The 59101-nt window shown below is 44.2% G+C and overlaps 1 protein-coding gene across 1 annotated transcript; it reads left to right on the top strand.

The window, feature by feature from the left end:
• The first annotated feature begins 20838 nt into the window (after positions 1-20838).
• Positions 20839-21766, top strand: LOC109747198 (lachrymatory-factor synthase). The gene has a single exon (XM_020306292.4). It carries the CDS (start codon positions 21051-21053, stop codon positions 21576-21578), a length of 528 nt encoding a protein of 175 aa, XP_020161881.1. The 5' UTR covers positions 20839-21050; the 3' UTR covers positions 21579-21766.
• Positions 21767-59101: the final 37335 nt, after the last annotated feature.

Genomic DNA, 59101 nt, shown 5'->3' with positions numbered 1-59101 from the left:
GCCCTAGAGGCAATAATAAATTGGTTATTATTATATTTCCTTGTTCATGATAATCGTTTATTATCCATGCTAAAATTGTATTGATAGGAAACTCAGATACATGTGTGGATACATAGACAACACCATGTCCCTAGTAAGCCTCTAGTTGACTAGCTCATTGATCAATAGATGGTTACGGTTTCCTGACCATGGACATTGGATGTCGTTGATAACGGGATCACATCATTAGGAGAATGATGTGATGGACAAGACCCAATCCTAAGCCTAGCACAAGATCGTGTAGTTCGTTTGCTAAGAGCTTTTCTAATGTCAAGTATCATTTCCTTAGACCATGAGATTGTGCAACTCCCGGATACAGTAGGAATGCTTTGGGTGTACCAAACGTCACAACGTAACTGGGTGGCTATAAAGGTGCACTACAGGTATCTCCAAAAGTGTCAATTGGGTTGGCACGAATCGAGACTGGGATTTGTCACTCCGTGTAAACGAAGAGGTATCTCTGGGCCCACTCGGTAGGACATCATCATTATGTGCACAATGTGACCAAGGAGTTGATCACGGGATGATGTGTTACGGAACGAGTAAAGAGACTTGCCGGTAACGAGATTGAACAAGGTATCGGGATACCGACGATCGAATCTCGGGCAAGTAACATACCGATAGACAAAGGGATTTGTATACGGGATTGATTGAATCCCCGACATCGTGGTTCATCCGATGAGATCATCATGGAACATGTGGGAGCCAACATGGGTATCCAGATCCCGCTGTTGGTTATTGGCCGGAGAACGTCTCGGTCATGTCTGCATGGTTCCCGAACCCGTAGGGTCTACACACTTAAGGTTCGATGACGCTAGGGTTATAGGGAATAGATATACGTGGTTACCGAATGTTGTTCGGAGTCCCGGATGAGATCCCGGACATCACGAGGAGTTCCAGAATGGTCCGGAGGTAAAGATTTATATATGGAAAGTCCTGTTTTGGTCACCGGAAAAGTTTCGGGTGCTATCGGTAACGTACCGGGACCACCGGGAGGGTCTCGGGGGTCCACCAGGTGGGGCCACTGGCCCCAGAGGGCTGCGTGGGCCAAGTGTGGGAAGGGACCAGCCCCTAGGTGGGCTGGTGCGCCTCCCACAAGGGGCCCAAGGCGCAGGGAAGGGGGGAAGGGGGAAACCCTAGGCTCAGATGGGCCTAAGGCCCACCTAGTGGTGCGCCCCCCTCTCTCCCCCCTTGGCCGCCCCTCCAAGTCCCATCTAGGGCTGGCTGCACCCCTTTGGGGGGAACCCTAGATGGGGGCGCCGCCCCTCCCCCTCCCCTATATATAGTGGGGGTTTTGGGGCTGCCATACACATGAGAACATCTCTCTTTGGCGCAGCCCTATCCCTCTCCCTCCTCGTCTCTCGCAGTGCTTGGCGAAGCCCTGCTGGAGTACCGCGCTCCTCCACCACCACCACGGCGTCGTGCTGCTGCTGGACGGAGTCTTCCCCAACCTATCCCTCTCTCCTTGCTGGATCAAGGCGTGGGAGACGTCACCGGGCTGCACGTGTGTTGAACGCGGAGGCGCCGTGGTTCGGTGCTTAGATCGGAATCAACCGCGATCTGAATCGCTACGAGTACGACTCCTTCATCCGCGTTCTTGCAACGCTTCCGCATCGTGATCTACAATGGTATGTAGATGCACTCCCCTTCCCCTCGTTGCTAGATTACTCCATAGATTGATCTTGGTGATGCGTAGAAAATTTTGAATTTCCGCTACGTTCCCCAACAGTGGCATCATGAGCTAGGTCTATGCGTAGTTTCTATGCACGAGTAGAACACAAAGTAGTTGTGGGCGTTGATTTTGTCAATTTATTTGCCGTTACTAGTCTTATCTTGATTCGGCGGCATCGTGGGATGAAGCGGCCCCGACCGACCTTACACGTACTCTTACGTGAGACAGGTTCCACCGACTGACATGCACTAGTTGCATAAGGTGGCTAGCGGGTGTCTGTCTCTCCCACTTTAGTCGGATCGGATTCGATGAAAAGGGTCCTTGAAGGAAATATGCCCTAGAGGCAATAATAAAGTATTATTTATTTCCTTATGTCATGATAAATGTTTATTATTCATGCTAGAATTGTATTAACCGGAAACATAATACATGTGTGAATACATAGACAAACAGTGTGTCACTAGTATGCCTCTACTTGACTAGCTTGTTAATCAAAGATGGTTATGTTTCCTAGCCATAGACATGAGTTGTCATTTGATTAACGAGATCACCTCATTAGGAGAATGACGTGATTGACATGACCCATTCCGTTAGCTTAGCACCCGATCGTTTAGTATGTTGCTATTGCTTTCTTCATGACTTATACATGTTCCTATGACTATGAGATTATGCAACTCCCGTTTACCGGAGGAACACTTTGTGTGCTACCAAACGTCACAACGTAAATGGGTGATTATAAAGGTGCTCTACAGGTGTCTCCAAAGGTACTTGTTGGGTTGGCGTATTTCGAGATTAGGATTTGTCACTCCGATTGTCGGAGAGGTATCTCTGGGCCCACTCGGTAATGCACATCACTATAAGTCTTGCAAGCATTGTGACTAATGAGTTAGTTGCGGGATGATGTATTACGGAACGAGTAAAGAGACTTGCCAGTAACGAGATTGAACTAGGTATCGAGATACCGACGATCGAATCTCGGGCAAGTAACATACCGATGACAAAGGGAACAACGTATGTTGTTATGCGGTCTGACCGATAAAGATCTTCGTAGAATATGTGGGAGCCAATATGGGCATCCAGGTCCCGCTATTGGTTATTGACCGGAGAGGTGTCTCGGTCATGTCTACATAGTTCTCGAACCCGAAGGGTCCGCACGCTTAACGTTACGATGACAGTTTTATTGAGTTTTGATGTACCGAAGGAGTTCGGAGTCCCGGATGAGATCGGGGACATGACGAGGAGTCTCGAAATGGCCGAGACGTAAAGATCGATATATTGGACGACTATATTCGGACTTCGGAAAGGTTCCGAGTGATTCGGATATTTTTCGGAGTACCGGAGAGTTACGGGAATTCGTATTGGGCCTTAATGGGCCATACGGGAAAGGAGAGAAAGGCCTCAAAAGGTGGCCGCGCCCCTCCCCATGATCTGGTCCGAATTGGACTAGGGAAGGGGGGCGCCCCCTTCCTTCTTTCTCCTTCTCCCTTCCCTTCTCCTATTCCAACAAGGAAAGGAGGAGTCCTACTCCCGGTGGGAGTAGGACTCCCCCTTCTGGCGCGCCTCTCCTCCCTAGGCCGGCGGCCTCCCCCTTGCTCCTTTATATACGGGGGCAGGGGGGCACCCCATGGACACATAATTGATATACGATATTTTAGCCATGTGCGGTGCCCCCCTCCACCATATTACACCTCGATAATACCGTTGCGGAGCTTAGGCGAAGCCCTGCGTCGGTGGAACATCATCATCGTCACCACGCCGTCGTGCTGACGAAACTCTCCCTCAACACTCGGCTGGATCGGAGTTCGAGGGACGTCATCGAGCTGAACGTGTGTAGAACTCGGAGGTGCCGTGCGTTCGGTACTTGATCGGTCGGATCGTGAAGACGTACGACTACATCAACCGCGTTGTGATAACGCTTCCGCTGTCGGTCTACGAGGGTACGTGGACAACACTCTCCCCTCTCGTTGCTATGCATCACCATGATCTTGCGTGTGCGTAGGAATTTTTTTGAAATTACTACGTTCCCCAACAGTGGCATCCGAGCCTGGTTTTATGCGTTGATGCTATGCACGAGTAGAACACAAGTGAGTTGTGGGCGATATAAGTCATACTGCTTACCAGCATGTCATACTTTGGTTCAGCGGTATTGTGAGATGAAGCGGCCCGGACCGACATTACGCGTACGCTTACGCGAGACTGGTTTCACCGTTGCGAGCACTCGTTGCTTAAAGGTGACCGGCGAGTGTCTGTCTCTCTCACTTTAGTTGAACCGAGTGTGGCTACGCCCGGTCCTTGCGAAGGTTAAAACATCACCAACTTGACAAACTATCGTTGTGGTTTTGATGCGTAGGTAAGAACGGTTCTTGCTAAGCCCGTAGCAGCCACGTAAAACTTGCAACAACAAAGTAGAGGACGTCTAACTTGCTTTTGCAGGGCATGTTGTGATGTGATATGGTCAAGACATGATGTGATATAATTTGTTGTATGAGATGATCATGTTTTGTAACCGAGTTATCGGCAACTGGCAGGAGCCATATGGTTGTCGCTTTATTGTATGAGATGCAATCACCATGTAATAGTTTTACTTTATCACTAAGCGGTAGCGATAGTCGTAAAAGCAATTATTTGGCGAGACGACAACGATACTACGATGGAGATCAAGGTGTCGCGCCGGTGACGATGGTGATCATGACAGTGCTTCGGAGATGGAGATCACAAGCACGGTGTTTCGGAGATGGAGATCACAAGCACAAGATGATGATGGCCATATCATATCACTTATATTGATTGCATGTGATGTTAATCCTTTATGCATCTTATCTTGCTTTGATTGACGGTAGCATTATAAGATGATCTCTCACTAAAATTTCAAGATAAAAGTGTTCTCCCTGAGTATGCACCGTTGCGAAAGTTCTTCGTGCTGAGACACCACGTGTTAATCGGGTATGATATGCTCTACGTTCAAATACAACGGGTGCAAAACAGTTGCACACGCAGAATACTCAGGTTAAACTTGACGAGCCTAGCATATACAGATATGGCCTCGGAACACAGAGACCGAAAGGTCGAGCATGAATCATATAGTAGATATGATCAACATAGTGATGTTCACCATTGAAACTACTCCATCTCACGTGTTAATCGGACATGGTTTAGTTGCTTTGGATCACGTAATCACTTAGATGATTAGAGGGATGTCTACCTAAGTGGGAGTTCTTAAGTAATATGATTAATTGAACTTAAATTTATCATGAACTTAGTCTTGACAGTATTTTGCAAGTTATGTTGTAGATCAATAGCTCGCGTTGTTGCTTCCCTGTGTTTATTTTTGATATGATTCCTAGAGAAAATTATGTTGAAAGATGTTAGTAGCAAAGATGCGGATTGGATCCATGATCTGAGGATTATCCTCATTGCTGCACAGAAGAATTATGTCCTTGATGCACCGCTAGGTGACAGACCTATTGCAGGAGCAGATGCAGACGTTATGAACGTTTGGCTAGCTCAATATGATGGCTACTTGATAGTTTAGTGCACCATGCTTAACGGCTTAGAATCGGGACTTCAAAGACGTTTTGAACGTCATGGACCATATAAGATGTTCCAGGAGTTGAAGTTAATATTTCAAGCAAATACCCGAGTTGAGAGATATGAAGTCTCCAACAAGTTCTATAGCTAAAAGATGGAGGAGAATCGCTCAACTAGTGAGCATGTGCTCAGATTGTCTGGGTACTACAATCGCTTGAATCAAGTGGGAGTTAATCTTCCAGATAAAATAGTGATTGACAGAATTCTCTAGTCACCATCACCAAGTTAGTAGAACTTCGTGATGAACTATAGTATGCAAGGGATGACGAAAGTAATTCCCGAGCTCTTCGTGATGCTGAAATCGACGAAGGTAGAAATCAAGAAAAACATCAAGTGTTGATGGTTGACGAGACCACTAGTTTCAAGAAAAGGGCAAAGGGAAGAAGGGGAACTTCAAGAAGAACGGCAAGCAAGTTGCTGCTCAAGTGAAGAAGCCTGAGTCTGGTCTTAAGCCTGAGACTAAGTGCTTCTACTGCAAAGGGACTGGTCACTGGAAGCGGAACTACCCCAACTATTTGGTGGATAAGAAGGATGGCAAAGTGAACAAAGGTATATTGGATATACATGTTATTGATGTGTACTTTACTAGTGTTTATAGCAACCCCTCGGTATTTGATACTGGTTCAGTTGCTAAGAGTAGTAACTCGAAACGGGAGTTGCAGAATAAACAGAGACTAGTAAAAGGCGAGGTGACGGTATGTGTTGGAAGTAGTTCCAAGTTTGGTATGATCATCATCGCACACTCCCTGTACTTTCGGGATTAGTGTTAAACTAAATAAGTGTTATTTGGTGTTTGCGTTGAGCATTAATATGATTTGATCATGTTTATTGCAATACGGTTATTCATTTAAGTTAGAGAACAATTGTTGTTCTGTTTACATGAATAAAAACCTTTTATGGTCATACACACCAACAAAAATGGTTTGTTGGATCTCGATCGTAGTGATACACATATTCATAATATTGAAGCCAAAAGATGCAAAGTTAATAATGATAGTGCAACTTATTTGTGGCACTGCTGTTTAGGTCATATTGGTGTAAAGCGCATGAAGAAACTCCATACTGATGGATTTTGGAATCACTTGATTATGAATCACTTGATGCTTGCGAATCGTGCCTCATGGGTAAGATGACTAAAACGCCGTTCTCCGGAACTATGGAGAGAGCAACAGATTTGTTGGAAATCATACATACAGATGTATGTGGTCCGATGAATATTGAGGCTCGTAGCAGGTATCATTATTTTCTGATCTTCACAGATGATTTGAGCAGATATGGGTATATCTACTTAATGAAACAGAAGTCTGAAACATTTGAAAAGTTCATATAATTTCAGAGTGAAGCGAAAAATCATCGTAATAAGAAAATAAAGTTTCTACGATTTGATCGTGGAGAAGAGTATTTTAGTTATGAGTTTGGCCTTCAGTTAAAACAATGTGAAATAGTTTCACTACTCACGCCACCTGGAACACCACAACATAATGGTGTGTCCGAATGTCATAACCGTACTTTATTGGATATAGTGCAATCTATGATGTCTCTTACCAATTTACCACTATCATTTTGGGGTTATGCATTAGAGACAGCTACATTCACGTTAAATAGGGCACCATCAAAATCCGTTGAGATGACGCCTTATGAACTGTGGTTTGGCAAGAAACCAAAGTTGTCGTTTCTTAAAGTTTGGGGTTGCGATGCTTATGTGAAAAAGTTTCATCCTGATAAGCTCAAACCCAAATCGGAGAAATGTGTCTTCATAGGATACCCAAAGGAAACAGTTGGGTATACCTTCTATCACAGATCCGAAGGCAAGACATTCGTTGCTTAGTATGGATCCTTTCTGGAGAAGGAGTTTCTCTCGAAAGAAGTGAGTGGGAGGAAAGTAGAACTTGATGAGGTAACTGTACCTGCTCCCTTATTGGAAAGTAGTTTATCACAGAAATCTGTTCCTGTGACTCCTACACCAATTAGTGAGGAAGTTAATGATGATGATCATGGAACTTCAGATCAAGTTATTACTGAACCTCGTAGGTCAACCAGAGTAAGATCCGCACCAGAGTGGTACGGTAATCCTGTTCTGGAGGTTATGTTAGTAGACCATGACGAACCTACGAACTATGAAGAAGCGATGGTGAGCCCAGATTCCGCAAAATGGCTTGAGGCCATGAAATCTGAGATGAGATCCATGTATGAGAACAAAGTGTGGACTTTGGTTGACTTGCCCGATGATCGGCAAGCAATTGAGAATAAATGGATCGTCAAGAGGAAGACGAACGCTGATAGTAGTGTTACTATCTACAAAGCTAGAATTGTCGCAAAAAGGTTTTTCGACAAGTTCAAGGTGTTGACTACGATGAGAGTTTCTCACTCGTATCTATGCTTAAGTCTGTCTGAATCATGTTAGCAATTGCCGCATTTTATGAAATATGGCAAATGGATAAACAAAACTGCATTCCTTAATGGATTTATTAAAGAAGAGTTGTATATGATGCAACCAGAAGGTTTTGTCAATCCTAAAGGTGCTAACAAAATATGCAAGCTCCAGCGATCCATCTATGGACTGGTGCAAGTATCTCGGAGTTGGAATATACGCTTTGATAAGTTGATCAAAGGATATAGTTTTATACAGACTTGCGGTGAAGCCTGTATTTACAAGAAAGTGAGTGGGAGCACTACAGCATTTCTGATAAGTATATGTGAATGACATATTATTGATCAGAAATAATGTAGAATTATTCTGCAAAGCATAAAGGAGTGTTTGAAAGGAGTTTTTCAAAGAAAGACCTCGGTGAAGCTGCTTACATATTGAGCATCAAGATCTATAGAGATAGATGAAGACGCTTGATAAGTTTTTCAATGAGTACATACCTTAACAAGATTTTGAAGTAGTTCAAAGTAGAACAGTCAAAGAAAGAGTTCTTGCCTGTGTAACAAGGTGTGAAATTGAGTAAAGACTCAAAGCCAGACCACGGCAAAAGATAGAAAGAGAATGAAAGTCATTCCCTATGCCTTGGCCATAGGTTCTATAAAGTATGCCATACTGTATACAAGATCTATTGTATACCCTACACTGATTTTGGCAAGGGAGTATAATAGTGATCTAGGAGTAGATCACTGGACAGCGGTCAAAAATTATCCTTAGTGGAATAAGGATATGTTTCTCGATTATGGAAGTGAAAAAAGGTTCATCGTAAAGGGTTACGTCGATGCAAGTTTTGACACTAAATCTAGATGACTCTAAGTCTCGGTCTAGATACATATTGAAAGTGGGAGCAATTAGCTAGAGTAGCTCCGTGCAGAGCATTGTAGACATAGAAATTTGCAAAATACTTACGGATCTGAATGTGACAAACCCATTGACTAAAATTGTCTCACAAAACATGATCACACCTTAGTACTCTTTGGGTGTTAATCACATAGCGATGTGAACTAGATTATTGACTCTAGTAAACCCTTTGGGTGTTGGTCACATGACAAATGTGAACTATGGGTGTTAATCACATGGTGATGTGAAATCACATGGTGATGTGAATTATAGATGTTAAATCACATGGTGATGTGAATTATTGATGTTAAATCACATGGAGATGTGAACTAGATTATTGACTCTAGTGCAAGTGGGAGACTGAAGGAAATATGCCCTAGAGGCAATAATAAAGTATTATTTATTTCCTTATATCATGATAAATGTTTATTATTCATGCTAGAATTGTATTAACCGGAAACATAATACATGTGTGAATACATAGACAAACAGTGTGTCACTAGTATGCCTCTACTTGACTAGCTTGTTAATCAAAGATGGTTATGTTTCCTAGCCATAGACATGAGTTGTCATTTGATTAACGAGATCACCTCATTAGGAGAATGACGTGATTGACATGACCCATTCCGTTAGCTTAGCACCCGATCGTTTAGTATGTTGCTATTGCTTTCTTCATGACTTATACATGTTCCTATGACTATGAGATTATGCAACTCCCGTTTACCGGAGGAACACTTTGTGTGCTACCAAACGTCACAACGTAAATGGGTGATTATAAAGGTGCTCTACAGGTGTCTCCAAAGGTACTTGTTGGGTTGGCGTATTTCGAGATTAGGATTTGTCACTCCGATTGTCGGAGAGGTATCTCTGGGCCCACTCGGTAATGCACATCACTATAAGCCTTGCAAGCATTGTGACTAATGAGTTAGTTGCGGGGTGATGTATTACGGAACGAGTAAAGAGACTTTCCAGTAACGAGATTGAACTAGGTATCGAGATACCGATGATCGAATCTCGGGCAAGTAACATACCGATGACAAAGGGAACAACGTATGTTGTTATGCGGTCGGACTGATAAAGATCTTCGTAGAATATGTGGGAGCCAATATGGGCATCCAGGTCCCGCTATTGGCTATTGACCGGAGAGGTGTCTCGGTCATGTCTACATAGTTCTCGAACCCGAAGGGTCCGCACGCTTAACGTTACGATGACAGTTTTATTGAGTTTTGATGTACCGAAGGAGTTCGGAGTCCCGGATGAGATCGGGGACATGACGAGGAGTCTCGAAATGGCCGAGACGTAAAGATCGATATATTGGACGACTATATTCGGACTTCGGAAAGGTTCCGAGTGATTCGGATATTTTTCGGAGTACCGGAGAGTTACGGGAATTCGTATTGGGCCTTAATGGGCCATACGGGAAAGGAGAGAAAGGCCTCAAAAGGTGGCCGCGCCCCTCCCCATGATCTGGTCCGAATTGGACTAGGGAAGGGGGGCGCCCCCTTCCTTCTTTCTCCTTCTCCCTTCCCTTCTCCTATTCCAACAAGGAAAGGAGGAGTCCTACTCCCGGTGGGAGTAGGACTCCCCCTTCTGGCGCGCCTCTCCTCCCTAGGCCGGCGGCCTCCCCCTTGCTCCTTTATATACGGGGGCAGGGGGGCACCCCATGGACACACAATTGATATACGATATTTTAGCCGTGTGCGGTGCCCCCCTCCACCATATTACACCTCGATAATACCGTTGCGGAGCTTAGGCGAAGCCCTGCGTCGATGGAACATCATCATCGTCACCACGCCGTCGTGCTGACGAAACTCTCCCTCAACACTCGGCTGGATCGGAGTTCGAGGGACGTCATCGAGCTGAACGTGTGTAGAACTCGGAGGTGCCGTGCGTTCGGTACTTGATCGGTCGGATCGTGAAGACGTACGACTACATCAACCGCGTTGTGATAACGCTTTCGCTGTCGGTCTACGAGGGTACGTGGACAACACTCTCCCCTCTCGTTGCTATGCATCACCATGATCTTGCGTGTGCGTAGGAAATTTTTTGAAATTACTACGTTCCTCAACAGTCCTTATGAAGGGTAAATAGAAATTGGCATATCACGTTGTGGCTTTTGCGTAGGTAAGAAACGTTCTTGCTAGAAACCCATAGCAGCCACGTAAAACATGCAACAACAATTAGAGGACGTCTAACTTGTTTTTGCAGGGTATGCTATGTGATGTGATATGGCCAAAATGATGTGATGAATGATATATGTGATGTATGAGATTGATCATGTTCTTGTAATAGGAATCACGACTTGCATGTCGATGAGTATGACAACTGGCAGGAGCCATAGGAGTTGTCTTAATTTATTGTATGACCTGCGTGTCAATGAAAACGCCATGTAATTACTTTACTTTATTGCTAACCGTTAGCCATAGTAGTAGAAGTAATAGTTGGCGAGACAACTTCATGAAGACACGATGATGGAGATCATGATGATGGAGATCATGGTGTCATGCCGGTGACGAAGGTGATCACGCCGCGCCTCAAAGATGGAGATCAAAAGGCGCAAGATGATATTGGCCATATCACGTCACTTTATGATTTGCATGTGATGTTTATCATGTTTACATCTTATTTGCTTAGAACGACGGTAGCATAAATAAGATGATCCCTCACTAAAATTTCAAGAGACGTGTTCCCCCTAACTGTGCACCGTTGCGAAGGTTCGTTGTTTCGAAGCACCACGTGATGATCGGGTGTGATAGATTCTAACGTTCGAATACAACGGGTGTTGACGAGCCTAGCATGTACAAACATGGCCTCGGAACACATGCGAAACAATTAGGTTGACTTGACGAGCCTAGCATGTACAGACATGGCCTCGGAACACAAGAGACCGAAAGGTCGAACATGAGTCATATAGTAGATACGATCAACATGGAGATGTTCACCGATAATGACTAGTCCGTCTCACGTGATGATCGGACACGGCCTAGTTTGACTCGGATCATGTATCACTTAGATGACTAGAGGGATGTCTATCTGAGTGGGAGTTCATTGAATAATCAGATGAACTTAATTATCATGAACATAGTCAAAAGGTCTTTGCAAATTATGTCATAGCTTACGCTATAGTTCTACTGTTTAAGATATGTTCCTAGAGAAAATTTAGTTGAAAGTTGATAGTAGCAATTGTGCGGATTGGGTCCGTAAACTGAGGATTGTCCTCATTGCTACACAGAAGGCTTATGTCCTTAATGCACCGCTCGGTGTGCTGAACCTCAGCGTCGTCTGTAGATGTTGCGAAACATCTGACATACACGTTTTGATGACTACGTGATAGTTCAGTGCGTAATGCTAACGGTTTAGAATTGTGGCACCAAAGACGTTTTGAAACGTCGCAAAACATGTGAGATGTTCCGAAGACTGAAATTGGGATTTCAGACTAATGCCCATGTCAAGAGGTATGAGACCTCTGACAAGTTTCTTAAGCCTGCAGACTAAGGGAGAAAAGCTCAATCGTTGAGCATGTGCTCAGATTGTCTGAGTACTACAATCGCTTGAATTGAGTGGGAGTTAATCTTCCAGATGAGATAGTGATGGTTCTCCATAGTCACTGCCACCAAGCTATTAGAGCTTCGTGATGAACTATAACATATCAGGGATAGACATGATGATCCTTGAGCAACTCGCGATGTTTGAGACCGCGAAAGTAGAAATCAAGAAGGAGCATCAATTGTTGATGGTTAGTAAAACCACTAGTTTCTAGAAGGGCAAGGGCAAGAAGGGATACTTCATGAAACGGCAAATCAGTTGCTGCTCTAGTGAAGAAACCCAAGGTTGAACCCAAACCCGAGACTAAGTGCTTCCGTAATGAGGGGAACGGTCACTGAAGCAGTACTACCCTAGATACTTGGTAGATGAGAAGGCAGGCAAGGTCGACAGAAGTATATTGGATATACATTATATGAATGTGTACTTTACTAGTACTCCTAGCAGCACCAGGGTATTAGATACCGGTTCGGTTGCTAAGTGTTAGTAACTCGAAATAAAAGCTGCGGAATAAATGGAGACTAGCTAAAGGAGAGATGACGATGTGTGTTGGAAGTGTTTCCAAGGTTGATGTGATCAAGCATCGCATGCTCCCTCTACCATCGAGATTGGTGTTTGCGTTGAGCATAAACATGATTGGATTATGTTTATCGCAATACGGTTATTCATTTAAGGAGAATAATGGTTACTCTCTTTATTTGAAGAATACCTTCAATGGTCTTGCACCTAAAATGAATCTCGATCGCAGTGATACACATGTTCGTGCCAAAAGATATAAAATAGTAATGATAGTACCACATACTTGTGGTACTGCCATTTGAGTCATATTGGTATAGAATGCATGAAGAAGCTCCATGTAGATGGATCTTTGGACTCACTCGTTTTTGAAAAGATTGAGACATGCGAACCATGTCTATTGGTATGAAGAAACTCCATGCAGATGGATCGTTTGGACTCACTTGATTTTGAATCACTTGAGACATGCAAATCATACCACATGGGCAAGATGACTGAAAGGCCTCATTTTCAGTAAGATGGAACAAGAGAGCAACTTGTTGGAAGTAATACATTTTGATGTATGCAGTCCAATGAGTGCTGAGGCATGCAGTGGATATCAATATGTTCTTACTTCACAGATGATTTGAGTAGATGCTGAGAATATTTACTTGATGAAACACAAGTCTGAATTATTGAAAGGTTCAAGTAATTTCAGAGTGAAGTTGAAGATCGTCGTGACAAGAGGATAAAATGTCTATGATATGATCATAGAGATATCTGAGTTACGTTTGGCACACAATTAAGACATTGTGGAAAGTGTTTCACAATTAATACCGCCTGAAACACCACAGTGTGATAGTGTGTCCGAACATCATAACTGCACCCTATTGGATATGGTGCATACCATGATGTCTCTTATCGAATTACCACTATCGTTTATGGGTTAGGCATTAGAGACAACCGCATTCACTTTAAATAGGGCACCATGCAATTCCGTTGAGACGACACCGTTTAGAGAAACCTAAGTTGTCGTTTCTTAAAAGTTTGGGGCTGCGATGCTTATGTGAAAAAGTTTCAGGCTGATAAGCTCGAACCCAAAGCGGATAAATGCATCTTCATAGAATACCCAAAAAAGTTGGGTATACCTCCTATTTCAGATCTGGAAGCAAAAGTAATTGCTTCTAGAAACGAGTCCTTTCTCGAGGAAAAGTTTCTCTCGAAAGAATTGAGTGGGAGGATGGTGGAGACTTGATAAGGTTATTGAACCGTCACTTTAACTAGTGTGTAGCAGGGCACATGAAGTTGTTCCTGTGGCACCTACACCAATTGAAGTGGAAGCTTATGATAGTGATCATGAAACTTCGGATCAAGTCACTACCAAACCTCGTAAGTCGACAAGGATATGTACTACTCCTAAGTGGTACGGTAATCCTGTCTTAGATATCATGTTGTTAGACAATACTGAACCTACGAGCTATGGAGAAGCGATGGTGGGCCCATATTCCGACAAATGGTTAGAAGCCATGAAATCCGAGATAGGATCCATGTATCAGAACAAAGCATGGACTTTGGTGAACTTGCCCGATGATCGGCAAGCCATTGAGATAAATGGATCTTTAAGAAGAAGACGGACATGGACGGTAATGTTACCGTCTATGAAGCTCGACTTGTGGCAAAGAGAATTTTCACAAGTTCAAGGAGTTGACTACGATGAGATTTTCTCATCCGTAGCGATGCTTAAGTCCGTCGGAATCATGTTAGCATTAGTTGCATTTATGAAATCTGGCAGATGGATGTCAAAAACAAGTTTCCTTACCAGTTTTCGTAAGGAAAGGTTGTATGTGATACAATCAGAAAGGTTTTGTCCTAAGGATGCTAAAAGGTATGCTAGCTCCAGCGATCCTTCCATGGACTAGAGCAAGCATCTCGGAGTCAGAATATACGCTTTGATGGAGTGATCAAAGTTTTTGGGTTTATACAAAGTTTGTTAGAAACTTGTATTTACAATAAAGTGAGTGGGAGCGCTACAACATTTCTGATAAGTATATGTGAATGACATATTGTTGATCCGAAATGATGTAAAATTTCTAGAAAGCATAAAGGGTTGTTTGAAAGGAGTTTTTCAAAGGAAGACCTGGATAAAGCTGCTTACATATTGGGCATCAAGATCTATAGAGATAGATCAAGACGCCCGATGATACTTTCAAAGAACGCACACCTTGACATGATTTTGAAAGAGTTCAAAATAGATCAGCAAAGAAGGAGTTCTTGGTTGTGTTGAGTATTGAGTAAGACTCAAGACCTGACCACAGCAGAAGAGAGAGAAAGGACGAAGGTCGTCCCCTATGCTTTAGACGTAGGCTCTACAGTATGCTATGCTGTGTACCGCACATGAAATGTGCCTTGCCATGAGTTGGTCAAGGGGTACAATAGTGATCCGGGAATGGATCACATGACAGCGGTCGAACTTATCCTTAGTATCTAGTGGACTAAGGAATTTTCTCGATTATGGAGGTGAAAAGGAGTTCGTCGTAAAGGGTTACGTCGATGCGAACTTTGACACTAATCTGGATGACTCTGAGTAGTAAACCGGATTCGTATAGTAGAGCAGTTATTTGAAATGGCTCCAAGTAGCGCGTGGTAGCATCCACAAGATGACATAGATATTCGTAAAGCACACACGGATCTGAAAGGTTCAGACCCGTTGACTAATAACCTCTCTCACAAGCATAACATGATCAAACCAGAACTCATTGAGTGTTAATCACATAGTGATGTGAACTAGATTGTTGACTCTAGTAAACTCTTTAGATGTTGGTCACATGGTGATGTGACCTGTGAGTGTTAATCACATGGTGATGTGAACTAGATTATTGACTCTAGTGCAAGTGGGAGACTCTTGGAAATATGCCCTAGAGGCAATAATAAACTGGTTATTATTATATTTCCTTGTTCATGATAATCGTTTATTATCCATGCTAAAATTGTATTGATAGGAAACTCAGATACATGTGTGGATACATAGACAACACCATGTCCCTAGTAAGCCTCTAGTTGACTAGCTCATTGATCAATAGATGGTTACGGTTTCCTGACCATGGACATTGGATGTCGTTGATAACGGGATCACATCATTAGGAGAATGATGTGATGGACAAGACCCAATCCTAAACCTAGCACAAGATCATGTAGTTCGTTTGCTAAGAGCTTTTCTAATGTCAAGTATCATTTCCTTAGACCATGAGATTGTGCAACTCCCGGATACCGTAGGAATGCTTTGGGTGTACCAAACGTCACAACGTAACTGGGTGGCTATAAAGGTGCACTACAGGTATCTCCGAAAGTGTCTGTTGGGTTGGCACGAATCGAGACTGGGATTTGTCACTCCGTGTAAACGAAGAGGTATCTCTGGGCCCACTCGGTAGGACATCATCATTATGTGCACAATGTGACAAAGGAGTTGATCACGGGATGATGTGTTACGGAACGAGTAAAGAGACTTGCCGGTAACGAGATTGAACAAGGTATCGGGATACCGACGATCGAATCTCGGGCAAGTAACATACCGATAGACAAAGGGATTTGTATACGGGATTGATTGAATCCCCGACATCGTGGTTCATCCGATGAGATCATCGTGGAACATGTGGGAGCCAACATGGGTATCCAGATCCCGCTGTTGCTTATTGGCAGGAGAACATCTCGGTCATGTCTGCATGGTTCCCGAACCCGTAGGGTCTACACACTTAAGGTTCGATGACGCTAGGGTTATAGGGAATAGATATACGTGGTTACCGAATGTTGTTCAGAGTCCCGGATGAGATCCCGGACGTCATGAGGAGTTCCAGAATGGTCCGGAGGTAAAGATTTATATATGGGAAGTCCTGTTTTGGTCACCGGAAAAGTTTCGGGTGCTATCGGTAACGTACTGGGACCACCGGGAGGGTCCCGGGGGTCCACCAGGTGGGGCCACTGGCCCCAGAGGGCTGCGTGGGCCAAGTGTGGGAAGGGACCAGCCCCTAGGTGGGCTGGTTCGCCTCCCACAAGGGGCCCAAAGCGCAGGGAAGGGGGGAAGGGGGAAACCCTAGGCTCAGATGGGCCTAAGGCCCACCTAGTGGTGCGCCCCCCTCTCTCCCCCCTTGGCCGCCCCTCCAAGTCCCATCTAGGGCTGGCCGCACCCCTTTGGGGGGAACCCTAGATGGGGGCGCAGCCCCTCCCCCTCCCCTATATATAGTGGGGGTTTTGGGGCTGCCATACACATGAGAACATCTCTCTTTGGCGCAGCCCTATCCCTCTCCCTCCTCGTCTCTCGCAGTGCTTGGCGAAGCACTGCTGGAGTACCGCGCTCCTCCACCACCACCACGGCGTCGTGCTTCTGCTGGACGGAGTCTTCCCCAACCTCTCCCTCTCTCCTTGCTGGATCAAGGCGTGGGAGACGTCACCGGGCTGCACGTGTGTTGAACGTGGAGGCGCCATGGTTCGGCGCTTAGATCGGAATCAACCGCGATCTGAATCGCTACGAGTACGACTCCTTCATCCGCGTTCTTGCAACGCTTCCGCATCGTGATCTACAATGGTATGTAGATGCACTCCCCTTCCCCTCGTTGCTAGATTACTCCATAGATTGATCTTGGTGATGCGTAGAAAATTTTGAATTTCCGCCACGTTCCCCAACACTTTTATCCAAATAAAACCTAGCACAATTGACCATATTGTTTTAGGAATTTTTAGAACTGAAAGGACATCTTTATCCACTGAGTGTGTCTCGGTAATAATGACGATTGATTAGGGGATAAATTGTACTCATAAGTATATGAACAAGTTATCGACCTGAAGTAAATGTGGTCGGAGGCACTCCAAGGAAAAAGGATAAAAGAAGACAATAACTTTATATTTTGTTGTTTATTTATTTGTTTTCATTTACTAGGGAAACTATACTATTAACATGAATTGCGAAGGGCGAAGAATGCTTTTTAATACCATATACAAATCCTATGCATTTCAAAAAGTCCCAAGATAAAGTCCCCAAATGCACCCCTAATAACTGAAGTAACCAGAAAAGACAACTTAGAACTCCAATCCTACTCCGAGTTTGGGTTGAATTAATCCTTGTGTTCGGTTAGAGTCTTTCCCTAATGGACCCGAATATTAGGGATGCCCAAGGGTCTTCGGGTAGGCAAGAACGACTATGTAATGGGCATATTTTCGGGCCCCATATAAGAGGCACCCCTCCTATCCTAAATGGAGTGCATACCAGACTTGAGCATTCCACCATTGTTGACCTATTTGAGCTTACATTCCTTCATCAACAACCAACAAACCTTTGATTTTAGTAAGGGAAAATAAGTAGAAACACTAGATTTGTGATTCCACGGAGCCAATCTTGAATCTACATTGAGGTTTTCACAAAAGGTTAATACTCTTGGTTCTATAGGGATTCCCGGAAGGCTAGAGGTGCTTGGAAGCTTCCAAGGTTATGGGAAAGCTTCGGGAAAGTTTATGAAGATGGTGATCACCTCGAGACCTATGCTTAGTGAAAGAGCATGGTGCCCCCATGTTTTGGGAAAGTTTATCCCGTGAGGTTTTAATACTATGCTTAGTGATTGAGCAAGATACATGGTGACCGAGGCTCAAGGAGAAGAAGCCTAGGTCAATGTGGCCATTGGATATCTTTGTTTTCCAAGCCTCTCCAATGGAGATTAGAGTCCTCCCAAGGACTTGAATTTCATGATACATCTTCTTCGTCCTTGTCCCATTGATTAATTTGTTCCCTGTTTTTTGTTACCCGCGTAGTGGTAACCTAACTTGTTTATCTAATTTGCTAGTGTTCTTTGACTTATATGATGATTCTCTTGGTTGCATTTTGGAGAACTCATAATCCCTAAATCCCTAAAATCAACTAAGAAAGTTAAAATTTGTAGTCACCTATTCACCCCCTCGCCTTTAATTGACACATTTGATCATTCAAGAAGCATACGAGAAATACCGCAAAAGGGCAACAACAATGCATTAGTTAATCTTTCATCTTGTGATGAACTATTGAGAAGAGCTTTAACCAACTCATAAGCAACGCAAAATAGTACAATAACATGCACAATTGACACAAGTGATATATGTCCGAAAAGCTACTCAAGAGGATGAGTTAAAAACCACGCGACCAGCTAATCTACTTCTTCCATTACAATCAATAATGGATACAAAGGAGTTCTTCTCCAGAACCTCTAGAGATTTACAACATCAATAACAACACTTTTAAAGTGCAAGCCTAGTATAATCAACAACAATAACCATAACAACTAGCAAGAGATAAGATAAATATTGAACCAGAGATGATGCAGTTTATGACTCATTGGGTTACTAGTTGTTATCTCACAAACAATTAGCTCCCGGGTCAGACTATTTTCTCTGGAAAAGACTACGCAACCACACATTCAAGAGATAAGATAAATCGTAGCTTGCATCGCGTCTGCGACCCATAGGTTGTTGATTGTTCAGTTGGTCGCTACCTCATCCCCCAGGATGCCGGTCGTTTGGTTTAGTCATCGGTGCTCGCATCACCCTCATGTTCTCCTCTAGTTTGTGCCGGTCCACCTGCATGCTCCCCTCCCTACGGCTTGGGTGGGGGCATGGTACGACGATGTTGGGTTGGAGGCCTCTTGCTCGATGACATCATCATTCCTATGCTCGTATAAATAGTGTTGCTTTAGACTGGAGGAGGTTTTGTCCTTGTGATGCGTGTGCTTCAGTCACAACCGACATCATTTTTGGGTCGTGTTGCGACTGGCTAATATTTAAGCCCTTGCAGTGGAGGTTTCTCAATTTTCATGTCTTGTGATGTCTTTGCTCTAGCGCAGATTGTCTTGGGTCGTCGTGTTGTTTAGGCCACACCATCTTTGGCGATGTAAGAGAGTGTTGACGGGTTGCGGCATTTTGGGTGATGTATGGGCCTTGTCATCTTGGATGTTGTACTCTCTTTCTTCTTAATGAATTACATGCAACTCTCATATATGATTGTTTTTTTATAGCCAAGCAATTCTACGGGCTCCTCACAAAATTTTGAATGTTCTACACCGTTTTACTGCCTATTCGAACTCATCTCTCCACCTTTTTTTGTCGGTTGTAGTGCTTTATGGTGTTCTCTCCTCTCAGAGTGGCATCCCCTCAACCATGATAAAGGTTGTCGGGGGTCTTCTTTTCCTATTACTCCCTCTCCTTTCCTGTTTACAGGGCCCAAATCTGAAATTTCATCATCCAAAGCAGATGATGAGTGGAGAAATGTATCTCGTACTTTACAAAACTACCCATGTTAAACTGATGCATTAATTTGGATTAATTGCAATGCATGCATGTTTGGCCGCTAGATGATAGGAACATTACATGCATTGGTGAGTTTCATTTTAATTCTTACATGCAAAGATTTAATGTGCCTCGGATTCCCAATAGAAGATGGAGATGAGCCCTTTAAATTGGAAAAGCGGAAAAATTAAGACAAGCCCTCTAAACCGAAAAGGAAAGAGTATTACTGTAATTCTCAAGGAGATATCTCATCTATTAGATGGAGCTGAGATTATTGTGCTGCCAGCTCACTCCATGTGGAGGGGTTAGCCCAACAATAGAATCATTTTCTGGAGCTGGTAGCCTGGATAAAACGTGCACTGACCAGTCACTTGCAAAATTGTACTCCCTCCGTCCGGAAATACTTGTCATCAAAATGAATAAAAGAGGATGTATCTAGATGTATTTTAGTTCTAGATACATCTCTTTTTATCCACTTTGATGACAAGTATTTTTGGGCGGAGGAAGTAATGTTTATGCATGGACATCACATCAGCACATTAGTACCCGGTGTTGAACTGGCACGATCAAAAGAGACGGAAATCAAAAGAGACGGAAAGAGCAACGCATCATCTTCTCCCGTGACAGAACATGTGAGCTAGTATGCGCCTTTGCTTTTGTGGAAGCGGGTATTCGACATGCATGAGCATATATACAAACCGTATACATCTGGTGCCACATCAAAAGCTGGACTAGCTCAGCCACGTAACCCCACTTCTAAGAGGCCCTACAACACAAAGTGACAAGCTTCTCCCGTGGACTCATGTCCATTCGCGCCAGCTAGAGAGAATATGTTGACAATACACATGCAATTTATTTTATGGTTCACAAAGCCATGCAAGGCAAGCAACGCTCGCAGGCACCCAGCAGTTTCCACCAGTCCGCCACTGGACACGCATGCGCTTGGACGTACGACCTGCCAACTAATCCTCTCGCGGGTCACGTTGTATATCTACTACACGGCTAGTGAGCTACACGCCCCCTCCTCTCCCTCATGAGTCGTGACCCTCGGTTCCTCATCATATTCACCACGATCCCGACGTTGCACTTGCACGATTCACACACCTGACGGCGACACTCGCGATCTAGCTGCGCAGGCGCCGGCGGCACATGGCGCCTCACGGGCCGGACGGTGAGACGGCGCCCGAGTGGCGCGGCACCGTGCGCGCCGCGGCGGCGGGGCCGACGCCCGACCAGGCGTGGGCCCTGCTGGGAGACTTCTGCTCCCTCGACAAGTGGGTGTCGCTGGTGCAGACGTGCCGGAGGCTGGAGGGCGACGATGGCCAGCCGGGGTGCGTCCGGTACTGCGCGGGGCCGGTGAACATGGCGGCGCCGGGGGAGGCGGTCGGCTGGTCCAAGGAGCGGCTCCTCGAGGTCGACGCCGCGGGGAGGTCCTACAGCTACGAGGTGGTGGAGACCAACAAGGGGTTCGGCCGGTACCGGGCGACCATCGGCGTGCAGCCCGACCCGGCCGGGTGCGCGGTCAGGTGGTCGTTCGAGGCCGATCCCGTGAAGGGGTGGACGCTGGAAGGCTTCGTGGGTTTCCTGGAGAAGCTCGCGCATGGCGTCGCCAAGAGGCTTGAAGAGGAGATCATGGTGAACGTCGATGGTGATCCTGCTGCTTTGCGAGTATTTTGATCATGTTTTCGGCTTTTCCTAGTTACTGGTGACAGTATGCTCGACACGAGTCCATACCCTTTTGATTCAAAGCAATTCCACGAAAATTTAGGAGAACTCTACTTGGAAAATTTTCTTCTAGAGATTCTTTGATTTGTTTGAAGTTATAACTATCGAAAAGATGTTCTAAAGAAAAACTATATATGCTACATGGCCTGTGTGGTAAGCTATCTTAAAATTCAATGGACTTTTATAACTACCAAACGTTTGAATTTTAGCAATAGGCAAGAACGACCCTTATTTTACTCGAATTATATACATGCATGCATTAGAATGATTAATTTTCTTTTCACGTGCACTCTCTCTAATTACATGCATATATGCACTAAAGGATGAAAAGCTGATGTCATCCTAGATTCTTTCTTTTTTCAATCTTTAAAATGTTTTATAGCTCAAACCGTTGCTCCGATTGAAAAACCGTCTTCACAAAAAAAATCGTCTCGACGAGATTTTCGAAACTAGATCCCATGTTGATATGTTCTGATGACTTTTTTTCGGACCAAAAGTTACCACATCTGGGCTACATAAGTTATCACGTCTGTCATACATAAGTTACCGTGTCATTTACACAAAAGTTTCCGGGGTATATTTTCAACAAACTTTTATCCCAGGGTCAAAACGTGATTATGATGTTTGCAGTGAGTTATCAACTTTGTTGTGTATGTTACCATATTGCACAAAAGTTATCGAGGTATGTTTTTCAACAATTTTCATTTCCTAACTAGGTCAACAAATTACCGCGATATTTGTATATGAGTTATCAGCTCTCATGTGCGTGTATTATCATGTTGTTTACACATGAGTTATTGGGAGGTATTTTTTAACAACATTTTTCCCTGGTCAAAAAGTTACCACATCTGAATTAACTAAGTTATCAGCTCTGTTATATGTATATTACCATGTTATTTACACACAAGTTATAAGGGTATGTTTTCAACAAACTTTTATCCTAGGGTCAAAAGTTACCGTACGGTTTGTAGTAAGTTATCAACTTTATTGTGTGTACAATACCTTGTTATTTGCACACAAAGTACCGGGAATATGTTTCTCAACAAATCCCCCCCCTCCGCGCGGTTCACCTACCATGATATTCACGGTAACGTTATCGAGGTTATATTTTTCAAAAAGAAAATATCGGGGTCCAAGTTATCATGGTGTTTGTACCTAGGTTATCATGTATATGATGCGTTATTATCATGATATTTATACAAAAGTTACCGGGGTGAATTTTTGACAACTTTTTTCCTTCAGGTCAAAGTTGTCGTGGTGTTTGTGCCTAAGTTATCAGGGTTGCCATGCAAAAACTACCGTGTTGTTTACACATAAATTACCGGGGAGATGTTTTAATCATTTTTCACCCCCGGTGGAAGTTACCATGACATTTATATGTAAGTTATCGGGTCCAGGTGCACAAATTACCATGCCATTTGCACAGAAGTTATCGGGGTATGTTTCAACCCAAAAAATCCCTCAAGTGAAGTTGCCATGATATTTACAAGGAGACTATATGGAAGATTACATGACAACTTGATAAATCTAAAAAAACACAAGAAAAAAAATGCTTTTTTGGCTCATATGAAAATGAAAAAAGGTTAATTGTCATATTTCTACTTATTGAACAACAATCAAGGCAGGGTGAGTTGGTTAGTACACTGCTACATCGTAGGGACATTGGGTTCGAGTCCCACTTCAGATGATTACTTTTTTTTTATCGACACGTGAAAAATAAATCCCGATCTGGACATGGGCATGCCGCATTGTAACGCCCACGATGCGGTTATATCTCCCACGTGTCGAGGCACGACTTAGAGGCATAACCGCATTGTAGGTATTGTCGCAAGAAGGGTCATCTTCACACAATCCCATGTAATGAACAAGAATGGGATAATGAGAGTTGGCTTACAATCGCCACTTCACACAATACATAAATTAATTCATACATCATCCAAAATCCACACATAGACCGACTACGGTCAAATCCAAATGAAAATAAGATAACCCCAAATGCTAGATCCCTGATCGTCCCAACTGGGCTCCACTACTGATCATCAGAAAAAGAAACATAGTAACGACCACGTTCCTCCTCGAACTCCCATTTGAGCTCGGTTGCGTCATCTGCACTGGCAGCGTCGGCACCTGCAACTGTTTTGGTAGAATCTGTGAGTCACGAGGACTCAGCAATCTAACACCCGCGAGATCAAGACTATTTAAACTTATAGGAAAGGATGGTGTAATGAGGTGGAGCTGCAGCAAGCACTAAGCATATATGGTGGCTAACATACGCAAATGAGAGCGAGAAGAGAAGTAACACAACGATCGCGAAGCTAGAAATGATCAAGAAGTGATCCTGAACCTACTTACGTTCATGCATAACTCAAACCGTGTTCACTTCCCGGACTCCGCCGAGAAGAGACCATCACGGCTACACACACGGTTGATGTATTTTAATTAAGTCAAGTGACAAGTTCTCTACAACCGGACATTAACAAATCCCCATCTGCCTCATAACCGCAGGCACGGCTTTCGAAAGATAATACCCTGCAAGGGTGTCCCAACTTAGCCCATTATAAGCTCTCACGGTCAACGAAGAATAAACCTTCTCCCAGGAAGACCCGATCAGTCTCGGAATCCCGGTTTACAAGACATTTCGACAAAGGTAAAACAAGACCAGCAAAGCCACCCGAATGTGCCGACAAATCCCGATAGGAGCTGCACATATCTCGTTCTCAGGGCACACCGGATGGGCAAGATGTCGGGTTGGCATAGACCCTGGTTGCCCAGGGGGCGCCGGACATCGCCCAGTTTGGGCCAGCACTCGAAGGAGCACTGGTCCGGGGGTTTAAATAAAGATGACCCTCGGGCTCGCGAAAACCCAAGGGAAAAAGGCTTAGGTGGCAAATGGTAAAACCAAGGTTGGGCCTTGCTGGAGGAGTTTTATTCAAGGCGAACTGTCAAGGGGGTCCCATAAATCACCCAACCGCGTAAGGAACGCAAACTCAAGGAACATAAAACCGGTATGACGGAAACTAGGGCGGCAAGAGTGGAACAAAACACCAGGCATAAGGCCGAGCCTTCCACCCTTTACCAAAATACATAGATGCATTAATTAAATAAGAGATATTGTGATATTCCAAAATATCCATGTTCCAACATGGAACCAACTTCAACTTCACCTGCAACTAGCAACGCTATAAGAAGGGCTGAGCAAAATCGGTAACTTAGCCAAACAACAGTTTGCTAGGAAAAGGATGGTTAGAGGCTTGACATGGCAATATGGGAGGCATGATACAGCAAGTGGTAGGTAGCGCAGCATGGCAATAGAATGAACAACTAGCAAAGCAAAGATAGAAGTGATTTCGAGGGTATGGTCATCTTGCCTGCAAGGTTCTCAGAGTTGTCGAAAGCTTGATCCTCGTAAGCGTACTCAACAGGTTCCTCGTTCACGAACTCGTCTCCCGGCTCTACCCACAGCAAGAACACAAGCAATGGAACCACAATCAATCACGGGAAATGCACAAGCAACATGATGCAAAACATGCATGATATGCGAGATATGATATGCGATGCGTATGCGTGCTCCGGAAGAAAAATGATGAACAAGGCAGTAACTTGGCAAACCAAGTATGCCACTGGAAAGATGAGATGATTTCGGTCGAAATCGATATAAAGATCACCGGAAACGGATGCACGGTTTGCAAATGGCGAGCAAAACAAGAATGACACGATTCTGCGATTAACAGCATGATAGCACTTAGAATACATCAGGTAACTATGCTACAGCACCTCAACATAGCAACAAAGCATATGGCAGCAATCTACAGGAGATTCTTGACAAAAGATGAACACTGAGCTACGGCTAGATCATAGAATAACAGGTTCAAACAAGCACGGAAAAAGTGCAAAAGATATCAGTTTCACAGACTTGGTGAAATTACTGGACATGGCTGAAACAACATCAGGTAGCAATGTTCAGAGCAAGCAATCAACACGCTACAAGAACTTAAAATAGCAAAACAAGGCATAACATGAATCTACTAAATGCATAAAACAAAAGTCCCTTAATGACCATGACCCAAAAAGGCACAGAAGATATGATGACACCCATATAAACATAGCAAGTTTCGTTAACAGGTTTCAGACTTGGCAGAAAACAGAGCATGGCATTAACAGAATTATGAAGGCATCTTTGTGAGCTCGATTTACTCATCACAAAGCAATGCATGACAAAACAAGCATACCTAAAGCAAGATGGCATATTTATGAAGCTATCTATGGTAAGATCAAGTTCATAGCATGTATGGATCAACTACAACAACCTTGGAAAAATTGAATATCATGTTAACATTCTGCCAGAAATATTTTATAGCAAAAGTAGAGCAAGATTAAGACATGCTAGAGCACTCCATAATTGCAACCAGTTCCATGGATGGATAGAGCATAACCATATGTTCAAAACATCCTTATTGAAATATCTCAAAATACGCATGGATCTCTCTGTAGACACATGGATATATGGCAACAAAATAACAGCAGTCACAGACTTGGCAAAATTCTAAGTCCCTGAAAACAGAAACATCACGAAGCCTAATTTGCATGCTTGTGCTAGTAATCATATAGATTACAAAAATACATAGCATATACCTCTGTAAATATGGCATGGCATAGATCAAAACACCTGTAGAGCTCATGCCCATAAGATGCACACATCAAATGCAACAAAAATAACAAAACTCCAAGTTCTGTTAACATACATCAGTAAACATCATATAGCACTCTTGCACCAGAGATTTGGGCATTAAGATGGACTCAAACGAGTATGGCACAATGGAACAAAATAAAGCGCATCTCGTGGTGAACATTTTGATATATTACACGCACGAAACGGTGCAGTATGCAGAGAGTTATGGCTAGATGAAGTGAGCAACATTATGCAATAATCTCGGGACTTGGCAGAAAACAGGGGAGGGGAAAGTCAACCTCGTGCACGCGAACCGAGGAACGCCGGGTTCGTCGCCGGAACTGGAGGGAGAGGGAGACGGCGGCGGCCGGAGGAGCTCGGGGGAGGCGCGGGGACGCCGGATCCGGCCGGCCCCCTCGTCGGATCTGGCGCCGGCGGGGACGACGGCGACCGGCGCGGGCGCGGGCGTTGGACGGCGAGCGGAGGACGGCGGCGCGGGCCGGAGCGGCGGGCGGCGCGCGGCGCCCGGGCGGCGGGGGAAGCCGCGGGAGGGCGCGGGCGGCGGGGCGACGTACGGGCCGCGGGGGCCGGCGATGGGCTTTGGCGGGCCGGCGGCGCGGTGGAGGCCGGGGTGCCACATGGCGGCGCGTGATTGGCCCGGGGCGGCGGCGTGATTCGTCCGGCGCGGACCAGACGTGTCCGGCGCGCGAAGGGAGCAGGGCTAGGGTTTCGGGACCCGGATTTCGGAGGGGGGAACACATATTTATAGGTAGAGGGAGCTAGGAGACTCCAAATGAAGTGCGGTTTTCGCCCACATGATCGTGATCGAACGACCGAGAGCATGGAAGTGACTTAGATGGGTTATTGGGCTGTTTGGAGGGGGGTTTTGCTGCAACACACAAAAGGACTTTGCGGTTACCCGGTTAACCGTTGGAGCGTCAAACAACCTTCAAATGGAACGAAACTTGACAGGTGGTCTACCGGTGGTGTACCAAGGCCACTTGACAAACCTCGGTCCATTTCGAGAACGTTTAACACCCGCTCACGAAAAAAACAAAAAGGGATGCGCCGGTGCACGTGGGAGTGTCGGATTGCAAAACGGACAATGGGGAAAATGCTCGGATGCATGAGACGAACACGTATGCAAATGAGATGCACATGATGACATGATATGGGATGCATGACATGAACAAAATGCAAAACGAAAAACAAAACCCGACCATGAAGGGAATATCATAACACACAGCCGAAAATGGCAAGAGTTGGAGTTACAAATATGGAAAGTTACATCCGGGGTGTTACACGCAAGCGGGTAAAAAGTTTTTAACAATTTTTTGCATCTGGGTCAAAAGTTTATGTCTTTTTTCTGTTAGAAGTAAAGAAAGTTCAAAGTGGCTTGGTTGTCGGGCCAAACATCCGATGGATTGGCCATTATCATTTTTTCCCTACTCACATTAAAAAGATAACTACTATCGATTTACTAATCACAAGATTAAGCTAGCCCAAGTGGTTGTCTCCTAGATCACTCAAGCAGCAGGTCACCTGCTCGAATCCCTCCTGCTACAACTTTTTTTCATGCCTTACAAAGAAATGGCAGCTCAGCCTCCGTATCTTTCCATCAGATCAGATCGAGCGCCTGATCAAAACGAACGACGCGGGATTCGTTCGTAATGATGCTAAAAGGGAGAAAATCGCGGGACTAATAGCCGAGGGTTTGTTTGGAGCGGAAAAAAGGCAGTTACCGATCTATTCAGCGAGGGAGAAAATCGCGGGAGTTTTCATTCGCTCATGCGTGCGGCAAAAACGTCGTTCGGATCTGTTCCCAAGATCCGAACGTTTGGAAAATACAATTGTCGAAATTCAATATATATACCAGCATAAAAGGCGGATATTCAATTTCACTATAGGGAGCACATGATCCTGCGTGCTAAAATGAATTTTTCAAATGTCAAATAAAATTGGAAAAAAATAGATGTGTTCATTGTTGCACCCAAATGATACATGCAATTTTGCAGGTGAAAAACTTAAGCATTTTGACTTGTGCAAAAAAAAGTTGAACACCCAAATGTTAGCTCCAATGTTACACTTAATTTTGTTTTTTTCACCGACAAAGCATTGCTATCCCATATGGCATGAAAAGTGTCAAGAACACTTGCCACACTAATATGAACGTCGTCTACAAAAAAATTCAGAATTCTTAAAATTTATTTACAGAGCATATGCTCCCCAGAGCCAAAAATCCGCGTCCCATAAAAGAAACTATCCAAAATATGTTCCGCAGACTACTTTGCTGACAATCTTTTGGATATAATTATGAGGAATTGGCACGATAGTATCGAGTGTTTTTTTAGGGAACGAGAGTATTGAGTGTTGCTTTTTCACAAAGATAAGAATGTCAAACAATCGCTTCATACATGTCCCCTCTCACTGATTTTTTTTCAAACCACATGATAACCCCCCTTTTGTTCAACAAACCCTCACCTCCTTGTTTTTTGAGAAAGAAATCCCTTGCAAGCAAACAATAAAATCAACTTACGGGTATTTAGCTTTTCCTATGGATTCTCCTCATAGCATATCTCAATCTCAACCAAATCAAAAAAAAAATCTGCGTTGAAATACTTAAATAAAGTTGCCCCCACTGCAACGCTCAAGTATTTAGGTAGTTGTTTCTAAATTGATGGTTTTCTCGTGTTTTATGGTATGAGCTTTAGCCGGTATCTAATGTTTATTCACAACGTAGCATTGCTCATATGCATGTGAATGTGTTGTTTGGTATTGATAAAAGGTTAGTTGTTTTTGTTGGGTTATATATATGTAGCTATGCAGGAAGGACATACTTTTAACAAAAGGTGTATTTTTTTAACACAAAACAAAAGGTGTATTTATTCACCCATGCAAATTATGTACTCATGTCACTAGCACCTAATACAAGCGGATACCTTGGGCTCATCAGGTTTCAGAACCTGGAGTAGTGCATAAGGACCTGCGGCAAGCAAGGGCCTGGACCCAATAACGAAGGGCATGTCACTAAAAGGATGAGAAAACTATGCTTTCGAGACCTTAAATTGTACTCCCGCATTTCATATTGCCTAAAATGTGATAAGATATATGCATGATATAAGCAACCATTTCCTATCATGGCAGGAAACTTGCCTGCATTAGTGGAGAGACGCACCTCTTATCACCAAGGAAAAGCCCATGGAACCCGAGATTATAAATACAATCAATGGTCCTATTTTCCACATCAACACATAAAATCAATGTTTTCGTAATGCCAGTGAACATCCATGAGCCCGCCTTGAGATACACTAAATATTGTTGCACTCACTAAGTTCAATGTAACAACCCAAGAGTAACACTGTGCTTAGAAATTGATTGTTCATCATGTTCATTTCATAAGCATCTCACGAGCATCATATTTCATTTAGCTTTAATTTTAAATGAGGATTTAATCAAGTCTCATGTTTTCCTAAAGGACTAAAACCCTAAATTTGCCAGATTTCCAAATATGCCTTCTCAAAATCCTAGACAATTTGGTCAGAGTCTCATGTTTTTTATGTTGGCCCTCCCAAAATTTTAAGGTTCAAAATGATTTAATTTGGATTTTGGATTTCACCCTAAAGCCTAACTTATTATTGCCATTTTATTTATTAGTAATTAATACATCGTTTTCCTTTTTGGCGTTTTACACCTACCTAGCCTTCACTTGAAACTTTCACATAACCTTCTCATATTATTTGAGAGCTACCCAAATTATTTCATGATTTTATTCCAAACCAATCACCTACCTATATTCCAACCCCCTTTAATAATTAAATTGGAGGTATTTTCCAAATATATAGATTTATCATTCCTACAACCTTGGATTTTTTGTGGGGCCTAGCCATGGTCTCAAGAGGCTACCTTAAAAATTCCACCTTATTTTGGTTTGAATGAACCCTCAAACATTTTGAAACACGAGCCAAAAAACCTTTAAAACTAATTAAATAAATAAAACTGTCCTCACCTAACGCCCTAGCCCACTAGGCACTCCTTATAACTACAATGTGCCCAGTGCGTAGCTTAACTACCCGACGCCCAACCACCAAAACCCTAACCCTAACCAGGTTGTAACATAGCAACCAAGCGCCTCCACGCAGGAACCCTAACCATAGGGGCAATCAGATGATCCCGATCCATGTGTAGTTGCAACCACCTTCGGATCCTCAAATATCCTCAAATTCTACTCTGGAAGTTGGATAGGATCACCCATATGCTCAAATTCAGAATCCTAAATCTATGGTGGAACGGAAATAGGTCTCAAATAGCGCATCGGGGATAAAGTTGTCGTCCAACAATATCATATGCCTTTGTGCCATATTCTGTCTCATCACTCAATGTCCCTCGATCGATCATTTGAAATTGAAAACATGCTCCTCCGCACATTTTGCATCTTCAGTAACTGCATGCATCTCACCGTTTCATCCTCATATTGATCCTCATCTGACGAGGACATGTCAATGAACTCGACGTAGAAGCACTCCTCGCCCAAATACATCGTGTGTATTTCATAGTAAACAATAACAGTTAATAAAGTTGGCTATGACATTTGGCCAAACACTTCCCGGGCGTGATGTCTGTCATGGACAACAATATGCAGGGGGAAGGGTACACTGGGCGGCTGTCGGACAAGGGGTGGAAGGGATGCGTAGGCAAATCAAGGCTGATACCCAGGTGGAGCGGCGGAGGACCGACAAGGCCTTGGCAATGGAGTGCGTGGTACAGTAGTGTTGGTCTCGGACTACGTAGATACAAAGCAGGGGGTGAGAAAATTAGGACTTCACATGGGGTTTGGATGGACTAAGATGTCGAAGGCCTACGTGACAGAGGTCCGGACACGTGTAAAACTTCCACAACTTTGCTTCCGATTTGTGGCACTTCGGAAATCCAAACCATGCCACAGACATTCGGTGCACGACATTGTATGGCCTAAGAGCATCTCTAGCAGATCCCGCAAAAAGAGCCCAAAACTGTAAAATAACTGCTTTTTACGGTTTTGGTCGACAAAACATGCACCGAATAGGTCCCGCAAAATGGACGGATCCCGCAAAATTTATCCAACTTCCCCTAAAAAAGGCCCTCATACCCTAGATACACAATTGTGGAGGCAATTTTTACAATGAACTGGAAACGAGAAACGGTTGGCGGGAGGGAACTTTCAACTCCCGAGCCTTCTGTCCTTGCCACCATCGCCACCATCCGAGGTCGATTCTGGCCATCCCACCGTCGCCGTTGCATAGAGAGCGTTCATCATCGCCGCCACTGCTTCAATTTTTGGGGAAATTTTGGCCAATTTGGAGCTTCTCAACTAGAGTACCACCGCTACCATTAGAAATTCGAGCAGAGCATGGGCCAGGGGCGCAAGCGGAGCAGGGTGCGGAGAGTTGTGAGCGCAACATGGGCGGGGCCACGACCTCGCAGTCGCGTCCCTACGTGCGAGCAGGCGAGCGGCGCAAGCAGTTTGGCACGCTGCATCAGCTTGAGATGCAGGAGGGCTGCTGCACGGGGCGCGACAGCCTACTGTGGGGCGGCAGCGACCAGGGCAAGTCCGGCGGGGGGAGGTCAAAGCAGCGGCGACCTACCATGATTTTACATGAGGAAGGCGGTAGGGAAACTGAAAAAAGAAAAGAAATGGTAAATCCTGAACGTCTGGATTTTAAGCATGACAATCCCAACATTTTTCATGGCAACTTTAGTTCATGTGAGGTTGGCAAACGGACAATTTTCTGACAAAAAACCAAACTGGGACAAAGTTGTCATGTTTTAACAACTAAAATTGCCACCTCACCTTAACTAAAGTTGCCATGAAAAATGTTCGGGATGAGATGCTTAAAATCCGAATGTTCGGGATTTATGGGGTCCAAAAAAAATCCACACTAGCAGGTGGGCTCCACATGAAAATGTCAGTTTTTGTGCGGTTTGAGCTATTTGTTCTGTTGGGGAACGCAGTATTTCAAAAAATTTAACTACGATCACGCAAGATCTATCTAGGAGATGCAAAACAACGAGCGAGGAGAGTGTGTCCTCGTACCCTCGTAGACCGAAAGCGGAAGCATCTAGTAACGCGGTTGATGTAGTCAAACGTCTTCGCGATCCAACCAATCCAAGCACCGAAGTACAGCACCTCCGCGTTCAGCACATGTTCAGCTCGATGACGTCCCTCGAGCTCTTGATCCAATTGAGGACGAGGGAGAATTCCATCAGCACGACGGCATGGCGACGGTGATGATGAAGTTACCGACACAGGGCTTCGCCTAAGCACTACGACGATATGACCGAGGTGTGTAACTGTGGAGGGGGGCACCGGGCACGGCTAAGAGAAGACTTGGTGTGTCTTTGGGGTACCCCACCATCCTCTTGAACTGCGAAATCAAAGCGATTCCTGTTGATGGAAGAAAGGCTAATTTCGTTTGATCCGATCCGCCTACCCCTCCCACGTATATAAAGGAGGGAGGGAGAGAGGCCGGCCCCCTAGGGGCGTGCCAAGAGTATGTAGTCCTACTAGGACTTCCAAGTTCTAGTAGGAATCCCTTTCCTTTTCGGAGTAGGAGAGAAGGAAAGAGGGAAAGAGAGAGGGAGTAGGAAAAGGAAAGGGGGGTGCCGCCCCTTCCCCTAGTCCAATTCGGACCCATGGGGGGCGAGCGCCACCTCCCCTTGGCCCGCCTCCTCTTTTCCCATATGGCTCAATAAGGCCCATTACTTCTCCCGGTGAATTCCCCTAACTCCCCGGTAGTCCGAAAAACACCCGAATCACTCGGAACCTTTCCGATGTCCGAATATAGCCTTCCAATATATGTATCTTTACCTCTCGACCATTTCGAGACTCCTCGTCATGTCTGTGATCTCATCTAGGACTCCAAACAAACTTCAGTCATCAAATCACATAACTCATAACACAAATCGTCATCGAACGTTAAGCGTGCGGACCCTACGGGTTTGAGAACTATGTAGACATGACTGAGACACATCTACGGTCAATAACCAATAGCGGAACCTAAATGCTCATATTGGCTCCTACATATTCTATGAAGATCTTTATCGGTCAAACCGCATAACAACATACGTCATTCCCTTTGTCATCGGTATGTTACTTGCCCGAGATTCGATCGTCAGTATCATCATACCTAGTTCAATCTCGTTACCGCAAGTCTCTTTACTCGTTCCGTAATGCATCATCCCGCAACTAACTCATTAGTCACATTGCTTGCAAGGCTTATAGTGATGTGCATTACCGAGAGGGCCTAGAGATACCTCTCCGATACTTGGAGTGACAAATCTTAATCTCGATCTATGCCAACCCAACAAACACCTTCGAAGACACCTGTAGAGCATCTTTATAATCACCAAGTTACATTGTGACGTTTGATAGGACACAAGGTGTTCCTCCGGTATTCGGGAGTTGCATAATCTCATAGTCAGATGAACATGTACAAGTCATGAAGAAAGCAATAGCAATAAAACTAAAAGATCATTAATGCTAAGCTAACTGGTGGGTCTTGTCCATCACATCATTCTCTAATGATGTGATCCCGTTCATCAAATGACAACAGATGTCTATGGTCAGGAAACTTAACCATCTTTGATTAACGAGCTAGTCTAGTAGAGGCATATTAGGGACTCTCTGTTTGTATATGTATTCACACATGTACTAAGTTTCCGGTTAATTCAATTCTAGCATGGATAATAAACATTTATCATGATATAAGAAAATATAAATAACAACTTTATTATTGCCTCTAGGGCGTATTTCCTTCAGTCTCCCACTTGCACTAGAGTCAATAATCTAGTTCACATCGTCATGTGATTTAACACCAATAGTTCACATGTTTATGTGATTAACACCCATAGTTCACACCGCCATGTGACTAACACTCAAAGGGTTTACTAGAGTTAATAATCTAGTTTCACATTCCTATGTGATTAACACCCAAGAGTAATAAGGTGTGATCATGTTTTGCTTGTGATAGAAGTTTTAGTCTACGGGTTTGCCACATTCAGATCCGTATGTATTTTGCAAATTTCTATGTCTACAATGCTCTGCACGGAGCTACTCTAGCTAATTGCTCCCACTTTCAATATGTATCTAGATCAAGACTCATAGTCATCCAGATCGGTGTCAAAGCTTGCATCGACGTAACTCTTTACGATGAGCTCTTTATCACCTCCATAATTGAGAAATATTTCCTTAGTCCTCTATGGATAATTCTGACCGCTGTCCATTGATCTATTCCTGGATCACTATTGTACTCATATGCCAAACTCATGGCAAGGTACACAATAGGTCTGGTACACAGCATAGCATACTTCATAGAACCTATGACTGCGGCATAGGGAATGACTTTCATTCACTTTCTATTTTCTTCCGTTTGATACATCTTCGTCGTATCTATAATTTTTGATTGTTCCATGCCAATATTCTAAAACTTTTATATACTTTTGGCAACTTTTTATACTATTTTTGGGACTAACGTATTGATCCAGTGCCTAGTGCCAGTTCTTGTTTGTTGCATCTTTTTTGTTTTGCAGAAAATCCATATCAAACGGAGTCCAAACGCGATAAAAACTTCCGAAGATTTTTTTTGGAATATATGTGATGTTTGGGAAAAAGAATCAACGCGAGACGATGCCCGAGGAGTCCACGAGGCAGGGGGCGCGCCCCAAGGAGTAGGGCGCACCCTGGGCCCTCGTGGCCACTCCGTAAGGCAGTTGGTTCCCTTCTTTCGCCACAAGAAAGCCAATATCCAGATAAAAATCGTGTCCAAATTTCAGCCCAATCGGAGTTACGGATATCCGGGAATTTAAGAAACGGTGAAAGGGCAGAATCAGGGATCGCAGAAATAGAGAGAGACAGAGAGACAGATCCAATCTCGGAGGGGCTCTCGCCCCTCCCATGCCATGGAAGCCAAGGACCAGAGGGGAAACCCTTCTCCCATCTAGGGAGAAGGTCAAGGAAGAAGAAGAAGAAGAAGGGGGGCTCTCTCCCCCTCTCTCCCGGTGGCGCCGGAACACCGCCGGGGCCATCATCGTGCGACGGCGATCTACACCAACACCTCCGTCATCTTCACCAACATCTTCATCACCTTCCCCCTTCTATCTACAGCGGTCCACTCTCCCGCAACCCGCTGTACCCTCTACTTGAACATGGTGCTTTATGCTTCATATTATTATCCAATGATTTGTTGCCATCCTATGATGTCTGAGTAGATTTTCGTTATCCTATCGGTAATTGGTGAATTGCTATGATTGGTTTAATTTTCTTGTGGTTATGTTCTGTCCTTTGGTGCCCATCATATGAGCGCGCGCGTGGATCACACCATAGGGTTAGTTGTATATTGATAGGACTATGTATTGGAGGGCAAAAGTGACAGAAGCTTCAACCTAGCATAGAAATTGATGCATACGGGATTGAAGGGGGACCAATATATTTTAATGATATGGTTGGGTTTTACCTTAATAAACATTAGTAGTTGCGGATGCTTGCTAATAGTTCCAATCATAAGTGCATAGAATTCCAAGTCAGGGATGACATGCTAGCAGTGGCCTCTCTCACATAAAACTTGCTATCGGTCTAGTAAAGTAGTCAATTGCTTAGGGACAATTTCGCAACTCCTACCACCACTTTTCCACACTCGCTATACTAACTTTATTGTGTCTTTATCTAAATAGCCCCTAGATTTTATTTACGTGCTCTTTATTATCTTGCAAACCTATCCAACAACACCTACAAAGTACTTCTAGTTTTATACTTGTTCTAGGTAAAGCGAACGTCAAGCGTGCGTAGAGTTGTATCGGTGGTTGATAAAAATTGAGGGAATATTTGTTCTACCTTTAGCTCCTCGTTGGGTTCGACACTCTTACTTATTGAAAGAGGCTACAATTGATCCCCTATACTTGTGGGTTATCAAGACCTTTTTCTGGCGCCGTTGCCGGGGAGTTATAGCGTGGGGTGAATATTCTCGTGTGTGCTTGTTTGCTTTATCACTAAGTAGTTTTATTTTGTGCTCTTGTTTCTATCTTTAGTTATGGGTAGGAAACGCAAAATACCAAAAAAATTAGTGGTACCTACTAAACCAATGGTTGAAGAACCACTCAAAATCTATCACACTACTGAAGCTTTTTACTTGGATCATCTTCGATCCCTATGTGCTCGGGCTGAAACCCCAACTAGCTTAGTTGAGGGCAAATATTTAGATGAGCATGCTTGTTATGTGCGACACCGCATATCTGAAAAAGGGAAACTTTTACTGGATCAAATTCATCATTTGCAGTGCTATGCTTGGAATTTATGTGAAATATATGATTGTACTTGTTGTTCTAAAGACCCTAAGAAACACCTTCCTTACCAATGTGAGTTTAGTGATAATGGAATCGTATCTTCGTATACTAAGGGTGTTTATAATTACTATGATGTTCAACAAATTGAAGAATTTGTTGCTTTTAGGGGTACTTGTGAAATTGCCTCTTTTATTGAAGAGTGTGATACTACTCTCTACAAATCTGAAAATTTTGCCATACTTAAATATTGCTATGATAATTATCCTTCTAATCCTTATATTAAACCATATATTGAGGACTCCTCCGCTGTCCAAGAAGAGACTAATATTTTGCAGGAGTCTATGGAAGAAGAAATTAATGACATTGTGAGCTAATTGGATGAAAAAGATGAGGAGGAGAGCGAAGAACAAAAGGAGGAAGAGCGGATTGAGCACCCGTTCCCACCATCTAATGATAGTAAAACTTTATCCCATACATTGTTTAATTTCCCTTCGAATTTACCGAAGGATGAATGCTATGATGATTGTTATGATCCCGTTGATTCTTTTGAAATATCCCTTTTTGATGATGCTTTCTATGCTTGTGGCCAAGATGCCAATATGAATTATGCTTATGGAGATGAACTTGCTATAGTTCATTATGTTAAACATGAAATTGTTGCTATTGCACCCACACATGATAGTCCTATTATCTTTTTGAATTCTCCCGACTACACTATGTCAGAGAAGTTTGCCCTTATTAAGGATTATATTGATGGGTTGTGTTTCACTACTACACATGATGATTTTGATAGATATAAAATGCATGTGCTTGCTGCTCAAACTTGCAATTATTATGAGAGAGGAACTACATCTCCGCCTCTCCATGTTTCCAATATGATAAAATTGCAAGAAACAGTTTATACTATGCATTGTCCTTTACTATGTGTGCATGAATTGTTCTTGTATGACATGCTGATGCATAGGAAGAGAGTTATACTTCATCATTGCTTGATATATGTTGCTTTGTGCTCACTACTAAATGCCAAATAATTGTTAATTAAAATTGGCTTTGATATACCTTGGGATCCGGGTGGATCCATTACTTGAGCACGATATGCCTAGCTTAATGGCTTTAAAGAAAGCGCTGCCAGGGAGACAACCCGGAAGTTTTAGAGAGTCATTTATTTCTGTTGTGTTCTTTTATAAAGTTTAAAACAAAAAAAATATAGAGGGGAACCCAAAACTTTTCAAAAAGGAAAGTGAAAGTGAGAGAGACAAGCATTGTTGAAGTGGGAGAGCTCCTTGAACTTTGTTCATGCTCACGGAAACTTTGTGAATCTTAATTACAGAAACTTTTCAACAAAAATAATTATCGCCTTGTACAACTCCATTGTATTATAAAAATAATGTGCCAAGATTTGCCTTTAGGATGTTTACATTGCTTGTTGGTTTGTGCGGTGCACAACAGAAACTTTGGCTGTAGTGCACGATTTTAAATTTTTTATTCGAACGTCAAACGGTTCTAAAACTTTTTGCACTGTCTTTCCATACAAATTGTTTATTTTTCATAAAAAAATTTAAGAATTTTTGGAGTACCAGAAGTATGGTGAATGTTCAGATTACTACAGACTGTCCTGTTTAAGACAGATTCTGTTTTTGATGCATAGTTTGCTTGTTTTGTTGAAACTATCGATTTCTATCAGTGGATTAAGCCATGGAAAAGTTATATTACAGTAGCTACAATGCAAAAACAAAATATGAATTGGTTTGCAACAGTACTTAGAGTAGTGATTTGCTTTATTATACTAACGTATCTTACCGAACTTTCTGTTGAGTTTTGTGTGGATGAAGTGATCAAAGATCGAGGAGGTCTCGATATGAGGAGAAGGAGGAGAGGCAAGAGCTCAAGCTTGGGGATGCCGAAGGCACCCCAAGTAAATATTCAAGGAGACTCAAGCGTCTAAGCTTGGGGATGCCCCGGAAGGCATCCCATCTTTCTTCAACAAGTATCGGTATGTTTTCGGTGTCGTTTCGTTCAAGTGATATGTGCAAATCTTGGAGCATCTTTTGCATTTAGTTTTCACTTTCTTTGATGCACCATGCTGGTATGAGATAGTCCATGGTTGATTTATAGAATGCTCATTGCACTTCACTTATATCTTTTGAGTATGGCTTTATAGAATGCTTCATGTGCTTCACTTATATCATTTGAAGTTTGGATTGCCTGTTTCCCTACACATAGAAAACCGCCATTTATAGAATGCTCTTTTGCTTCACTTATATTTGTTAGAGCGTGGTCATATATTTTGTAGAAAGAATTAAACTCTCTTGCTTCACTTATATCTATTTAGAGAGATGACAGGAATTGGTCATTCACATGGTTAGTCATAAAATCCTACATAAAATTTGTAGATCACTGAATATGATATGTTTGATTCCTTGCAATAGTTTTGCGATATAAAGATGGTGATATTAGAGTCATGCTAGTGGGTAATTGTGGATTGTAGAAATACTTGTGTTGAATTCTGTGATTCCTGTAGCATGCACATATGGTGAACCGTTATGTAACGAAGTCGGAGCATGATTTATTTATTGATTGTCTTCCTTATGAGTGGCGGTCGGGGATGAGCGATGGTCTTTTCCTACCAATCTATCCCCCTAGGAGCATGCATCTAATTCTTTGTTTTGATAGCTTCTAGACTTTTGCATGTGAGTTCTTTATAACTAATGTTGAGTCCATGGATTATACGCACTCTCACCCTTCCACCATTGCTAGCCTCTTCGGTACCATGCATTGCCCTTTCTCACCTCGAGAGTTGGTGCAAAATTCGCCGGTGCATCCAAACCCCGTGATACGATACGCTCTATCACACATAAGCCTCCTTATATCTTCCTCAAAACAGCCACCATACCTACCTATCATGGCATTTCCATAGCCATTCCGAGATATATTGCCATGCAACTTCCATCATCTTCATATACATGACTTTAGCATTCATTGTCATATTGCTTTGCATGATCGTAAGATAGCTAGCATGATATTTTCATGGCTTGTCAGTTTTTTGATATCTTTCTATGCTAGATCATCGCACATCTTGGTACACCGCCAGAGGCATTCATATAGAGTCGTATTGTTCTAGATATCGAGTTGTAAGTAAATAAAAGTGTGATGATCATCATTATTAGAGCATTACCCCAGTGAGGAAAGGATGATGGAGACTATAATTCCCCCACAAGTCGGGATGAGATTCCGGACTTTAAAAAAAAGAGGCCAAAGAAGCCCAAATAAAAGAAAGAGGCCAAAGAAGCCCACCAAAACAAAAAAACAAAAAAATGAGAGAAAAAGAGAGAAGGGGCAATGTTACTATCCTTTTACCACACTTGTGCTTCAGAGTAGCACCATGTTCTTCATATAGAGAGCCTCTTGAGTTATCACTTTCATATACTAGTGGGAATTTTCATTATAGAACTTGGCTTGTATATTCCAATGATGGGCTTCCTCAAATGCCCGAGGTCTTCATGAGCAAGCAAGTTGGATGCACACCCACTTAGTTTCCAGTTTGAGCTTTCATACACTTATAGCTCTTAGTGCATCTGTTGCATGGCAATCCCTACTCCTCACATTGACATCAATTGATGGGCATCTCCATTACCCGTTGATTAGCCGCGTCAATGTGAGACTTTCTCCTTTTTTTCTTCTCACACAACCTCCACCATCATATTCTATTCTACCTATAGTGCTATGTCCATGGATCACGCTCATGTATTGCGTGAAAGTTGAAAAGGTTTGAGAACGTCAAAAGTATGAAACAATTGCTTGGCTTGTCATCGGGGTTGTGCATGATTTGAATATATATTTTGTGTGGTGAAGATGGAGCATAGCCAGACCATATGATTTTGTAGGGATAACTTTCTTTGGCCATGTTATTTTGAAAAGACATGATTGCTTTATTAGTATGCTTGAAGTATTATTGTCTTAATGTCAAATGATAGACTATTGCTTTGAATCACTCGTGTCTTAATATTCATGCCATGATTAGATTACATGATCAAGATTATGCTAGGTAGCATTCCACATCAAAAATTATCTTTTTTATCATTTACCTACTCGAGGACGAGCAGGAATTAAGCTTGGGGATGCTGATACGTCTCCGTCGTATCTATAATTTTTGATTGTTCCATGCCAATATTCTACAACTTTTACATAATTTTGGCAACTTTTTATACTATTTTTGGGACTAACATATTGATCCAGTGCCCAGTGCCAGTTCCTGTTTGTTGGCATGTTTTTTGTTTCACAGAAAATCCATATCAAACGGTGTCCAAACGCGATAAAAACTTCCGTAGATTTTTTTGGAATATATGTGATTTTTGGGAAAAAGAATCAACGCGAGACGATGCCCGAGGAGTCCACGAGGCAGGGGGGCGTGCCCCAGGGAGTAGGGCGCGCCCTGGGCCCTCGTGGCCACTCCGTACGGCGGTTGGTACCCTTCTTTCGCCGCAAGAAAGCCAATATCCAGATGAAAATCGTGTCCAAATTTCAGCCCAATCGGAGTTACGGATCTCGGGAATTTAAGAAATGGTGAAAGGGCAGAATGAGGGAACGCAGAAACAGAGAGAGATAGAGAGACAAATCCAATCTCGGAGGGGCTCTCGCCCCTCCCATGGCATGGAAGCCAAGGACCAGAGGGGAAACCCTTCTCCCATCTAGGGAGAAGGACAAGGAAGAAGAAGAAGAAGAAGAAGAAGAAGGGAGGCTCTCTCCCCCTCTCTCTCCCGGTGGCGCCGGAACACCGCCGGGGCCATCATCGTGCGACGGCGATCTACACCAACACCTCCGTCATCTTCACCAACATCTTCATCACCTTCCCCCACCTATCTACAGTGGTCCACTCTCCCGCAACCCGCTATACCCTCTACTTGAACATGGTGCTTTATGCTTCATATTATTATCCAATGATGTGTTGCCATCCTATGATGTCTGAGTAGATTTTCGTTGTCCTATCGGTAATTGCTGAATTGCTATGATTGGTTTAATTTTCTTGTGGTTATGTTGCTGTCCTTTGGTGCCCATCATATGAGCGCGCGCATGGATCACACCATAGGGTTAGTTGTATGTTGATAGGACTATGTATTGGAGGGCAAGAGTGACAGAAGCTTCAACCTAGCATAGAAATTGATGCATACGGGATTGAAAGGGGACCAATATATTTTAATGCTATGGTTGGGTTTTACCTTAATGAACGTTAGTAGTTGCAGATGCTTGCTAATAGTTCCAATCATAAGTGCATAGAATTCCAAGTCAGGGATGACATGCTAGCAGTGGCCTCTCCCACATAAAACTTGCTAGGTCTAGTAAAGTAGTCAATTTCTTAGGGACAATTTCGCAACTCATACCACCACTTTTCCACACTCGCTATACTAACTTTATTGTGTCTTTATCTAAACAACCCCTAGATTTTATTTATGTGCTCTTTATTATCTTGCAAACCTATCCAACAAACACCTACAAAGTACCTCTAGTTTTATACTAGTTCTAGGTAAAGCGAACGTCAAGCGTGCGTAGAGTTGTATCGGTGGTCGATAAAACTAGAGGGAATATTTGTTCTACCTTTACCTCCTCGTTGGGTTCGACACTATTACTTATCGAAAGAGGCTACAATTGATCTCCTATACTTGTGGTTTATCACCGTGGTCGGGTTTTGAGTCTTACTTAACTTCATACCTTACGACTCAGGCAAGAACTCCTTCTTTGGCTGATCCATTTTGAACTCCTTCAAAATCTTATCAAGGTATGTACTCATAGAAAGTCTTATCAAGCGTCTTGATCTATCTCTATAGATCTTGATGCCCAATATGTAAGTAGCTTTCACCAAGGTCTTTCTTTGAAAAACTCCTTTCAAACACTCCTTTATGCTTTCCAGAAAAATTCTACATCATTTCCGATCAACAATATGTCATTCACATATACTTATCAGAAAGGTTGTAGTGCTCCCACTCACTTTATTGTAAATACAGGCTTCACCGCAAGTCTGTATAAAACTATATACTTTGATCAACTCATCAAAGTGTATATTCCAACTCCGAGATGCTTGCACCAGTCCATAGATGGATCGCTGGAGCTTGCACATTTTGTTAGCACCTTTAGGATTGACAAAACCTTCTAGCATCATATACAACTCTTCTTTAATAAATCCATTAAGGAATGTAGTTTTGATATCCATTTGCCAGATTTCATAAAATGCGGCAATTGCTAACATGATCCAGACATACTTAAGCATCGATACGAGTGAGAAACTCTCATCATAGTCAACACCTTGAACTTGTCAAAAACCTTTTGCGACAATTCAAGCTTTGTAGATAGTAGTACTACTATCAGTGTCCATCTTCCTCTTGAAGATCCATTTAATCTCAATTGCTCGCCGATCATCGGGCAAGTCAATCAAAGTCCATACTTTGTTCTCATACATGGATCCCATCTCAGATTTCATGGCCTCAAGCCATTTCGCGGAATCTGGGCTCATCATCGCTTCCTCATAGTTCGTAGGTTCATCATGGTCTAGTAACATGACTTCCAGAAAGGATTATTGTACCACTCTGATGCAGACCATACTCTGGTTGACCTACGAGGTTCAGTAGTAACTTGATCTGAAGTTTCATGATCATCATCATTAGCTTCCTCACTGATTGGTGTAGGAATCACTGGAACTGATTTCTGTGATGTAGTACTTTCCAATTCGGGAGAAGGTACAGTTCCCTCATCAAGTTCTACTTTCCTCCCACTCACTTCTTTCGAGAGAAACACCTTCTCTAGAAAGGATCCATTCTTAGCAACGAATATCTTGCCTTCGGATCTATGATAGAATGTGTACCCAACAGTCTCCTTTGGGGTATCCTATGAAGACATATTTCTCCGATTTGGGTTCGAGCGTATCAAGTAGAAGCTTTTTCACATAAGCATCGCAGCCCCAAACTTTAAGAAATGATAGCTTAGGTTTCTTGCTAAACCACACTTCATATGGTGTCGTCTCAACGGATTTAGATGGTGCTCTATTTAACGTGAATGCAGCTGTCTCTAATGCATAACCCCAAAAGGATAGTGGTAAATCGGTAAGAGACATCATAGATCGCAGCATATCTAATAAAGTACGGTTACGACGTTCGGACACACCATTACGCTGTGGTGTTCCAGGTGGCGTGAGTTGCGAAACTATTCCACATTGTTTCAAATGAAGACCAAACTCGTAACTCAAATATTCTCCTCCGTGATCAGATCGTAGAAACTTTATTTTCTTGTCACGATGATTTTCACTTCACTCTGAAATTCTTTGAACTTTTCAAATGTTTCAGACTTATGTTTCATTAAGTAGATATACTCATATATGCTCAAATCATCTGTGAAGGTCAGAAAATAATGATACCCGCTGCGAGCTTCAATACTCATCGGACCGCATACATCGGTATGTATTATTTCCAACAAGTCATTAGTTCGCTCCATTGTCCCGGAGAACAGAGTTTTAGTGATCTTTCCCATGAGGCATGGTTCGCAGGCATCAAGTGATTCATAATCAAGTGATTTCAAAAGACCATCAGCATGGAGTTTCTTTATGTGCTTTACACCAATAGGACCTTAATGGCATCGCCACTAATAAGTTGCACTATCATTATCAACTTTGCATCTTTTGGCGTCAATATTATGTGTATCACTGTGATCGAGATTTAGTAAACCATTTACATTGGATGTAAGACCATAGAAGGTTTTATTCATGTAAACAGAACAACAATTATTCTCTGACTTAAATGAATAACCATATCGCAATAAACATGATCCAATCATATTTATGCTCAACGCAAACACCAAATAACATTTATTTAGTTCCAATACTAATCCCGAAGGTAGAGGGAGTGTGCGATGGTGATCGTATCAACCTTGGAATTACTTCCAACACACATCGTCACCTCGTCCTTAACTAGTCTCTATTTATCTAGCAACTCCTATTTCAAGTTACTACTCATAACAACTGAACTAGTATCAAATACCGAGGGGTTGCTATAAACACTAGTAAAGTACACATCAATACTATGTATATCAAATATACCTTTGTTCACTTTGCCATCCTTCTTATCCGCAGAGTATCTAGGGCAGTTCCACTTCCAGTGACCATTTCTTTTGCAGTAGAAGCACTCAGTTTCAGGCTTGGGTCTAGCCTTGGGCTTCTTCATGGGAGTGGAAACTTGCTTGCCATTCTTCCTGAAGTTCCCTTTCTTTCCTTTGCCCTTTTACTTGAAACTAGTGGTCTTGTCAACCATCAACACTTGATGCTTTTCTTGATTTCTACCTTCGCCGATTTCAGCATTGCGAAGATCTCGGGAATCATTTTCATTATCCCTTGCATATTATAGTTCATCACGAAGTTTCAGTAACTTGGTGATAGTGACTAGAGAACTCTGTCAATCACTATCTTATCTGGAAGATTAACTCCCACTTGATTCAAGTGATTGTAGTACTCAGACATTCTGAGCACATGCTCACGGTTGAGCTATTCTCCTCCATCTTGTAGGAAAAATACTTGTCAGAGGTCTCATACCTCTTAACATGGGCATGAGTCTGAAATACCAATTTCAACTCTTGGAACATCTCATATGCTCCATGTCATTCAAAACATTTTTGAAGTCCTGGTTCTAAGCCGTAAAGCATGGTGCACTAAACTATCAAGTAGTCATCATACCGAGCTTGTCAAACATTCATAACATCTGCATCTGCTCCTGCAATAGTTATGTCACCTAGCGATGCATCAAGGACATAATTCTTCTGTGCAGCAATGAGGATAATCCTCAGATCACGGACCTAGTCCGCATCATTGCTTCTAACATCTTTCAACTTATTTTTCTCTAGGAACATACAAAAAAATAAACGGGGAGCTACATCCCGAGCTATTGATCTACAACATAATTTGCAAATACTATCAGGACTAAGTTCATGATAAATTAAAGTTCAATTAATCAAATTACTTAAGAACTCCCACTTAGCTAGACATCCCTCGAGTCATCTAAATGATCACGTGATCCATATCAACTAAACCATGTCTGATCATCACGTGAGATGAAGTAGTTTTCAATGGTGAACATCCCTATGTTGATCATATCTACTATATGATTCACGTTCGACCTTTCGGTCTCAGTGTTCCGAGGCCATATCTGCATATGCTAGGCTCGTCAAGTTTAATCCGAGTATTCCGTGTGTGCAAAACTGGCTTGCACCCGTTGTATGTGAACGTAGAGCTTATCACACCTAATCATCACGTGGTGTCTCAGCACGACGAATTGTGGAAATGGTGCATACTCAGGGAGAACACTTATACCATGAAATTTAGTGAGGGATCATCTTATAATGCTACCACCGTACTAAGCAAAATAAGATGCATAAAGGATAAACATCACATGCAATCAAAATATGTGACATGATATGGCCATCATCATCTTGTGCCTTTGATCTCCATCTCCAAAGCGCCGTCATGATCTCCATCGTCACCGGCTTGACACCTTGATCTCCATCGTAGCATCGTTGTCGTCTCGCCAAATTATTGCTTCTACGACTATCGTTACTGCTTAGTGATAAAGTAAAGCAATTACATGGCGATTGTATTTCATACAATAAAGCGATAACCATAAGGCTCCTGCCAGTTGCCGATAACAGTTACAAAACATGATCATTTCATACAACAATTTATATCTCATCACGTCTTGACCATATCACATCACAACATGCCCTGCAAAAACAAGTTAGACGTCCTCTACTTTGTTGTTGCAAGTTTTACGTGGCTGCTACGGGCTTCTAGCAAGAACCATTATTACCTACGTATCAAAACCACAATGGTTTTTCGTCAAGTGTGCTGTTCTAACCTCCAACAAGGACCGAGCGTAGTCAAACTCGATTCAACTAAAGTTGGAGAGACAGACACCCGCTAGCCACCTTTGTGCGAAGCACGTCGGTAGAACCAGTCTCATGGACGCGGTCATGTAATGTCGGTCCGGGCCGCTTCATCCAACAATACTGCCGAATCAAAGTAAGGCGTTGCTGGTAAGCAGTATGACTATTATCGCCCACAACTCTTTGTGTTCTACTCGTGCATATAACATCTACGCATAGACCTGGCTCGGATGCCACTGTTGGGGAACGCAGTATTTCAAAAAATTTACCTACGATCACGCAAGATCTATCTAGGAGATGCATAGCAACGAGCAGGGAGAGTGTGTCCACGTACCCTTGTAGACCAAAAGCAGAAGCGTTTAGTAACGCGGTTGATGTAGTCGAACGTCTTCGCGATCCAACCGATCCAAGCACCGAACGTACGGCACCTCCGCGTTCAGCACACGTTTAGCTCGATGACGTCCCTCGAGCTCTTGATCCAGTTGAGGACGAGGGAGAGTTCCGTCAGCACGAAGGCGTGGCAACGGTGATGATGAAGTTACTGGTGCAGGGCTTCGCCTAAGCACTACGATGATATGACCGAGGTGTGTAACTGTGGAGGGGGCACCGCACACGGCTAAAAGAAGACTTGGTGTGTCTTTGGGGTGCCCCCTCCCTCGTATATAAAGGAGGGAGGGAGAGAGGCTGGCCCCCTAGGGGCGCGCCAAGAGCATGGAGTCGTACTAGGACTTCCATGTCCTAGTAGGAATCCCTGTCCTTTTCGGAGTAGGAGAGAAGGAAAGAGGGAAAGAGAGAGGGAGTAGGAAAAGGAAAGGGGGGCGCCGCCCCCTTCCCCTAGTCCAATTCGGACCCAGGGGCGCCACCTCCCCTTGGCCTACCTCCTATTTTCCCGTATGGCTCAATGAGGCACATTACTTCTCCCAGTGAATTCCCGTAACTCCCCGGTAGTCCGAAAAACACTCGAATCACTCGGAACCTTTCCGATGTCCGAATATAGCCTTCCAATATATGAATCTTTACCTCTTCACCATTTCGAGACTACTCGTCATGTCCGTGATCTCATCTGGGACTCTGAAGAAACTTCGGTCGTCAAATCACATAACTCATAACACAAATCGTCATCGAACGTTAAGTGTGCGGACCCTACGGGTTTGAGAACTATGTAGACATGACTGAGACACATCTCCGGTCAATAACCAATAGCGGAACCTGGATGCTCATATTGGCTCCTACATATTCTATGAAGATCTTTATCGGTCAAACCGCATAACAACATACATCATTCCCTTTGTCATCGGTATGTTACTTGCCCGAGATTCGATCGTCGGTATCATCATACCTAGTTCAATCTCGTTATCGGCAAGTATCTTTACTCATTCCGTAATGCATCATCCTGCAACTAACTCATTAGTCACATTGCTTGCAAGGCTTATAGTGATGTGCATTACCGAGAGGGCCCAGAGATACCTCTCCGATACTTCTTGATCTATGCCAACCCAACAAACACCTTCGGAGACACCTGTAGAGCATCTTTATAATCACCCAGTTACGTTGTGATGTTTGATAGCACACAAGGTGTTCCTACGGTATTCGGGAGTTGCATAATCTCATAGTCAGAGGAACATGTATAAGTCATGAAGAAAGCAAAAGCAATAAAAACTAAACGATCATTAATGCTAAGCTAACTGATGGGTCTTGTCCATCAAATCATTCTCTAATGATGTGATCCCGTTCATCAAATGACAACACATGTCTATGGTCAGGAAACTTAACCATTTTTGATTAATGAGCTAGTCTAGTAGAGGCATACTAGGGACTCTCTGTTTGTCTATGTATTCACACATGTACTAAGTTTCCGGTTAATACAATTTAGCATGAATAATAAACATTTCTCATGTTATAAGGAAATATAAATAACAACTTTATTATTGCCTCTAGGGCATATTTCCTTCATGTTCTATCCCAGCTAGTAAGAAAAAACATTTAGAGGTATCGAAAACATGTTTTGCCATATATAAAAACATGTTTTGCAGTACTAATTTTCCACGCGATCTGCCCTTATACCACTGTCTCTCTTCGATTACGATTCAAAATTTACAGTGTTGCCAGTATGCGCGCCCTTGACGCCCCCATCTCCTCCCGGTCCTGCTCTCGCGATCCGGGGAGCAACCCGATCCCCTCTGGTATCCCCACCCCTCCTCCATTCTAGACGACGCCGACGTCGCGGCGTCTCGGCTCATCCCATGTGCCGACGAGCACCTCCGCCGCGGTTCCACGTCCGCCTGCTATGCCACGGCCTCCTCCTCCTCCCCTTCCACCGGAACTTAGGCTGTTGGTGGGGGTGGGCATAAGTGGGACTGCCTCAGCCCATCCCACTTAATGACCTTAGTGGGCACCCGTGGGACAACAAAAAAAATTAGCGAGCTATCCAGTTTAGCCCGACAGGATCCCACCTCACCACCAACTAGCATTACACAGCGACCCACCCAACTCACCATCGACGGTGCCGAGCTCTCGCAAGGATAGGGTTTGAGTTGCTGCCCCTCCGGCCAGCCCGTCAGCGCCGCACTGCTCTTTCGGCTGCCCCTCTTCTCCCTCGCCGTTCGCCGCCCCTCAGTGGCGTCTGTTGTTGATAGAATCCGAGAATCAGTGCAGTATGTCAATAGTTCGCAAGGTAGAATGGAGAAATTCAATAAGATGATTGCGCGGGTGGGACTTGCTTGTAAAAACCATCCTTCGCTAGATGTGCCCACAGGATGGAATTCAACATACCAAATGCTAGAATCATCATTGCCGTTCACAACAGCGTATGAAGCCTTGAAAGAAACTGACAAATATTATAAATTTGCTCCTTCAGCTAGTGAATGGGGGATGGCTGAAGCTATTTGCCATCTTTTGGGCACTTTCTACTTAGCCACACTACAAAAAAAGACACATCCGTGACATTTTGGGCCGAACGAAAATCTTTTCTGTCATACTTATGACACTTCTATGACGATAATTGTGACAAAACCCGGTATCATCATAGATGTGGTGGGGTCCTACTTCTATGACAAAAAATCATGACAGAAAATGGGCTTTTCTTCCTGGGCGGGCCGGAGACGTAGCTGCATGACATTCTCTGGGCCGTCCATGACGGAAAAAACCGTGGTAGAAGCGAGGGAGCGGAAAATATCGGGGAGTCCCCGGTTACGGTGGGTGGTCGGGGGCCGGGCGATGCGCGTTTCTCTCGTACGTACGCGCGTGTGTGTGAGGCGTTGGGCTCTAACTGAACCCGAGCGAGGCATTGGGCTCTAACTGAACGCGAGCGATTGCACTGCAGGCTACGCGTTACTGAACCCAAGCGATCGATCGATGGCTGTTAACTGAACCCGATCGAGCGATTCCTTCGCTACTGCTGCTAACTGAAGTCGATCGATGCTGCCTCTGGATGAACAGTGAGCATTGCGAGGGGGGTGGATGAACAGTTCCCGGTGGGGGTGGATGAATAGGACCCCGTGGTGTTGCCTCTGGATGAACAGGACCCCGATCGATCGAGCCGGTTGGGGCTGGATGAACAGGACCCCGTGGAGGGCAGGATGAACAGGACCACCCCGTAGAGGGCAGGATGAACAGTAGACGGTGCAGGGCTGGATGAACAGTAGCCCGTGGAGGGGTGGTTGAACAGGAGCCCGTGGAGAGGGCTGGTTGAACAGTAGCCGGTGGAGTAGCGCGCGGTGGAGGCTGGATGAACAGGAGCACGTGGATGAACAGTCGCAGGTGGAGACTGGAGGAGGTTGACGGTGGATGAACAGTAGCCCGTGGAGGCTGGAGGGGGTCGACGGTGGAGATGAACAGTATCTCGTGGAGTCCCGTTTTGCGGTACGCCACACCCCTCCCGATGAACAGGACCCCCGTTTCGACCGTTGCGCTCCAACACAAGTCCGTTTCCTCCGTTTTGCGGTACGCCACACCCCTCCCGATCAACAGGACCCCCGTTTCGACTGTAGGAGGTCCGTTTCCTCCGTTTTACAGTACGCCAGACCCCTCCCGATGAACAGGATCCCGTTTCGAACGTGGCCGGTCGAACACAAGGCCGTTTCCTCCGTTCTGCGGTACGCCAGGCCTTGTTTCCATCGGATGTTCCGTCCAAGCCCTCCCGATGAACACGACGACGCATTCCGTTCCGACCCAGCCGGTTGGCTCCCCATGAACACGACAACGACGCTGTTTCTCCGTTCCGACCCAGCCATGTACACGAGCCCTGGCCGTACGTATGTGTGAGTAGGCGTTCGAAACCCTACCCGTATGTACATGGCCGTATTTTCTTTCTTGCACACTGGCCGCTGTACGTACGTGTACATGCTACGTGCGCGCCTCTACTATGACACGTGTGCGCCTCTACATCGACCAGTATGTACGTACACGTTCGCGACCAGAATGACAACGCTACGTACGCTTCGACTAGGTGGGTCCCGACTGTCAGGCACTTCCTTGGCTGCGAAGATGTAGCTGGTGGGTCCCAGCAGTCAGGGGGGCGAATCGTTTTTTTTGCCCGGACGCACTTACTTGCATGCGAAGATGTAGCTGGTGGGTCCCAGCAGTCAGGGGGAAACATTTTTTCGCGAAATACGGTGGCCCGTCCGGTGGGTCCCCGCTGTCAGGTGGAGGAATAATTATTTTGCGCGTAATAAGGAGGCAGTTCCTTGCTGCGGTCGTGGACCCAGCTGTCAGCCTCTCCATGTACAGTCCACGTCCGTTGGAAGTCGTTCCTTGACCATGTTGACCACGTCGCGCCGAGAGAACCAGGGTGGTGGACGACGGCGAGGCCTAGGAAGGGGACGACGCGGAGCCGGGGAAGACGCGGCAGTGGATGCCCACGCGTAGAGGAGTACGAGGGTTCACTGGTTCACTGCGGTGTGAGGCTGCCGTCGTCGCAGAATAACAAGGGGTGTGGGTGAGTAGAGGGATGGCCTGGCCAGCGGTGGGAATAGTAGGGGTGGTGAGGCCTCCGCGGCAGCACAGCCGGCCACGGGAGGTAGGAGCATGCGGCATGACCGGCGCTGCTTTGGGCGGCTGGAGCAACAAGACCAGAGGTTGAAGAAGCACTACGGCCGTTGGATGGACATCGTACGGTCACTGGAGCTACAATTGTTCATATTGACTAAGTTGACAAATCACTCCATTCCCGTCAACTTAGTAGGCGCACAAGTCAGCCTCCCACCAAGGTGGGTCCCAACTAGCAGGATGAATATTCATTTTTTTGTGCGTAATAAGGAGGCACCTTCGGTGGGTCCGAGCTGACAGCGGGGGGAACGTTTTTTTCGCCAAATACGTTGGCCCGTCCGGTGGGTCCCAGCAGTCAGGGGGAAACGTTTTTTCGCCAAATACGATGGCCCGTCCGGTGGGTCCCTGCTGTCAGGTGCAGGAATAATTATTTTCCGCATAATAAGGAGGCACTTCCTTGCGGCTGCCGTGCACCCAGCTGTCAGCCTCTCCACGTACAGTACTCTTCCGATGGAAGTCGTTCCTTGACCACGTTGACCACGCCGTGCCGAGAGCACCAGGGCGGTGGACGACGGCGAGGCCTTGGAAGGGAACGACACGGAGGCAGGGAAGACTCGGCAGTTGTTTCCCACGTGGAGGGGAGTACGACTGTACGAGGGTTTACTGGTTCATCTGCCGTCGCCGGAGAATAACAGCAGGTGTCGGTGAGTAGAGGGATGGCTAGGCCAGCGATGGGAGTACGATGGGGCGGTGAGGCCTGCGCGGCAGCACAGCCGGCCGCGGGGAGGAGGGAGCAGGCAGTCCCGCCGGCGCTTGTTTGAGCGGCTGGAGCAGGAAGAGCAGAGATTGAAGAAGCACGACGGTCGTTGGATGGACATCCAACAGTCACTGCTTGTGTGTCAACCTTTTTTTAGGAAAGCCTCAAATCTGTGGAAAATAGCATATAGCCCATTTGCCATTATTTCTAATAATTTACAACCCATTTGCTAATTCTTAAGGTTTTTTTGGAGCCCATATTCTTTTTGTTAGCATTACAGCCCATATTGTGGCCACGGTTAAAAAATTATTTGAAATTTTGCATATTTCGGTGCGGTCCGAACTGTTTTTAATCCCAAAATTTCGAGTCACATTCAAACTGATTTTAAAAATAAATATATAACAATATAAAATCCAACAAATTGTCCATGCATAAAAATTAATGCAATTTAAAATCTCGAAATGAAAAAAAAAGAAATTTGAAGCTAATTGCTGGTTTGATGTGTTTTAAAAATGTACAACCCATTTCTCATTACTGATAGGCCATTTTCTCGGCCAGCCGAATGAAGCTCTCCTCGTCTTGAAAGATTTGCAGCCCAACAGGCCTGACAAAGCGACTTACTTGGCAAATCACAAAATGACTGGGTTGTGACCGTGGACCCAGATGTCAGCCTCTCCACGTACAGTACTCTTCCGATAGAAGTCGGTCGTTGACCACATTGACCACGCCGCGCCGAGAGCACCAGGGAGGTGGACGACGGCGAGGCCTAGGAAGGGGACGGTGCGGAGCCGAGGAAGACGTGGCAGTGGATGCCCAGGCAGAGAGGAGTACGAGGGTTCACTGGTTCGGCTGCGGTGTGAGGCTGCCGTCGCCGCAGAATAACAGGGGGTGTGGGTGAGTAGAGGGATGGCCTGGCGAGCGATGGGAGTAGTAGGGGGCGGTGAGGCCTCCACGGCATCACAGCCGGCCACGGGAGGCAGGAGCACGCGGCACGACCGGCGCTGGTTTGGGCGGCTGGAGCAAGAAGACCAGAGGTTGAAGAAGGACTACTGCGGTTGGATGAACATCATATGGTAAATGGAGCTAGAATCATTCTTATTTACTAAGTTGACAAAGCCCTCTGTCCCCGTCAACTTGGTAGGCCCACAAGTCAGCCTCCCACGATGCTGGGTTCCAGCTGGCAGGGGGGTATTCATTTTTTTGTGCGTAATAAGGAGGCACTTCCTTGCGTGCGAAGATAGCTAGTGGGTCCGACCTGTCAGCGGGGGGCATGTTTTTTCGCGAAATACAGAGACCCTTCCGGTGGGTCCCAGATGTCAGGTGGAGGAATCAAAGACTTGAGAAGGCGTACAGAACAAGCTAGTGTACCAGCAAAGAGACGTTGCTGAGTTTTAGAAAAAAGAGAGACGTGCTCCTGTTGCTGGTTCGAATCCAAACCTAGACTATGACTATATATGGTGCTATGCTACTCTGCAAGTAATGAAACTGACATACCCAATGTTCGCTTCTCCTCTTCTCTAATTACTCTGCCTAGCATCAGAAACTCTGGCCGCAGCAACCATGTCCGCTGGCTGCTCGTCCACCTGCTCTTCAGCAGGCAACAACCAAATATGCGCCAAGTCGTCACCCGTACCATTGCCTGTGGGTCTCATCACACCCCCGCCGGCACGCGCACCGCAGCCGGTTGCTCATCGCAACCCGCTGCCGTTGGCGTGGTGCCACTGCTGCAAATCACGCAGAGTCATCCATCGCGTCTCAACCACTATCCTCAACCCTGGCCGAGTCTTCTACAAATGCCCGAATCATGGGGTAATAATATGTTTAAGTGTTGTTCTGCTGCTTTCAGTTGCTGATTTTTTTAATAGTTTGGTTGATGATCTTCCAATTTGATTCATGCAGAAAAGGGAAGATTCGTGTGATTTGTATTTCTGCGAAGTTGCTGATGTGGGGGAGTGCAACTACGCTGATTATTTGGTTAGCCGAGGAATCCCAATACCAGCAGGTTGGGGTGTTGGACAAGTAACTGAAGGAACGACAGAAGAGGAAGATGCAGAGCAGAAGGTTAAAGATGCAGTTCCTCTGATCATGGCCAAGCAACAGCTGCTGAACGGCCTTGACAGCAATGAGGAGATGAAAGAGCTTGTGAAGATAATGGGCAAAATCGATGTGCTCTGTAGGATGATTGTCTCTTTATTTGCAGTGTATGTAGCACTCGTGATGTATTCAGTGGCTATGACATGAGCACTTTCCTGAAACTAGTAATGAATGAAACCTGTGTAGCAGGTTGGGCATAGTGTTGTGAACATCTAATGATTTCTATTAATGGAAATCAGGGGGTATCCCCTTTTGCTCATAAATAAATAATTAGCAGAGGCCCTTTTGGTAATAAATAAATAAATTAGCAGAGGACCTGTCGGGCCAGCTTTGTTCTCATTCAAAGATGTCGAGCAAATTGCAGTCCAACAGCAAACTATGTCATCAAATTCACAATTCACAACCAAATATGAGTACAACTAAACAACAATGTCATCATGTTTTAGTCGTCATACAATCACCAAACACAAATCAGCATACATAACAAGTGATGTTCTCACAGGAAAATACTAAACAACATGTTCATCAGGTTTCAGTTGTCATAGCAAACACAATTTCACATAGTAGATAAAAAACATCTTCTGACAGGCAAATACGACAAAAGCAATGTAATCATCATCCGCAGCAGCAGCGTCAACATCTTCGCCATGTGTATCAGTCTGAATCGTAATTCCCCATGGTGTCATCTTCTTCTTCATCCTCAACGTCCTCGAACGTAGGCTTCTTCTTGACCAACTCTTGTATGTCCACAACACGACAGACAATCTTTTCGCCCATGTCATTGACATGATGGTTCTCAAAGATATTAGGAACATCTGTGTTATCTTGTACATCAGGAGCAGTGTAAGCATCATCTTGTTGTGCAACTTCATTAAACGAATTCCTCTGCTCAAACCTTTGCACTACTCTCCAGTCATCGCTACGTGCAAATGTGTCTTCCAAGAAAAATATCTGTGTTGCTTGATTTGCCAAAATAAAAGGCTCGTTGGTCTGGTACGCCGCCTTGACATTGATGGATTTGAAATAATCATCAGCTCTGGGTTTTGCGATCCTGGAAAACAGGTTATACCAACGACATCACAATAGAACCACATACCGATGATCCTCGAAACTGGAGATATACTGCAACTGAACAATGTCTATTATGTTAGCATACATTTCAGTTGTCTCTTTGTCATACGTATCCATGCTCATGATGGCACTGTTTTGTGTCTTCCTGCCTTCGTCTCGTGCAAGGGTGTTGTAGCGCACATCTCCAACAACGCAAGATTCATAATGTCTTACTCGAGTATCAGGACCCATTGCTAGTGAGTAAAGGGCATCATCAACTACCTGCCCATCCTCCCGCATCTTCTTAACCTATGGTTAGAAAATAGACAAGCTGATCATCTTATGTACTCAATATATTAAAAAAACTGACAATGCAATTCAAAAGCTTACATGGCTCTTGAACCATTTCGCAAATCCTGCCATAACCAGTTTGTCAATGTTTCTTGGATTTTGCGGCAGTAACTCCTTTTTGTAGATGCTGCACAACATAGTGATCGCGTCAAACATCTAAATATATAAGAATGTGCTGCAAGTTTAGTAGATTATGATGTATAAGCTGCAGTACTTAGCACTTACTTGATATAAGGTAGTATCTCAGGACAGTTATTCAACACATACCAAACCATTTTGTCCAAATCTTTAGGTTTGTCCTCTTGTCGACTCTTCCCTGTAACTCGAACGGAATAATCGAAAACATTGAGCCCGAGATTGTCTTCATCCACGTCTTTGCTAAGCTGATCAGCTGTTTCAATGTATTTTGAGCAGAATGTCAACACTTCTGTAGCAATGTAGGCCTCTGCAATGGAACCCTCGGGTCTAGCTCTGTTCCTAACATATCCCTTGAACGTGCCTAGCCGCCTTTCAATAGGGTACATCCAGCCATACTGTACTGGACCTCTAAGTAGTGCCTCATCAGGTAGATGAACAGCCAAATGCACCATCACATCAAAGAAGGCTGGAGGATATATCTTCTCAAGGTCGCATAGGATAGTTGGTATCTTGTCTCTAAGACGCTACAAAGCATCTATCCTGATATTTCTACTGCAGAGTTCCCTGAAGAATTGTCCCAACTCTGCAACTGCTCTGTATAAGTCAGGGCGGCCCAATCCTCTAAGGATAACAGGTAAAACCCTTTGAAGTAGGACGTGGCAGTCATGAGTTTTCAACCCCTCTACCTTGTCTCCATATGCACTGACTCTCCTTTCAGGGTTGGAAGCAAATCCATGTGGGAATCTCACACGTGACAGGACCTTGCAGAATTCTTTTCTTTTTACCTTGTCCAAGACGTACACAACTGGTGCCATATCCCATGGTTTACCTTCATCTTGCACCTGCAAATCCTTTCTGATACCCAGGTGTGTCAAATCAATCCTAGATTTTAAGGTATCTTTCGTCTTGCCTTCAATATTAAGAAGTGTGCCGATAATGCTATCACATATATTTTTCTCGATGTGCATCACATCAAGATTATGCCGCAGATCCAAATCTTTTCAATACTCCAAGTCCCACAAAGTGGACCTGCGGGTAAACAATAATCTCTCTTCTGCCCTGCCACGCTTCCTTTTCACGCTACCATTATCAGGATGGTTTCCTGGTGTAATATGCCTGACCTTCTCTAATTCCACTTGCAACTCATCGGCGGTGAGCCTCTTTGGCGCATCACGGTTTTCATGCTTTGCATTGAACACATGTCTTCGGTATTTTCTAGGATGCGTCTTGTCCTTGGCAAGGAAACGACGGTGTCCAATCTAACAGATCTTGCTAAGTATTGCGTATGACAGCGGATTCCTGTCACAGCAAACACATGCATTGTAACCATGTGTCGTTCGCCCTGACATAGTGCCCAAAGCCGGATAATCATGGATGCACCAAATTATAACAGCACGCAGAAAGAAATCAGCTAGTGGGCTGCTATATAGGTCTTGAGTGAGAACACCCCTCCATAGCTATTGAAGTTCCTCCACAAGAGGCTCCATGAACAAATCAAAATCCTTTCCAGGACTTTTTGGACCTGGGATGAGCAAGGCCATCATGTAGTTTGATTCTTTGGTGCAGACATTTGGAGGCATATTGTAAGGGATAACAAGCACTGGCCACATGCTATATGTGGCGCGCTGGTGGACAAATGGGTTAAATCCATCTGAAGCTAAGCCAAGTCTAATGTTTCTCGGGTCAGCAGCAAACGTTTCGTGCTTCTGATTGAAGCTTTTCCACTCACTACCATGAGATGGATGGCTCATTACATTCTGATCTCTGAAATCCTGGTTCCTAGAATGCCACAGTACATCATCTCTTGTTTCAGCATCATGAAACAACCTCTGCAATATTGGTGTAATTGGAAAATGTCTCAGAACATTATGAGGAATCCTCTTCACAGCGTCGCCATCTTTCCATCTTGATGATTTGCATCTTGGGCATTCACTTAAGTTGGCATAATCCTTCCGGAATAGAACACAATTATTCTTACAACACAGGGATCATATCATATCCAATCCAACTGCACAAAGGAAATTCTTCATTTTACTGTAGGTGTGTGGCAGCTCAGACGCATCTGGGAAAGCTTTGCGGAAAGCAGCCAACATCGCATCGAATGATTTGTTGGTCATCCTCTCAGATGTCTTAACCTGAAGAAAGGTGACCATAGCTGAGAATACTGACAACTTATTTCCTGGGGTGACAGCCACGTTGCATTGTTCCAACATGCGGGCCCGTCGTTTTTCTTCTACAGGTGAAAGTTCACGGAATGCACGAGCATTTCGTAGCATTGTTTCAATGTTGGTCAAACTCACTGGCTCCGCCACCACCTCCTCGTCCTCCTCTTCCACCTGAGCATCAGGCAGATCAAGATGGTGATCTGCTGCTTCCATGTAGTTAATAACATTGACGTTCACAGCTTCACCATGATGAACCCACCTAGTATATGTGACCGACATCCCATACAAGTGTAGATGATTTTGCACAGTTGACTGGCGTCTTGTAACTGAATTCATACAACTGCTACACGGGCAGAGCACATCTGATTTCGGACCACCGTACTCAGCTCTGATAAAGTTCATGAAGTTTTCAACCCCCTCGACATATGCAGCGGAGAATCTTCGAGCAGAAGTTATCCAAGTCTTGTCCATCTGTTAGACATACAAATTAGTTCTTCTACTAGATATTACAGGAAAAACATATATGCTTTTTTATGAAGTCCAGAAGAAAATACCTAGGTCGATGTCTAAAGCTATGGCAAGATATTTGGACGAGCAGATCTAAGTAACGAAATATATGTAAAGCTAATTCAGCAAACATATTTGAGTGCTAAATTATGGCAGGCTGTTTCAGCAGTCAATGAGGCTGAGCACACAATCATCGAACTATCGAAGGCCATCGCAGCAACAAAGATCGAGTATAAAACGGTGTAGAGCTATTTCACCTAACAGATTGGCTACTAGACCATGGCAATCTACGTCACAATAAATATATGGCAGGATATTTTAGCAGCTAATCGGCCTTGGCATGCCATCTCAGCTAAGCAGATTGAGTGCAGAACAGGGCAAGGAAGCTTCTTAAGCAGAGCATATTGACTATAAACTACTTCGGCAAACAATGAGATTAACAGCGTCTATCAGCTAACATTCAGCGCTACACCGACATGCACGGGGCCTCAGTCTAGAATGCGCGTACCGTGGGAGAAGCTGACCGCCGTGC

The sequence above is a fragment of the Aegilops tauschii genome, chromosome 3 (assembly GCF_002575655.3).
Source record: "Aegilops tauschii subsp. strangulata cultivar AL8/78 chromosome 3, Aet v6.0, whole genome shotgun sequence".
Classification (NCBI taxonomy): domain Eukaryota; kingdom Viridiplantae; phylum Streptophyta; class Magnoliopsida; order Poales; family Poaceae; genus Aegilops; species Aegilops tauschii.
The sequence above is the reverse complement of the archived record's forward strand: the minus strand, read 5'-3'. Positions and strand labels throughout refer to the sequence as shown.

What these genes read in the sequence shown, in the direction of transcription:
- LOC109747198 (XM_020306292.4), top strand. Translation starts at nt 21,051, where the DNA reads ATGGCGCCTCACGGGCCGGACGGTGAGACGGCGCCCGAGTGGCGCGGC.